Genomic DNA, 70,240 nt, shown 5'->3' with positions numbered 1-70,240 from the left:
GAGATGACACAGCAACACAGCCTGCGAGAGCCGCACCCCCATGCCCCCCCCCCCCCCCACTCACACACAGTCTCCTCCCCAGCCCCCTGCCCCTGCCCCTCCCCTCAGCCGGCTCCTCCTCGTCCACTCCTCCCCCCTGACTCAACCACCTCAAGCATTATTTAGGCAGCTCTATAGTCAGAGACATTTACATGGGGCGGCTGTAGGGGCGGCTGTAGCTCAGTTGGTAGAGCGGGTCGTTCAATGATCGAAGGGTCAGCGGTTCGAATCCCAGCTTCAACTGTCCACATGTCGAAGTGTCCTTGAGCAAGACATCTAACCCCAAATTGCTCCCAATGAGCAGGTTAGCACCTTGCATGGCAGCTGCCTCCATTGGTGTGTGAATGTGTGTGTGAATGGGTGAATGAGAGGCCATTGTAAAGCGCTTTGAGTGCCGCTAAGGTGGAAAAGTGCTATATAAGTGCAGTCTATTTACCATTTACCATTACATCTCTCCCGCATCTGGAGGCTGATCAGGAGTTCACTGTTTCCCAGGTGCTCAGGTCCGTGATCTCCATCACAAAAGCATCACAGCCAGCTACAGTACACCAAGGCCCAATCCATCAGCCTACACGTAGGAACAAATGACATGAGAGCCCGGCAGTCAGAAGTTTTAAAGGATGATTTTAAAGCACTTATAAGTTCCCTGCTAGACACTGGAAAACGGATCCTTATCTCTAGGCCTCTCCCTACATACTGAAGGGGTGCTGAGAGATGGTCCAGACTGTTAAGGGTTCACACCTGGCTACAGGACTACTGCGCTCACCTAGGAGTCCCTTTCATCTCTAACTTGTTGCCTAGCCTACTATAACGTGTTGGTCTCCACCCATACCGGCTGCTCTCCGAGAACATGGCTTATTCCCTCAGGCGTTGAGATTGTGTTGAAAATTTTACCGATCCATCTCACCTAGGTCCTGATCCTATCCTGAGTCAGTGCACACAAATTGATCGGGTGGTATTTTCAACAAAGTAACTCCAATCTGACAGTTTTTTGTGATTTTAATGTTTCCAATGGTAGGCATATAAAAACGATTAGACCATGCCTCTCTCTTCAAAGAACCTACAGAGCCAGCCACAGACCAAATAGAGTATCCACAGACGATTTGATATCTGGGCCTCTTACAAAGTGGAGCTCGAGTCAGTCCCCTCACCCAGAGAACATGTCAATGGCAATTCTTAATATCAGATCCTTTGCTGGCAAGACGTTTCTCATAAACGATCTTATATGTGAACATAAACTAGACTGTATGGTCATGACTGAAACTTGGTTAGATACCAATGGATCAGCATCCCTGGTTGAAGCTTCTCCTCCCAACTACAGCTTCTCACAGTCTACCAAAACTGCGAAAAAAGGGTGGAGGAACAACCACCATAGCGACTGATGCTCTGAGCTGCAGGAGCATTTCCTTTGATCAGTTTACCTCATTTGAATATCATGCAATAGTTTTAAAGTGCCACTCCTCAGTTCTAGCAGTAACTGTGTATAGACCACCCACTAAGTAAGTATGCTAAGTCACATAGAACCTCGTCAAACAAAAAAAAACCATTGTTTCTATAAAGTAGTATTTTTAATTTAACAGAAAAATACTATAGCCTAATTAATAGAGCAATTAATGAATTTTCAAACTATGGGTGCCAGTGCCGGGAAGGGGGGCACTAGCGCTTTTGGGAGTGGGCCGGGCCACCTACGGCCTGCCCATACTGTAGCTACGATTGAAAAAGATGCAAACACGCACATCCACGCCTGAGTAGGGCAGGTGCTGCGCTAAAAAGTATACAAACTATAAAGAAGAAAAAAGCTTGCATACTGCAGGGCTCCACCATACTGTAGCTACGGCCATGGGCTAAGTTGTAAATGAGGCCCTATCGTCCAAAATTCCAGACTATCCCTTTATTTATGAAGAAGTCTCTGTTTCTCATTTTGCCTTTTCATTTTCTGCTCCTGAGATGAGCCCACATACTACAGTGTATACTTCCTATCGCGGGAGCTTGAGTTGCTGTGTGAAGTGAGACGGTCAGTCTTTCACTTCCTGGACTTCAGGCACAGTGATGAACCTGCCGACCAGGGAGCAGTGCGGGGGCTGGAGTGCAGCTGAGGTGGCCAGCTTCCTGAGCCAGGTGAGCGGGCAGAAGGACCATCCATGGCACCCCCCTCCCCATGGAGTTCAAAATTGCCCACTCTGGTAGGTGTCAGATAGAGTTTAGATTGATGCAAAATATCTTGTTTTTTTAGAACCAGATGCAGGAATGTGCTTTGACTGTCAAAAGACTGAAGATAAATGGACATAGATTATTGGTAAGTTGTTTTGTTTCACGCTTTCTTTGAGAAAAATGTTACTTAAAATGTCCTCAACAAAAAATAATTTAACTGCAGCCAAAACCACATCATTAAACAACAGGCATATAATTACATTTGGCTTTTGGCAATGTTCTGTTTGTTATTCTAATGCTGTTGTTACTCTATCAGAACAGCCTAAAGATAATTCCCTTGCATTTCTCACCATAATTATTGTCTTGGGGTAAAATAATTATCTCCTGATGTTTTTGGTCAGTCCTGCTGAAAACAATTAAAGGATAAGGACACTGAATTTCATGTTTAGCCCTATTCCTGGCTTGCCTGGCATGTATCTGACTAGTACAGGTTAAAATATTTCTGTTTTGTGCAGTACAGAGTTCTGTGTCAATAACGTCGGCACGCACACCCTGGCTCGTTGCTAGCTAAGGGCACACTAGAAAAACTCGAAAAAGTATGATATAAGTGGATTTCAAGTTCACTTTCAATACAGATTTCCCATCATTAAAAGTAATGTAAATTGGACTTGGTATTACAGCAACAAAACACTCCCTAATTGACAACATCTGGGCTAGTTTACAGGAAGTGAATCATCTTTAGTCCAAAAATCCCCCAGTAACCCTGAGTTACTTCACAGACTTACTCTGCGTGGGACTGCACTTACTGTAGTATATGTGGAAGTGTCTTTAGCTATTCTGACTTCTCCTTTGAGCATCACTGTGCTATGTTATATAAGTTAGTATGATATATTCAACAGAACCAGTTGATGCATGCTTCCACCTGGGATGATCTGCAGTTTATAGATTGTAACAAAAATTCTGCAATATAAAAAAATAAAATAAAGCAATGTACATGCAGAGCAATCATTCTCAGTATGTGGGTGGGGCTCGCAGAAAAGGTCAAGTTCTGATCACTATTTTTTTGTAAAGTTCTGAATACTATACTATTTTTCAGAGGCCCTGCACAGCTCTAATTGCACGGTGTGGTATTGCAGCATACAGTACCTAATGAGCAGGAAGGGGTTTTAATATGCCAAACACCAACTCTCAATTCACCACCTTCTCCAAGCCAAGTTCACTTCTCAAAATAGGATCAATGTGGATTTCGAGCCAAATCAATCATAGTGATTAATGTTTCAAAGGATCCGCCTTTGATGTTGGAGTTACCAGACCATATCTGAAACACGCAAGAACACGTGTATCGATCCATCTTGATCCATACTGTAACTATTGATCCAGACAGGGGATCCGCTTAGGTCACGTTAAATACAAGCACAGGCGCCCTCATACAAACAAGAATGTTTAATCATATTTCTTACATTTTATAGTTCTCTCGAGTCCACACTCTGCATACATAAACACACACATGAATTTCCTTTAGAGCGAAGGAATGAAACTCACAGCAGGTTTCAGCAGACGTTTCCCTGAACACTAGCGCAGTATCAGTTCCCCCCACCACACCCAGTAGTACTACCAGTACTAAGCCGGCTTAGAGCCAGATCAGGGTGGTTCTTTACCTCTGACAGTGCAATCTGAAATGGGGACTCATGGAGAGTGGATCTGGTGTTAGAGCCGTTGAACACAGTTTGTGATGTGTATCTGTGTGTGTGTGTGTGTGTGTGTGTGTGTGTGTGTGTGTGTGTGTGTGTGTGTGTGTGTGTGTGTGTGTGTGTGTGTGTGTGTGTGTGTGTGTGTGTGTGTGTGTGTGTGTGTGTGTGTGTGTGTGTGAAAGAGTTACACTGGGTCACACTGAGGATACCTGCGCTAGCTGAGGTTCAGGGCTCCATGTCAGCCTGTGTGGGTGTGAAGTATGTGTGTGTATGTATGTATGTGTGTATGTGTGTGATGTATTCATAAAGCACATTTAAAAACCACTCACCTTAACCAAAGCGCTGCACAAATGACAGCAGGTATTAACGTCACAATGGAAAAAGATGAAAAACAAAAAACACCCAAAAGCATAGGTACAAATTAACATAATTGGCATAGCGGATATCACACCAGATCAGGAGGATCCAAACACTAACGAATGAAGGTGTGTTTTGAGCCTGGATGTGAACCTGGGTGTTGCTGAGAGCTGCATATTCATGAGGCATTTATAGATCAAAGCATAAGGTTAATTGTTTCCATGTATAAGTGGGAACAGGTCTTTTCTAATATTATCTAAGCAGAGGCCTTTATTTGTAGTGGAGATGTACAGGGAAGACTTACTGTATGGTACTGTAGTGTGAGTCAAGGCTACAATAATGTGGTTAATGACTGTGGCTCTGAGGTCTTCTGACTATCTTATGCACTGTGTTGGTTTTAGAAGGCAAAATGGTGAGTCCATAGGGTCGCAGTGTGGATTCAGATTTGGATTTCAGAAAAATATCTTCAAAGCTTGGTTAGAATTGAAGCTTTGAGGTTCTGTAGAGCAAAGCTCAGGTTTGTTCTGGAACCACTGATCTTGGCTTTTTTGTCTCATTCAAACAGCAGGAGAAACTGCCCATAAATAATTCAGGGTGTGAGGCAGCACATGAGGAGGCACTCAGGAAAAATATTTGATATTTTATTCAGTGTCAAAAGACTAAGTCATATTCTAGGCAGATACTTTGTTCCCCTCCTGTATGGGAATGAGATGAACCAGTATGAACTGTACAGGGGCTCCCTTCTTTGTGAAGAGGAGGGCGCCATTCATAGCTATAGTAGTAATCTGATTTGTAAACAATTAAGTAAAAAACACTGGTTACAAAAATACATTATGCTTATTCAAACAACATTAACCTCTTTCTGTAAAGTGCAGTTTTCCAGTTAAGCAATCATTACTGCATAACTATAATCTATGTATAAACTGTCTCATGAAGTAAATACAGGAGTTGATTTTAAATGTTTCCTGCAAAACGACTTGTTCCACATACCCATGCACTACTCATAGTGTTCATATACTGTATCAAGTCATTGATATCAGTTTCATGCTACACTACAGATTACTGCACAAGTAACTAAGCATCTTATGCAGCCTCTAAGAACATAAGACAATTATTATCCTATCTATTAACAAATCTATATTACAAGGAGTATCAAAAAGGACGTGTAAAAGACAAGGAGAACAGGGAGAGAGAGAGACAGAGGGGGAGAGAGAGAGAGAGAGAGAGAGAGAGAGAGAGAGAGAGAGAGAGAGAGAGCGCAAGGTAGGACTTGGGGCAATAAATTATGGATGTCAGGAGGAATACATTATTTAACAGGATTCTGAGCATATTTTATGTTAATAATTTCTGTATAATTTTGCAACTGCCTCCCTTCAAAGTGAGCTATGAAAATGTACAGTGTAGGCAATTACCAAAGGAGGACTCATAAGCCTGGGTCCACACAACCGCTGAGACCGTTTTAAGCAGTTTTAAAACTGAATATTTGTGTTGAAGCTGCCTTCTCATTCTAAAGCTGCAGTTCTTGACTTTAACATGACAAATGTTAACATTACAAACTGTAAACATTACAAAACTCTTGGCTGTTGTTGACAACATGATACTGAAAAACGTCAGGGATTATCTGATGAATTACCTGATTACATTACCTGACACCAGAGACTGAGGGGGCTCTAAAGGAGTGCTTTGAGTCAACGGACTGGGAGGTGCTCAGGGGACATCAATGGCCTAATTCATTGTATTACGGGCTACATCAATTTCTGTGTGGAGAATGATGTCATGCCCACCAGTAGGGTATGCTGTTTCCCGTAGAACAAACCCTAGATCACCAAGGACATAAAGACTCCACTGGACGACAAGAAGAAGGGCTTTAGGGCGAAGAGGAAAAGGAGGAAGTGAAGTGTGTACAGAGGGCGCTGAAGGGAAGGATCAAGCAAGAATAACTACAAGAGGAAGATGGAGGACAAGTTGCAGCCTAACAACATGGGGATGGTATGAAGATCATCATCACTGGCTACAAACAGACCAACTGGTCGACGGAAAGTGGCCAAGACAGGACCAATGAGTTGAACTGCTTCCTTCAACAGGTTTGACGCAGTGTCCTGCTGTGTAGGCTTCTTAAGTCTTGATTGCGCTTCTTGTATATGCTGCTGTAACACTGTAATTCCCCCCCGGGGATCAATAAAGTACTACCCACCTATACCTACCATTAATACAGGCAATCTCTCTGACTGTTATAAACATGATGTAGCCCTCAGTGATGCTGCCATCTAGTGTTACATGGGAGGTGACACAGATCGGGTTTGTTTGACAAATGAATGAATCATATCATTACGTGCAAGTCATATTTCATACAGTATTTCTCGAATTACAATCTGGACTAACAAATAATCTGTGAACCATTTAATACATGCTATTATAGGGGTGACTGTGTTGTGTCAATATATTAATGTTGGAAACCCTCGAAAATACTTACTGTAGGTACTGCTTCCCATGTTTTGACAGAATCTATCAGCCAGTGAGCTGCGCACATTCAGTCTCATCCACCAGCCGTGAGTAACCCTTTCTTCTGTCTCTGATTCCTCTCCTCTTCCATTCCTGTTCCCTCCCCTGCCTCCTTCTGTCCTAACATATTCAAACCTACCTCCCCCTTGCTGTGTGTGTGTGTGTGTGCGTGTGTGTGTGTGTGTGTGTGTGTGTTTGTGTGTGTGTGTGCGGCGTGCATACAGTATGTGTCTGCATGCATGCACACATGTATTGCGTATAGCCTAATTTGAAGAATAAGAGTCACCCTTTGCCATTTGGTGGTTGAGCAACTTGTGCAATAAGGAAGTTGCATAGCTACATATTCAGATTTCTGCCTAGAGTAGTTGATGCATAGTCCACTGTGTGGCTTTTCAGATGTTCTTCTTCTATTATTATTGTTTGTGTCGTTTGACTGATCTGATCTAGAGGACCACTGAAGGGATAGTGAGAGAAGTTCAGAGAGCAGTGCAAAATGGACCCCCTTTATCAGGACCTATTTTAAGAAAAGGCTGCAACTAGTTTAATATTTCATTCTTCCTGCCATTCAACCATTGGCACCACCAGAAAACAAAGCCTGTTGAATAAAAAGCAACATGAGTCATCTCACAAGGTATGCTAAATATAGTACGGTAACCTCAAAAATGTTTATGTGATGTGATGTGAACATGATGACGTTTTCTTGTGGTAGAATGAGTTTACAGAAGTCAGGCCTGTTGACTCACTCACCCTCTTCATATCATACCGTTCGACAACTCAGAAGTGCTGTAATTTTCACCAGAGATGGTCCTTCCAACTCTCATTATTGTGCTTCTCAGCCTTGGTCTTCTAAATCTGCTAGTAGGGGTGGGCAGAGATATGTATCTGTTCGACTAACAAAATGATCTATATCTGTGTATTCAAATATAAAATATGAATTACTGTGCTTCCAATGCATCAGACTATGATTCATATAATACAATTATTGACATATCATTAATTATGAAGTAGCCTTTAATCACTCATCATACTGTAGCCTACTTTTTAAATGTATTTTTATTTGACCAGATTAAGAACTAAGAACCTAACCCTCTGAAAACCTCTTAACTGGGGGACACTCAGCAGACGAGAGGAGCTGGGGCAGTAGCTTTGCCTACACTTCCTGAGTGTTTGAACTAGTGTGTCGTTCGCGAATGATTCGTTCATTTTGATTCTCTCACAGACAAATCTAATTTTTGCATCCCGCTGTGAACTGTCCTTAAATACCAATGCACTCCGCAATGGAGGAGATAGGCAGGTGTGTCTAGTAAATTCTTCCGTTTTTCTCTCTCTTTCACAATTTGTAACAACCAGCACCTGGACCAACTTCTCTTTCTAGTTCTACAATGGCTATACAGCTGGTTTAATTTAATTTTAATTTTAGCTAACCAGATGGTTTAGTCATTTTATAAGTTCATAAACCTGCATTGTTTACTTCACCGCCTGGGTGTTACAATACAATTCCTGCAAGAAACTGTGAGTAACGTCTTCAGACTTGAGTCATCATTACCTACCACCGACCATATTTTATGGTAGTCATCCCCACCCAACACCTACCCCCATGCTTCAGAAAACATAGGTCATCATTTTTGTGCGTGGCTGGCCAGCCGCGCAGCTAGAATAGCAATTGCCCAGTAGTCGTCAGTGCCTTTGTGCCGTTGTTGACCTGTAGTTCTATGTTGCTACCACAAGAGGCAGTGGTCCCAGAACCTGCAGTTCTATGTTGCTACCACAAGAGCATGTACCGTTTTCGGCCACAGGAGGGCAGCAACAGGCTGCCCTCCCGGACCCATTGTAGGTCCGCTAGCCTTGTGTTATCTGGGTTTATCTAGAAACAGAAGTTGAACCAATTGCAGCAAAATAGCTAATGTTACTAGAATCATCAGTGTAACTGCGTTAGCCACTGACCGCTACCATTAATGTTATGGAAGCTGCTGCTAGTTGTTGTGAGCTCATGAGTTAACTGGCTATCCCGCTCTTATTGTACTGGATTAGCATTGGAAGCATTGGAACTGATGTGTCCAGGCAACAATACCTATCTTAATTTATCAGACATTATTTCATGTCATTTCAATTCCCAGCTATTTCAGTAACATCACTACCTTCCGTCCTACCAGTCCTGAACAGAAACAAGCCAGCCACGCACATAAGCCAGGCTGGACCTGGCCTGGTTTCCTTATTCCAAAATTAGCTGTAATATAGAGATTTGTTAATCCCATGGCACTGCTTCTCCCACTTGCCTCCCACTGCATCTAAATAAAACCAATTTGGTAACTAAACACCCTTGTAAGTTCCTTACTTTGTAACGGGTGGTGGTTCACGAAAATAATTGTCAGCATCTGAAAATCCTCGATTTGAACGTCCACTAGCCCTCGATATGCCCCCTAGCCCTAGAAGCTGAAAGGAATGGGACACACTACCCTACGCGGGAACGCGCAAAATGTAGGGGTAGGGAAAAAGGCTCACACAAATAAAGCTCACATTTTAAATGAGAACATGCTCTAGTGTGAGTACGAAATCCCATGGAAAATGGAATGGATTCATGAAAATGTCTCAACTCCACCATATATTTAAGCAAAGTGTGTGGTAAACAATGTCACCGGCTATATGCTACTGCGCAATCGTCTACTCTTCATGGAAACCTGTTGCAACACGTTCTTTTACAGCGCGGTGGTGGTAGTCAAAAATCTGTGAAAAGGAGAAGTAATTGTTTTTTTCAGAGGTGTATCTTCCACCTCCATTATGGGTTTGAGATGATGTAACGGGGTGTGTTTACTCAGTCACGGCATACGGCCAGAGTTCAGGCTATTACGGCACATTCTCAGTGGAGTGAGGGCCTCCTCTGTGGGTGTCTTATTCGAACGGCACCTGCCTCGGTGAAATATGGAGAGATTTAACAAACTTGCTGCTCCTGCAACTGAAAAACTTCGGTAAGATCAATAGCCTAATATGAATAGGCTAGTCTATTTATGCAAGATTTATAACCGTATTAAAATAAAAAGGAAAACATAGGCTATTGAAGCCAAAATTCTTAAGATAAAGCTTGCGTCCACAGATGTCACGTTTGTCAGTGTTGCTGGTGCATAGCCTACGACAATTTCCATTAATAACTTTAGGTAGCCTAACTGTTTTTATTAGGTAACTGTTTAATCTGCAGGCTGATACTAAAGCTTATTATTATTTTATTTTCTGAGTATTTTACATATGTGTTGGACTGCCTATTTTCTAATGAAAGTGCTAGTGATGAAGAAAGGCGCCATAACTCGAGGGTGGTACAGACTGTTTCAAACTTTGCTCCTTTAAATAGCCTACATGTAAGCCTAATTATACTGTGTGTGTGTGTGTGTGTGTGTGTGTGTGTGTGTGTGTGTGTGTGCGTGCGTGCGTGCGTGCGTGCGTGCGTGCGTGCGTGCCTGCCTGCCTGCCTGTCTGTTTTTGTCTCTGCATGTAGGTAGCCTATGAGGTGGGTGAAAGAGTAGCCTAAATTTTCAGATGAATTCAGAAAACAGCAGATAACTGAATTTGTAGAGAACTGTTAAGTTCGCAGTTTATACAGAACGTAACGACATTAAAAGCTTTGCCAAGGAAATTAGCTCTCTTGGTTTTGCAGTTGGCGAGCTGGGTTTGGAAGCGGAAGGTCATTGGTTCAATCCCCACTTGGGGTGAGTTCTCTACTCCTACCCCTGTCCACTGCAGTACTCTGAGTTATTGTGGGCTTACCCACCCGAAAAAATCAGAGAGGTGATTATTAAAACGGCCTTTGTACATCCGTCCGTCCATCCGTCACACAAGAGCCTACCAAAGTTCACCATTGTGCTAGCCACAATTCATTTTTCCAATTGCCAGTTGAACATTGAATTCAGTCAATCTGCGCCATCAAATTGCTAGCTTTTCGGTGGCATAGCTGGCTAAGCGGTATTTATAAGAGGTGGTCATGCATTGACAAGTCAGATGACCTGATGTAACCTTGTTGAACTGGTTAAACTCATTCCTCAATACCACCCACCCGCGCCACCGAATCGCTTTTCAGTGGCAGCTGGCTAAAATGGTGTTCATGTAAGTGTGTGCGTTGGCAAGTCAGAGGACCTGAGATCGAACCCAGCACGAGCAAGTGAGGGAAGAAGCGATATACTACTGACGAGCCACGCAGTGAAATCTGTGACAGTGGTGCCATGACCCATGTACACAGTTGGGCTCAGCTTGACCAGCTGGGGTCACTGTGGTGTGTGGAGTGAGTTTAGGGGGTGAATGTAACCTTGTTGAACTCAATCCTCCGTATAAATACTGCCCACCTGTGCCATCAAATCGCTAGCTTTTTGGTGGCAGCTGGCTAAAGCGGTGTTCATGTAAGGTGGTCATGTGCATTGGCAAGTCAGAGGACCTGAGATCGAACCCAGCATGGGCAAGTGAGGCTGGAAGCAGAACTGACGAGCGACACTGTGTTACCAATACATATTGCTTTGTATACAAAAAATATATAGTGTCAGTAAAAGTGTAGTCCATTCGACTCAGGGCCCTTCTACTTTTCAAATCCACAGTGTAGATCTTGAGGAGCTTCCATGCTTGTCTGGTCCTTCTTCTAAATATTAGGACTATCGTAGATTAATGTAGAGGTTAGGTGCATTGTGGGTACAGTTATTATTAGTTATAGTCATTGTATTGGATAGATTAGAGGGTTCTTGTTCAGGTAGTTTGATAATGTTGTATAGATTATACTAGTGATGGTGTATGGCTAGGTCATGTAGGCTACTGTGTCCAAACATCAGGCTGTTTCGTATGCCCATCGGTAGCCTGTCTGTCATTTTTCTACCAACTAGGCTACTGTAAATCAAACTTGTGTCTACGCCTCAGCACTACCAGCTGATAGCTCTTAAGATGAAGGCCATTGATGTGGCTGTTTGGAGACATGTCTGCGACAATGACAGCCATATTCTTATGTGAAAAAAGTGCATATTGCTTCTCTCTTGTGTGTTGGATTTAGCAGAAGAGAAGTGGATTTTAACCGTTTAGACTTGCTCCCTCAGCTTCATTGACAATAAGGGGATTTATGGGTCGGGGGGCAACATGTTTACTGTGCACTTGTATAATGGCATAGTCATACTTGTCTTTCACCTCATCACCTACAGTACATGGCAATCACCAATGCTCAACCAGTCCTCTTGGCTACTGGAGTGTTACTTGAGTGTTTCATATCTGTGGATATCTCAAAAAGTGTATCATGCTATTTTTACTTGTGTTTCCCAGACAGCTTCAGAAGATGGTCCAAGATATCAAGAAGAACGATGGCAGTATTCTTGACAAGTTAAGAAGGTCAGTCTGAAAGTATTAAATATCTTATTTTCCCCATGTTTTAGTGTCAGACATAAACATATAATGTGTTGGTAAATAAGTTATTAAGAGAGTAGCCTGAATGAATTGGGACTAGGACTAGGACTAGCTGTAGGACTAGAGCCTCTTAGTCAGAAAAGAATCAGAAAAGGACAATGTGCACGTGGCCGATGCAAGACACTCAGTTTAGATTGGAGGCACAAGGCCTATTTTCTGCTAATGTTTTGAAACAGAAAGTTACAATTCCTCTTTCTTCCGCTGTTTCGCATAAGCCTTCAAACTGAAAATAGACTAAAGAAAAATGCTTCTGACAGATGGCTATACCTCCTCACTTAACTTTCCTGAAAAGAAACCTAAATGGCACATGTGTTATACAAAAGGAATACCAATGCATTTCAGTGTCTGGAATAATGAGAATTCAAGGAGAACTTACCCAATTTACAATGGGTAGAGTGTCTGTATTTTGTATGTATGATTTGTATTTGTATTTCTCTACTGTGAAGCCCTCTGTGCACTCATGCTGTGAAGAGGGCTATATAAATAAAGGTTTACTAAAGGTTTACTAATTTACGTGGCCATGGTTATCATAGATGAACTGACTGCATGCAACTTGAAATTCATACTGTAGTGCAGTCATGCATGATACCCAGTGTCTCTTTGTGCTACAGATTAAAAAGTAAGCCTGCTCCAAAAGTACCTGCAAGAGACTATCAAGGTAAGAGATTGTTTGGGGTTGTTTGATAGAGTAGTACACACTTTAGATTACTAGATAAGTGTCGTCAGTCGTCATCAGTTTCATGCTTGTGTTTCTGTGTGAAGTTAGCTAGGACAAAACAATTGTTCTGTCAGGAGCTACCGATAGTGGTGCTAAGCAGTCATATCAGTAGTTGGTGAAAGGCTACAGTATAACAGCAGCTGTGATGGTCTTCCTCACACAACTAATGATGTGTTTGGTGACTCTGACATGGCAGCAGTAAGCCTGTACAGTAGTTTATTTCCAGAGGGTCAATTTTCCTTCTTCTTACACCTGTCATCACACGATCAATCGCCACACACAGCCTGTCAGATAGCAAGTTCACCTCACTAGAGTGGACGTTCTGTTTAATCGGAGGAATTGATTGTGCATACTGGCCCAACTGGGTAGCACAGTAAATATTATCACTGTAAGAAGACGGATTCTTCTTGTTGGTCCATCATAGTTGATGACACGTCTCATCTGAAGACAGGTCACATTAATTACTGTAGGCCTAATTGATATGTACTGTATGTGTGCAGGCGATGACGGGGATGACAGCCAGTGGTCTGATGCTGAGTTTGTGAGTATTCATAAGGCAGTTTTTTGGGGGGAGGGGGGGGACTCCAGAATACATTCACCAGAACTGTGATGAGTTCTTTCTTTTGAACATTGTGGATGTTGACAGGACAGTGACACGTACGAGGACCCCCAGGAGGACCATGACGACAGCTACGAGCCTCCGCCCAGTCACCGCGTCTTCCGGCCCACCCCCTCTGGCTCCTCCGTACCCAGGGGGGAGTACGTCGGTCAGTACCTGTAGTGTACATACCGTACACACCTACAGGGTCTCCTGGCAGCCACTGTTTCTCATTACAGTTCTAATGTAGAATACTCACCAATGATTACCAATCTACATTCTGTGTTTATGTGTGCAAGGGGGAAGGATGCGGCCCGATAAGAAGGCCTCTTAACAAGCCACAACGAGCGGAGCGTGACGCAGAGCTGGAGACACGTGGTGTTGTTTCCCAATGCAAAAGCTGACATCCCGTTTCTGCTTTCTGCTTCTCTTTCCAGACAGCTGCCTCAACGGCAGGCCCAGCCACACGCCCAGGAAACCCCTCCGACCCATGAAGACGGCTAAACCTCTGCCCCCCAAGCCCCAGCAGAAGGATGATGATGATGATGATGTAACGTCCTACACCTTAATAGATAGTTAACAGCACTTAGGAAGTCTGTGTATCAAATATTGTGTTTAAAGGATAAGTTCACTATTTTGGACTTTAGGGCCTATTCTCGGTCTGTCTTACATGAACCTGACATGTACTGTAGAGACTATAATTTCCCTGATCGCCTCAGTTTTGAGCTTGCTACAGTTGTTCTGCAGGCGCACACTCAGCTACAATGGAAGTCAATGGGGCCAGTGAGACGTAGGAAAAAATACTATAAATGTGCTTATCTGAGACGAGAAGCAGGATACAGTACATCTTACCAGTGTCAGTATAGGTTCATGTAAGACAGACCAAGAGAATAGGCCCAAAAGTCCAAAATAGTGAACGTACAGTAACCTTTAAGGATACTGCCTGACAGTGACTGGAGCTTCATGACAGACTGTTTATCCTCTGTTTCTAGGAGGACTACATCAACCCAGAGAACGACAATGACAGTGACTATGTAGAACCCACCGAGAAACCTGCTGCTAGTAAGCCATACTAATGAATGATCTAGAAACTTATAAAGAATGCAGTATACTGTATATCATGTGCCTCAATGTTTGTGTCCAACAAGAGCACTGAACCCCTGTGAAGAAACACCCGAACGCCTATAAAGGAATGCTTAAATGACTGTGAAGGAATGCATGAATTGCCGCTGAACTGTTGTGTATTGTAATGTTTGCTGAACTGTTGTGTATTGTTATGTTTAGCTGCAACAAGTGACAGGAAGGTACGTCATCAAAGCAGGGCCAGACTTGGTCATGGGGATTACTCATAAACATGTAATTTTCTGTCTGACTACTGAGAAAAAGCTGTGATACCGTTGTGACGCATACAGTATCACTGTGTCACAATACCACATGGGGGGGTGTAATTTGGAGGGGTGGTAGGGGGGGGGTGTACAAAGAAGAGGTCAAGTTTCCGTTGTTCTCATAAAGTTGTTTTGTATATTTTCCTTGGTTTTGCTGCTCCACCTCACTTTTTGTGCCTCATTTTGTTCCAGGTTTGTATTTAATACCTAGCATGGAGGTGGGTTTGCCGTCCTTATTTACACTTAGGGTAATTACTAAGAACATCTGTGGGATTATTCTTGATTATGTGTTTATTCTTTCCCAAAAGGAAAACTCTCCTCCAGCGATTAGGTCAGTTCATTGGACTCTGATGTGTTCCCTGATGTTAATGTTTAAAACTTATTTACGTACCTATGTCTCTAGGAAGCTTGACACCTTAAATACTGTATGTTGTTGTGACATCTGCTTTAATAGACCATCTGCATGCCTCAGAACACCCCCACAGACTTTGCCACCGAGGGCGAGCCCCAGGTACCGGCCACCTTGACAATAATGAACAGACCCAGAAACAAAGGTTTTGTTGTTTTATTGACACACTCACATATGACCTTTCTACTCTAGATTGCTTGTAAGGAAACCGAAAGCTCTTCCTGTTCCAGTAAGTGGAAAACACTTTTATCTGACCACATGTATCTGATAGAGATATCTTAACAATATAAGTACAAAACAAAAAGAGATAAGAAGATAAACTCAGTGAAACACAATTGAGTCATATGGATGATTTATCACTGCTTTCTTTTTGTCCAGGTCCAGCAATCTATAGAGCATGATGAATATGAAGTTTGCGACCCAGACAATAGTATGTATTCGTCGGAATTGCCACCATCAAACACAATGTCCAAATATTTCAACAGTCTTGAAAATAAACACAGATTTTCAGTGTTCTTTTTGTGCGTGGCTGTAAGCCAGCGCACCTAGTATAGCGTTTGTCCAGTTATCACTCCCTCCCTTCCTCCCTCCCTCCGTCACTCTGGACAATGTTGACCTGCATTTCTCTGTTGGCACCACAAGAGGCACTAGTCTCCGCACACCAAAATCAAGAGGGAGACCAAAATCAACCCGCCAATCTCCACTGCACAAGTAGAGTAGTGGCGAGAGCGTTGGACTCCCACCTGCGAGACTGGGGTTCAAGACCCGGTGGGGATGACTTTATGGGACTATGCCCCAAACCTCCACATGTTCATCCTTTCACTCCAACCTTTACCCCTTGCCGTATACGTCAGATCCTGTCCCAACCCCAACCCTTATTCTAACCCCAACCCTTATTCTAACCCCAACCCACACTAGGGACTGGAAGAAGGACACCAACCAGTTGATCTCCACTGCACAAGTAGAGTAGTGGTGAGAGCATTGGACTCCCACCTGAAGTACTGGGGTTCAAGACCCGGTGGGGATGACTTTATGTTATCATCAGTGTAACTGCTTTAGCCACTGACAGCTACCATTAATGTTATGGAAGCTGCTGCTAGTTGTTGTGAGCTCATGAGCTAACTGGCTATCCCGGTCTTATTGTGCTGGATTAGCATTGGAAGCATTGGAACTGATGTGTCCAGGCGACAATACCTATCTTAATTTATCAGACATCATTTCATGTCATTTCAATTCACAGCTATTTCAGTGACATGACTACCTTCCGTCCTACCAGTCCTGAACAGAAACAAGCCAGCCACGCACATAAGCCAGGCTGGACCTGGCCTGGTTTGTGAAGGTTTCTCAGCATGAGTGATTGAAATGAGTCACCTGGCTGTATGCCACCTAGTGGAGAACTCAAGAGTATAAGGAAAAACCAACCTGCTCATCTTATCAGCTTGCTGCCACATCAGAGTGTGGCATAGAAAGAACTATGGGTTATAAACTGTACTAAAATACCTATTATCATTGTTCTATTTTTTCTGATCGTTGTTCACTACTTTTCAGGCTCCAGTGTAAAATCCCTGGACGGACCGGTCCGTGTGGCTCCAACACCGCTGCCCAGAGAGTTGTATGTGTAACTCAGTTTGTAATGACACATCATGATAAGACAAGAGTCGTGTGTGTAACTCAGTTTGTAAATGACACATTGTGATAAGACTAGAGAGTCGTATGTGTAACTCAGTTTGTAAATGACACATTATGATAAACTGTAGCATCTGCTCATTGTTGTACAAAATAAGCTGACCGACTTCCCATAAACCTCCCTGTTCTAGGAGAGGTCAGAAACCAGCTCTCATGCCGGTAGGAAACCTCTCCTAGCTTATTTGAAAGTAATGACGTTTACTTCTATATAAAGTGATGTTGGTTGTTCATGATTCTGTCTTATTGCAGAGGCCAGACCTGTCATCCAGAGAACATGCAGGTAACTTTTGAAATGAATACATGCCTGTGTTTTGGGGTATAAGAGACATCTCAGCTCATTACTGTGCACATTCTTTTTCACAGGCTCAACATCATCCATGATACAGACCAATCAGAAACCCACGACTGCGTCCCTGCCGTTTGAACGCAAACGACCCAAGTGAGAACTCCTACAAACTCATGGGTGTCCACTTTATTTGCAGCACACACAGTCCACCTCAGTGACTCTGGACGGAGGGAGTTCAGTCTTCAGTCTGAGTGTAGTACTGTGTGTTTATCCCGAGTGCTGTGACCTGGTAAATGACCTCCCGGGTTTGTTTTCTCTTTCCCAGGATTCCACTGCCACAGTTCACTTCCCACAGTAAGTACAGGTCTGAGGAGACGCACGTTCCATACTGACTCAGCACACAGACAGCCACAGCCATAACCACCGCCTTTGCCCAGACACCTTGACAACATAAAATACTATATTTTGATATCACCTGTATGGGTGGCCGTTGTGTTAAGTTGATAAAAGATTTCATGGAGTTCTCAATTTTTCTGATTCCCAGAACAAGTTGACAGAGGAAATGTGCCTAGAGCTGAAAACGAGTCGACAGACACTGATGAGGTAATCGAAACCTGACTTTAACATTCACCATTAGATTACGAGTACTGTTTATATCATTATGACCCAACAGCAATGGTACACAGTTTAATTAGACAAAGCCTGTCTGTCAGCCAACAAAAGTGTGCATACTTGCACTGCATTATTTCAGTCAACATTCAAGATTTCTTTATTTGTCAAATGTAATGTACGTGTAGTTACAGTGAAATTTTCTCTCCAAGATTATGCTCAATACAGATGAACTCCAATACTCCAAAATTAATTACGAATTTACAAGTTACAAATGTACAAGTCACGCAATAAGTACCCTTTCTATACAGTATGAAGATAGGGGTAAGATAAGATAGATACCGGTCTGGATGGATTATGTACATTCTATATATGGATATGAATAAAAAACCCAGGGGGTTTTATTTACATGCTATAGCTACAGTATAAGAAATTCCCTAATGTGGTTGTTACTGACTGTCCACTTTAAAAAAGGTACAGTAATTGAATAATGTTATTTGTTTGATGAAGATATACTACTGGTTATGAAAAGTAACTACCACATTAGACCAGAGTCTAAACCCACTGTCGTGCTGGTTATTTATTTTTGTTCCAGGATGCGGACATCTTAAAGAAACCCTGGTACGCGAGCACCTGTCACCGCAAGACAGCCGAGGATGCCTTAATTCACTCAAATAAGGCAAGAACCTCACTCCGTATGACAGTGTTGAAGAAAGTTTGGAGCAATGTTCAAAGTTCTTTGGAGTATTTGAATGAACTAAATGTGACTTTACAGAAGCATATGTTGACTGTGTGCTCTGTGTGTCAGGACGGGTCGTTCCTGCTGAGGAAGAGCTCTGGCCAGGACTCCCAGCAGCCGTACACACTGGTGGTGTTCTACAACGCCAGGGTCTACAACATCCCAGTACGCTACATCCAAGCGTCGCGCCAGTACGCCCTGGGCAGAGACAAGAAAGGAGAGGAGGTGAGCCTATTTGTTGTCAGTACAGTTAGGGATGTTTACAGAACACCTCTATCAGATATACAGTGAAAGGAGATAAAAGGGTATACTGTAATGCCGTTGAAGGCAGCTAACATTGATCTCTCGTTGCCTCTCAGCGTTTCAGCAGTGTCTCCCGCATGATCGAGAACCATCAGAAGAATTCTCTGGTGCTGATCGACAGCCAGAGTAACAGCAAGGACTCCACAAAACTGTGCTATCCCGTGAAGCCCTAGGCCCCTCCGCACCCAACAAAGGTCACTGGTTGACCAGCTGGACTAAAAGCTTGGGAGTTATTCTCCCGAACTACTGGGTCTATATGATCGGACCCTTCAGAACTGGAACTCGAATGCTGTATTCAGCGTTGTCCCTTACACCTATCAGTATTTTCAGTGTGTGTGAGGGTGGGAGTACTGTGGTGTACTGAGGTCAAATTTGGCAACAAAATAGTATTAGAATGCAATGTTGCACAAATCTGGAATTTGGAATAATACTGAATATGAGTGTTATTTCAGGATCTAAAGCTTATGGGATATAACAAGTGGATGTGTTGTGTTGTACGTTTTGCATTTCATACTGTACATGTTAAATAAACATTTTAAATGTTCTTGCAAAATGGAGATCAGCACACATGAAGAGATCGTCAATCCATTTGCATTTATTTATCTGTTCAACATAATAATGCTACCAGACACATTATCAAGATTAATGCAGTCATTGCGTGACAGAAAACGTCAGGCACTTGGTGACCTCTATCTCAGGTACAAAACTGTACTTCTGACTCAATAATACAAAGCAATTTTTTGCGAGAGCCAAAGAAATAGTACTAATGCTGCTGTGTGTAAGCACACAGGTGTGCTCAGTGAGACATGTTACATGTATTGTGTTTTGGACATATTTGACCACGGGTTGGAAGCTGAGACATAGTTCCCTTATAAAAGATACCAAGGGATCGCCACAGCTCAGCAGGACACAGTGACAAGCATGTAAAGATTGTCAGATGCTTAATAAGGTGAGGTAATGGGAAACACTCATTGTCCCTTCATAGTGCAATTACGAATCAGTCAGATCATCATTTCAAGTTACAAAAGTAATTTTCTCTTCTAGTATCTATCTGCATTTAAAACCAGCATTTTGACATAATATACAAATGACACTTAGTCACCCACTGACATCCTACCACAGGTATGCGTTATAAAAGTATTCTTTGGATTGCTCCTGCTCCTATTACAAGAATAACTTAAAATACACCCTGCATGGGTAATACTACATTTTGGTAGGTATTCAAACAAACAATATATATATACATATTCATTCTCTCAATGGCCAATCACAGAAGGAAACAAAATAAGCAAATAAAATATAAATAGATGTATATGCATCCTATATTGATGTAGCTTAGTAACAACATAGGAAACCTAACAACCCCAAAACATATTAGTATAAACTATGTATATATAGCCTACCAGCATACTGACGTTATATGTTCTAATATCTTGAACTCAGGGAGAATGGCAGACACATATAGTACAACGTTCTGGGAGATATTCCATTTGCCAGTTTACTGAAACCAACTTTCATTTATTACATGACTGAGAAGCACATTTCACGCTGGCACTTCGGAGCGCTGCTGCTTGCACGACTCGCCCATTAGATTTGATCAAGGTAATTAAATCTAGCTTACACTTCCTGGTTTCTCCAAAATCGCCTAGCCTACCTTTAAATAACATAGCTTTTAGTTACACATGATCTCAAATCAGAGCACTACTGGGGGGGGGGGGGGTTACCTAGAAATTACCCTGAGTATTTGAGCTGCTCCAATAAGTTGAAAGAACTCTATTAGACATAGACACAAGTCTTTGCCATTATCAATCATTACCCTAGTAAGACAATCCAGTGAGGATTAGTGAGAACGCTGTCCATTGGTCCATCATCCTTTCTATCCATTTCCTCAGTGAAGGAGCACTTATCTTTCTATCCAGTGTATGTCACGGTTTATGTTTCACAGTTCTGCCTCTTCCATGCCACCAAATGTCTCTGGCCGTGGCTGATCCACATCTCCCGAGTACTGAACACCCGGCCACAGAACCAGCAGTTATACCTAACAGGAGGACCCGAGCAGCGAGAAACCACGTCCACCACTTTGTACTTTTTCCCGCTCGTCTTTTTCAGCTTCAATTTCAAGACAAACCTCTCTTTCACCAAATTCCCGGGCCAGCCGGGTTGTTGAGAAGCGCCGTGAGGCTTTGTCGGTTCGCTTCCCCCGACCGTCTCGCCGTCTATGGCTGAGAGAGCGTTCAAGGTTGTTTGTGACAACACTACCTTCTGGACATCTCCTTTGTACCTGTGGACTACGTCCATGATGTTGGTCACCTCAGGAATGTCTGCGTCCGGGTGATTCAGCACCACCACAGGTTGGTCTCCGTCTGGACACTTGACCAGTTGAGTAGGGGTGGCGGGCAGTAGCTTCAGGGTCCTCTCCACATGTTTGGGGGCTGGCTCCCAACGGCACACAGACACTCGGCGAGCCTCCTGGACCATGGCTGGGCTGGAGGGGTTGTCGGCTTTAGATAGGGGATCGGGGCAGTTATCCGAAGATGCCTCTCTCCGCTTCTTCCCTGTGACCTTGTGCTCATTTTGTTGTTGGGTAGAAACATGAGTGATGTGGCGTGGATCCCTCGACAAATTTGTCATACCTATCAAAAAGTAAAACAAATAAAATTTAGTCTGTAAAATATCTGTTAAAATCATTTGCTCTTATAGCTGCCCTTTTCAATTGAAAACACCCAGAGGAACAGTACATACATTACTTTCCATATAAATATATAAAATCACGGTTATCTTACCCTGTGGTAGTGAGAGAAACTGGAGCATGGGGGTGACCGGCATCGTGACAACCTGAGCCTGTGTTGTTCCCTCCATGTTGGAGTAGGCTCCATCCTTCTCAACCTGGTAAACTTCCCTCATGTTCTCAGGACTGAAACTAGTGTTTTGGAGCGGTATGTTCTCAAAAGGAGACTGTGAGTCACTGTTTATTAAGGCGCCTGGAGGGAAATCTGAATTTGTCAGGCCTTTATCTTCAGTCGAACTCAAGTTGCCGGTGCAACGTTCAGATGTAGTGTCGTCAACCTCGGTCTCCATGGAAAACAGTGCCTCCTCTGTTTCGTCATGTGTCTCCTGCTCTGATGAGACAACCAAACGCCCCTTGCCATCTGCCATTTTGAAATTCATGACATTTGTAGTGCAAGCGGGAGGAGCTGAAGTCTTATTTTGGGCCATTAGGCCACTGACTATTGAACTAAGATGCCCGAGATTTGGAATGGGGCCTTCTTTTGGTTTTGATTGGGATGAAGGTGTGGTAGCTTTTGGGACATTTTGCTGGTCAGTCTTAGTTGCTTTGGTCCATTTCTTTACACCATTTTCCTCTGACAGTGCTCTTTGTAGAAAAAGCTGTGTCTCCTCCAAAGTCCTCTGAGGGTGCGGCAGACTTTGGTAATCTTCCAAGAAACCCCCTCCTATCAGAGGGAAAGGACATTGTGAAGTCCACTGCCTTTCCTTTACTGGGTCCTTCTTCAAAAATAGTTTCAGTCCTGGTGATGGTTTTTTCACTATCTTAGGCCTGAACGCTTTTCTCCTTTTTTTGTTCTTCGAACAAGGCCGTGTCTCAAGGGGGGATTTTTCCTCGTTCTCACTCCTCTCCTTCCTCAACTTCAACTCAATAAAGCCCCCTTCATCTTCACAGTGATTGGCATGTTGAGATACCTCACACTGTCTCGCTTGTTGTCCGTGGTCTTCTTGAACAGACCTCATTCTCTGGTTCTCGCCATTTTCCTGACTCTGGTTGCATCCCGCAAACTCATTTTGGAGTGAAGTCGTAGCAATGTTATTTCCCAACAAGAGAGACCCTGGATGGCTGGTGGGTTGAGTCTGAGGAGAAATGTTCAAATTTGACTGGCACATTTGTGTATCAGCTGCGCAATGAGAGTCCTCAGGGCATGTTTCAGATGATATTGTGAGAGATGGCTTTCCTGGTGGCATAACCTTGGAGACCATATTCCTTCTGCCTTCCACCATTTTGAGCCCTATGGCCTCCGCAGAACCATTCTGAGGTACTGAAATCTTGTTTTTCACCGTGAGGACAGTGAGATTGTTACCAGTGTTTGGCAGTACAGGGTTAGTTGTTGTACCGCTTTCTAACACTGAAAAATGAGCGATGTCCTGGGGTACGTTTGACAAGACACTCTGGAGAGCTTTGGTCCAACTCTCACCACCCGTTTCTGCCGCCACAGACCTCTCTAACAAATGTTGGGCCTCTTCCAAAGCTTTCTCTGAGCCTGATAGATTGCAGTACCTTTCTAAGAATTCTCTGCCTGGCACAGATAGACAGTCTTGTGACATCCAGTGCATTTCCTTCGCCATGCTCCCCCTCCATCTCAGCCTGGGAGAAGAGTCGTCCAGTTTGTGACGGATCACCTTCACTCTTCGCTTGGCTATGTGACACCTCTCGTCACCATGGACAGTGACCATGTGCTTTGCAATAATATCTTTTAGAGGTGCTTCATAGTCACAGAGCGGACAACAGAAGGGAAGCTGTGTTGCCTTGGGGATGGGCTCTCTGTGGGATTGCACATCAGTACAACCTGAATGGCTGCCCTTGTCACACAGGATCAAGCCATGTAGATGCATGTGTTCCACAAATGCTCCCACATCACTTACAGAGAACTTGCACCTCTCACATGAGTAAAAACCATTCACTCTGTGGTGCACATCCAAATGAGCTGTTAGCTCCAAAAGAGTCCGCTTGACATTGTCATTACATATTATGCAGCTGGCAAAAGTGTCCTTGTGGCCTAGAATGTGAACTTGAAGACAGGAGACTTTGTGGGTATTAAACGTGCACATGTCACAAGAAAAAAATGGTGTACTTCCTCTGTGTTTCTCTTGGAAGTGTCTCAGCAAGTCATTTGGACTGAATTCCCTCTTATCTTTGCATTCAGAGCATCTGAAACTGAGTATATCTCCGGGGACGTTCACCACATGTCGACTCTGTTGTGTTTTCACGGGGCGAGTCTGTTCCGTGCGCTGCTCTTGGTTCGCTATCATCTTCTTTGACCCGTGCTTATCTCCACTTTGCATAGCTGGGGGCTGAACGGCAGCCTTCCTGAGACGAAGTCGGTTGTCCCAGTTTCTATCGTTCTTGTCCCCAACTATTTTGTTTTCTTCAGTGAAGTAACCAGTTTCATTATCTGTGGAATCCATGGCAATTCAGGCGTCTGTAACAGTGAGAGGAGGTTGGTTTAATAGCTGTAACAATAGCATTATTTTAACAGCTAACAATAGGAACATACATTTCCCTTGAAGTCCCATGCCATTTCAGCAATTCCACCTGTTGCTGCTGGAACCAAGGGTCCAGTGGAGTCGGAGGCTGTCTTTATGTATTGCTTTTCTGGCCAAATTACAGGCCTATCAACCAATCAGCAATAAAATAATTAAAATAATTAACAAAGTCAAATATGTTAAGCCTATCAGTTTGTATTAACGTGGGAATCATTATAGACTTGGGGTTTAATGCAAGGTGACAGACTGGCAATTAAACTAACGGCGTTTGATCTGCCGTCTGTCGTTTGGGCGACCAACAAACAAAGTGGTAATTGCCTTCAACTTGTAACAAACACGTTATAATGGATATAATTGAAATGTAAAAAGTTTTGCATGAACAACGACAATTACATAACCAAAAAACAATCGAGGAGATCAGCGTTACCATTTAACTGCAGACTTGTAGACTAACCTACACCACTTAGTAATCGAATTAAATAACGTTTGCAAGCCCAGTAGCTGAGCTTGTGCGAGAAAAAACACACTAAAATGCATGACTCAAAATTGGAATTGAACCTCTGATATAGTATAATTCCCGTAGAGCTACCTAGTGTGCGTTATATACACCAAAAATGATATTTTAAAAATATATATATTTGCACTTTGCTTGGTTTTACCTTTCTTTGGTGAAGAGCTTGACAGCTCAGCGAGTGGCAGCCATGATAGTTTCATCCGGGGATTACTCACAGAAGAGCTGTAATTCAACAGAGTGCCAGAAGAGACTGACTCGTCCCATCACTTCATGATACCAGTCATCCACAAATTGAACATGATTGCATTAGTTGTAGGCCACCCATCATAGGCAAATAATTCCACCTCGTTATAGACATAAAAAAAACAACCACCAGATTGAATGAAATGATAATTGCTCTGCTGTAGCCTACACGTTAGCTCAATAAAGTGGAACTAGATTTCTCTTTACCTAATAGTGCTAGATGGTTATGGCCCGAATCAGTTGAGGAACAATAAGTATAGACTATACTAACATTTTAATTGTTATGAACTTGCAACCAACTTGCAATGAGCCGAATTTTAGATTCTCTAAAATTATTTTCCAACCCCAGCTTGCAGTTTTACTATTCTCAATGTGCCCTGGCTGTGGGTTGTGGCTAGATAGGGTAGGCTACAGGAACGGACTGTGTAGAAGGCTAGTTCCCATACGTGCAGAGACCGGTCAAACCCCTAACCCCAACCCTACACCTAACCCTAACCTTAACCCAACTCTATATTTAAGCCTAACCTTAACCCTAAACCTAACTTTAATCCTAACTTTAATTTAACCCTAAACGTAACCCCTAAATTGCCTCTGCGTTTAAGGGACCCAGCCTTTACCGTCCTTCTACACCGACCGTAGCTGTACCATGGAGGTATAAGCTGTACCCAAGCCCCAGCCCTGCTGTGACCACGCCCTGCTGTGACCACGTCCTGCTGGATCGCTGGACGTGATTGGATGAGTCTAGATTGTAAGGGGAGTTTCTATTGGCGGTGGAGTTCAGGCCGACTTTGTTGCAGGACGGACTTTCGTGTCCTCGTGTCTCATAACCTAAACAATGGATCTTTAATGCGAGTTTGACTTCAAGCTCTCTTTTGTAAAACCATTTCTTCAAGGAATTGCCTCCCTACGCATTTATGTGCCAAGTGGGTAAGTCTAAAGTTGTTTTGTTTCTTAACTTTTGATTCGAAGTTAAATCTCGTCTTGGGGTTCTCTGACACCCAATATGAGTCAGCCAGCCATCACTCGATTCGAGTTTCTTAGCTCACATTATGAGTAAGATAAGGGCAACATCGTCACAAATAATGTTAAAGTTACCAGTTTATTAATGCCTATAATTCAAGATAGCCAACCAGACAGTGTACAGAATATCAAACCTGTAACTAAACATCCCAAACTTTTAGATTGCTGTAGGTCGTTCACACATGTGTTGTCTCTCAAGGGATTCTGACTCGTACAATTAAATGGAGCTTGAGGGCCAATGGTGGAAAGGACAACTTGCTGGAGACATATACGAGGCTCTGCGCCGCAAAGTAAGTAGTATGTAACCGAATGAAACGTGGAGTAGCTGGTGAAACTCACTCCCCAAGGAGCGCTGACAGGCCATCCGATAGGGACGTACCTATTGGCGTAACTGTCAGCATGTTCGTCTCACAAGCGGGAGAGCTTGTCGAACGTGGGTTTGAATCCCGCCCAGGGCAAGCCGCTAACATGGGTTACATACATAGTGGTGGGCAAGTTATTGCATATCCTTTAAATTGAAAACAACAGCAAGCATTTGACCATTTCCATATTGATTTCAGGAGCTCAAGTTACCCCCATACAAATGCCAGTCCCCCCAGCTCGCCCTCAGGCGCTACTTTGCGGACCTCATAGCCATCGTGAGCAACCACTTCAGGCTGTGTCCAGCTGCCAGGCACCTGGCTGTCTACCTCCTGGACCTCTTCATGGATCGCTATGACATAACAGTGCAACAACTTCACATGGTGGCCCTCTCATGCCTGCTTCTGGCGAGTACGTTTGTTTTGCCAGTCTCTTGTATGGAGTGCAGGTTTTGCTATGTTCAACATCACAGATGTTTTGCTATGTTCACCATCACATGCCTGTATTTAGTCTGATGCGGCTCTCCCGACTCTGCAGGCAAATTTGAGGAGAGAGAGAACCGCGTGCCCAAGCTGGATTCACTGAACAGCCTGGGCTGCATGACCTCCATGAACCTGGTGCTGACCAAGGAGGGCCTGCTGCACATGGAGCTGCTCTTGCTGGAGACCTTCCAGTGGAACCTCTACCTGCCCACAGCTGCGCACTTCATTGAGTACTACCTGTCCATCGCTGTCCACGAGGGGGACCTCCATGACGGCTTGCCCATGGCCTGCCTGGACAAGACTGTGTTGTACATGGCCAAGTACACTGACTACTTTCTGGAGGTCTCCTTACAAGGCAAGCATGTCATGTGATCAATCGATACTTCAATGTTGTTGTTTTAGGATAGGATTGGGACAAGCATGGTCTTAGGACAACCTATGGCTTGAACTTAAAAGGCAACTGTAAAAGACACAACATGGATGTCTGTGGCGGCTGGCGGTGATCGGTACGGCTGTGTTTCCAGATCACGCGTTCCTGCGCTTTGCCCCGTCGCTGGTAGCTGCCGGGTGCGTAGCCGCCTCCCGCGTCATCCTCCATCTTTCCCCCCCGTGGCCCCAGCGGCTGCAGCGTCTCACCGCGTACAACTGGGAGAGTCTTTTCCCCTGTGTGGAGAAGCTGCTCATGTGAGTGCCTCTTCAGTAGGGTTTTATCCACGTACCAAGTCTTAACTACAGCCGTTCTACTGTGTGAATGAGTTTCAGTAAAGTGGAAGCAGTCGGTAATAACTTTTTAACTAGAGTAAACTGTGTTTTGCGTTGTCATTTTAGTGCCCACGACAGTGATGTAAAGGAGACCAACAAGCAGAAGTGCCCGCCATCCAGCCAGCAGCAGCAGCCCGGTCAGGCGGCACACCACGGTTCCGGTCAGACGACGGTCACAGCGGCTCAGTACGTCCACCGGCCCAGTCTCCAGTATCCCCAGCAGGCCCTCACACCGGCTCCCAACCCCGGCAATGGGCCCGCCTCCTACCTCAACCACTCAGCCGGCCTGCAGGGTCCTAACGCCCCACTGTCCTCGGACCATCTCTGCTGGTTTGGACGCCAAAGTTAACATTCCTAACAAGGCCTACCAAGTCGATATGTGCTACTGCTGCTACTGTGAGAGGAGACCAGTCTCCGGAATAAGAGACTTGACAGTTTGGGGAAGAAGAGGAAGGGAGACATTATGTGAGGTCTCTCTATATTGGCAGGATCATGTAAGAAGAGGCAGATGCATGTTTTTAATTTTACATGAGACAGAGTTCAGCACCATTCGGCTAAGATGAGGTGTGAGATGCACAATATGCAATAGGATTACTCTGCTAAACCATTCTGTTTCTGAGCTGCTTCAGGTATTATTTCTCCTTCTTTTTTAAACCAAGATAACTTGAGTTATTATTACGAAGTGTCTTTTGTATATAGGGTAGATTGATCACCAATAACCCTGCGGGTGTTACTGTTATTTAATAGTACAATAGACCAAAAGCAGATATATTTATTGATGCTACCTCTGAAGTGTTGAATGTATATTAAACCTCTATCATGTTCCTGTGATTGAGTACCAATGGGAATCTTGTAGGAGGAATTTATTTCAGCTTGTGGTGGGATACGGTGATTAAACGATGCACATCTCTGCAGTAATGGACCTCAACATTGAAGTGTTGCCAGTTCTTTTGGTCTTGAGCAGTGTTATTTGCAATGTTCATTTTGCGTTCTAGTTTGATATTTTGAACATTATTTTGCAGAACGAATGTCATGTTACCGTTTCTAAGCATGCAGAATGGCAGTGAGTGCTGTGCACTTCTAAGATTGTACTTTTAATTAAAATCCAACTTGTCAGTCATACTTCTGCTGCACTTTATTTCTTTTACAAATTAACATTGCTTACACACACCGATACTGTCAGCCAATTGTCTATAGCTCACATACTGTATTGAAAATATCCCTAGGGAAGAACTGTTTAAATCAATTGTTATGAAAGGCTGCGCAGGGCTCAAACGCTCGGCCCTTCTCATTCTCTTCAATCAGTGGAGTGATGTGAGAGATATGCAGTTGCACTTCAGCTAAAATCAGATTACATAGTGGTGTGTTTCAGTAATCCCCAGCATAGAAGACTCCGTGCTGGTGTTTGACCAACGTGGCGAGGAAGATCCAAACAGACAGGATGTGGTTGGCATATGGGTGGATGTAGATGCCCAGTGCAAACTCGGTCCCAGGGATTTCGGTGCTGTGGATCCGTGTGTTGTACACAGTCTTGATCACTGAGTCCATGTCCCGGTAGGCCAGATGGATAGGGAAGCCGGTCACCTGACAACAAGGAGGACAGTTTGAAGATTCCTGTCAATGATGACTACCATTTTGAGTTTGTGAGATTAGAATCCGGGCTGCCTTTCAAGGATGCCCTATCAGGGTTGATCAAATCTAGCATCTGCCACTGGAGAATAAGAAGGTTTAGTGTTTGTTGTTGTTTTAAAAAATATATTTTTAAGGCATTTCTGCTTTAATAGGATAGGACAGTGTAAGGATAGATAGGAAAGGTGGGAGAGAGAGAGAGAGGGGAAGACATGCAGCAAAGTGCGTGGGCTGGATTCGAACCCACGCTGCTGCAGTAAGGACTAGCCTTTACATGGTACGCACCCCAACACATTGAGCTACCCCCAACCCATTGAGCTACCAGGGCGCCCCAAGAGAGTTTAGTGTTAACAAGCTTTAATGGAGTTGTACCTTGTAGTCTTGCATGGTGTCCAGCATCTTGTCTATCTCCGTCTCTATGGTGGAGAAGGGGGCAGGGCTCTTCTCCAGATGAGGCAGGACCTGAGAGAGCATGGTTGAACAGCTGTGGCTCCAGCGTGTAGGGTGGGGGATCCTCCAGTCCATAATACAGTTCTTTAGTTTCAGCTCCATCCTGGGACAATGGGGTAAATTACACCATGTATTCCAGAGATAGATTAGATAGATAGATAACTGTTTTGTTGCACCCACAGATACACACAGCAATACAATATACAACTCAACACAAAGGCACAGTCAGCAAAAGGGGCAGTACAATAAAGCAGAAAAAAGTCTTAGAATACAGGTGTGCAGAAAGTACTTAAAGTACCCCCCAAAAATACAGAAATATACAATTATTGCTGCTGCGCAGTCGGTGCTAGGCATTTTGCAGTGGAAGAGGAAGAAGTAGAGGAAGAGGAGGAGACAAATGACAAATACATGAGGGTCTCTGTCTGGACCCTAATTATTTAAAGGAGTAGTAAAGGGAAAATGCATGTTTGGCCCTGTTTTAAGGTTACTTATGATCATATACAAATGTAAATACATATGGTTCAGATCAAAACGTTGACAAAACTAGCACTTTTGAGAAAGTCTGATAATTGCTCTACCACCGTTTTGGTCATACAATGGATGTGGGTGGGCACCTTGAAAAATCTTTCAAAAACATGTTAAACTCACAATTTAATGCTTTACCTTCTGTGTAGCTGACTGACCAGATCCATATTGTGTGGACGATATCTGATCTCTAGTGGCTGAAAATGTTACAGTTAGTCTTAAGCAGCTTCATCTTCATAAATAACTCATGCGGATATTTGAGGAATAACCACAGTAAGGCCAATGTGGGCTGCAGGCCATATTTATCTATTTGTGTTTCATTACATAAACCAGGTTTATACCACAGAGGATTCAGACTCCAGACTCCTGGGGAACAGGGGCCTCCACGTGGCAACATCTGTCACATCAAAATTCATGATCTGAGTCCTTTTAGTCAGTTGGGAATTGAACCACACCTGAAAGACATCACACAATCAGAACTCTCATGTAACTAAAACTTGCATAGACTCAGCAAAATCTCTGAATTGATGTACAGTATGGTCACTGTCAAAGTGGGATTGTAAATGAAGGTAGAGTATATCTCCATGAGAGCACATATAGAGTACATACGTTGTACTGTACGGTTTGTCCACATGAAAAAAAGCGGAGCAGTGGACTTTGTAACTGAGAGTTGTTGACTTTACCTCTTCTGTTCTGACTTAGCTCAAATAAACTATCAAACCTCACAGACTGCATATTGAAATGAATATTTCATTGAGATGTGGGGTCTAGTAGTAGGTGTCTGTCGCTCTTACGTTCTCTCCATTGACTAAGCAGTCCACTGACTGTAGTGGGCAGTGAACATCAGACCGGTAGTGTTTGCCATCTCTGGGATTCCATAAGAAATACCAAGCACCTTCCCTGGTAAGAACATATGTGGTATCCCCCTGAAGAAACAACAGTGGGGTTTTCTCATGTCAGGTATTCCATAATCACATACTATACAGTGTACAGTACTATGTAAGTCTGTTTGATCTGTGTGCTTCCAAATGCAGATATAAGGAGGGGTTCTTGCGCTGCGGTGTTCTGTATTGTATTAATACAGTACTGTATATGACCAGAGAAGCCAGCTGGCTTGGTTACCTCTGCGACAGATGTCCCCAGGACAAGCCAAGCCTTAGAGCGGAGATGGTCAAAGAAGTTGCACAGCACAACGGCCAGACTGACACTGTTTGCCATCACCAGCTCCAGGCATTGCTGCAGTATGGTGAAATGAGCAGGGAAAAGACTATGAGGACTATAGAAGATGAAACTCTGCGCACTCTGGAATGGTGCGTTTACCTCCGAGGTGAACCACATATCTCCGCCGTCCCCGACGTCAGAGGGGACGGCCAGGACAGGAATCAGCGACACGAAGGCTGCCACCCTCTCCTGAGATAAAGAACAGATAAGCACAAGCCCGAGCAACAAACATTTATTTTATAGTATTCCTTTAAGTGTGTCATTGGGCCACTTTTTGGCATATACTGTAGAACATGGGTTTAGCACAATGTGAGCCGTAAGGGTAGAGAAACAGTGGTGTGCTCGGGCCTTACTAAAACAGCGAGGGGTCCGTCTTCAGGGGTGACTTGTGAGACCTCCTGCGGAGGAGGGAGTGGCCTGAAGAACCTGGTGGCCAGGACCAGTCTCCCCTCGCTGTTCACCACCATGGTGACGATGCGCGTCCTCCTGCCGCCGCCCGACGCTTCGCACCGCCTCTCAAACTCGTGGGCGCGGTCCAGCAGATGCTCCGCCTCGTCGCTGGGAAACTGAGGATGGAAGCGGGAAGAGACGTGTAGGAGGCGTTTTGTGGAGAAAAGGCCGACTCGTTTAAAAAGTCAAATCTGATACTGACTCACCAGCCAGAATCGTTTCTGATTTTCATCCTGCGTGAGAGGAGAGTAGATGGTGAATTTCCATTAACATTGAACAGTGTGATCTCACATAGTTGCACCATCAGTGTACCTCTCAAGCACATTAGCGCTGTGTCAGGAAAGTACCGTACGTACGCTTGCGGCCTGCAGTAGACTTGCCTTGGGGCTCAGTTCTTCCCTGAGGGAGATGGGTGGATCCAGGGTGATGAAGACGTCCAGGTAGCTGTGGTCTCTGTCCAGACGGATATCCACGCCCCCACCATCTTTTACGAAACCCTCCTCCGTCCAGGTGTAGCCCAGCAACATCACAGGCTTACTGATGCTCAGTGTCTCAGAAACCTGTCCCACAATACAGGACCAGAATGGAATGTTGATATCCCATAGTGGATGGGGATGAGGCTCCATCATCTAGGGTGTGTGTGTGTGTGTGTGTGTGTGTGTGTGTGTGTGTGTGTGTGTGTGTGTGTGTGTGTGTGTGTGTGTTACCTCAGACTGCTGCAGCAAAGTTGTGAAGGGGATGGTCACTGAGCCCAGCCACTGTCTGCCAGAGAACAGCTTAGTGCCACAGCCCCTAAATGAGCTACTCTGAGGTTGGTGGGTACAGGACGGCCAGGAAGGTATAGAAAGAGAGAATAAGTGGGGATAGAGAGATAGAACGAGAAAGAGTGATAAACAGCTGATATTAGAATGGAGTGGTGTTATGTAATATAGGCCTACTCCACAAAAGCATTTAGGGTACGTGTCCACCGGCAAGCTGTATGTAGCTGAACGGCGCCAAACTTACAGCTGCTAAGAGCGCACTAGAGCTGGCTAGGCTACCAACGTTTTACACCTATGTTAGCAACGAGTATCATGTTTTTGCAGACTGTAGATTAACTAGCCAAATTAATATAGCTAGCTACTGTTAGCTAGTGCTAACGTTACTGTTAGCTAGTGCTAACTTTTTTACACTGCAAAACTAGAAATACCGCTTTGCGGATGTACAGTATGCCTCCGCCAAATGTCAGGTTGCTCTAAACATGTTTTGTGTGTGAGTGAACTTGACCTTAAATCAAGTGATGTTGACCTTTGACCACCAAAATCTAATTAGTTAATTCATGAGTGCAACTGGATATTCTGGCCAAATGTAAACAAATTCCGTCTAGCCGTTCTTGAGATATCGCATTCACAAGAATGGGACGGACGAACATACGGACACCCCGGAAACATAATGCCATCCGGCCGCAGCTGCACCGGGCGGAGCCATGAAAATGTTAATAATGCTCTTACTCTGATTATGAGAATAACTCGATTAGGCAATTATTATTACTTTATGTACTAAACTCAGATGACGTTAACTGCATCGCTAGTTGCATAAAGCTAGTTGAAACTTGATAGTAACGTAAGCCTCAAGACAATACATTCCAATTCAACACTGATGATGCGGACTGCCCTGACCAGTCTCCCCTCCTTTCACTTTTTAATTTGTTATACTAATACTGACAGGCTATATTTATTATTAGGGGTCCTACGGCATTAAGTAAGTAATAATGGTTAATCCATCGATAGTGATCGTTCTTTTCAATAACTAAAGCAGATAGGACGTCTTGGCCAATGAAAACGACGGGGCAGGGGCTTTCAGATAAACTGGCTTGGGAATCGTCAGGACGCGAGCATACACTCCGGTTTTCCTGTCCACATGGCAACGCTGAAAGCGGAGTCGCTGTCAACGGACCTTTTGAAAAACTCCTGCCAGGGTGGAGATATTTATGGACTCTGCCTTGGGTGTAGCCTATTTGTGTGGTTACCAGAGCTTATGGAAAACGACATAGTGACCTCAATTATGAAAGTTATTGTATAGTTAAACCCAAATGATTAGGCCTCTAAACTATCCTACCTGCCTATTCTCAATAATGCTCCATCAGTCTATTGATAGGGAGGTAAAGTGAAAACCTACGCCCTCTGCTGGTTTGGTTTCAGAACTTGGGCTAAAAGAATATGAAAGCTGCAATGATGTCACATGAGTGTATAAATAGTTAAATGACCATAAAGTCAAAAGAGAAAAACTAAATAGAAACTGAACCTCACAAATTTGTATTGAAAACACACAGAGAAACTATTTGAAAAACAGTTGTAGCTTCTCAAAACTGTTTTACCAAGTCTTGGCAATCAGGAAAAAATAACCAACACTCTAGACTATCCTAAAATAAAAACTATTCACATATTTACAATGAAAGTACACATACTTTTTCTAAGTGGGAATTAGGAGTACCATGTAAATGAAAATCTACATATTATTGATCAGATATAGACTATTCAATATCATTTTGGCTTCAACTATGTAGTATAGACCTACAAAAATATGACACAATGAGTCTCATATTACCCAACTGTGCAGAGTGTTTGTATATCTATAGAAGCGGCCACGGCTGCGCATAAAAAGCCTAGAGCTCATAGCGCTTGTAACATAGCTCTCGTCTCTATAGCGCCCTAGAGCTCATTACTCATCGTAAACGAGAAAACAGCGCCAGCTCTAAAATACAGCTCTCTTATGGTTCAAAATAAAACACTAATCAAATTGAAGTGGCTCAACTGTGCGTCATCCACACCTCTCATACTGCAGTACCTCAATGACTCGAAGTGAAATCTCATCAAACACATTGATGACAACGCTGTCCTGTATTCTGGCGAGACCCGCCTGGCTGTAGTCACCACCTAGGGACCTAAGGGAGGATATCATGTTATATTGGTGATACTATATTTGTAAGGATGTCTTTACTGTAGAGACAGGTGTGCGCGTGTCATACTTGAACTCCAGAGAAAACGTGTCCGTCCAGCAAGGGCTGGGTCCCTGCTCAACGCTGCTCTCACAGGTGGTCCCCTGAAACCTAACCTCAACGAAGGGCTGAACCCTAGCCTGCCATAACCATAGGAGACACTCCGCTGACCTCTGTTATCATTCAATGTGTCATACTATATCCAGGCTGACAAGACGCACATCTACATTATACAGTGGTTCTGTTGGCAGATATAACAAATGGAAACAGGGCAATTCTACAAGGTTTGGGTTGGTGTCGACTGTTGTTGCACTATCTCTACTGTGTATTATGAACTGTAAATTCCCAGAGTATGTTTCTGTCTCGGGCTTTATCTCTGAATATCTGCCACGGGTTGTTGTACCTGTGGCACGACCTTATCTGCGCCCCGCGGCATGTTGCGTCTCCCGCCCGCCGGCTCACAGCATGAGTCCCGCGTGCGTATCTCCCTGGGGAGCAAACACAGCAGAGCTAGCATCTCTCTCAGGGAAGCCAGGCGGTGGAGCAGAGAAAGCAGGACAGGCTGAAAGAGTACCCGAGCCAGGCCTCTTGTCGAACAGGAAGTCCCCTGGCATTGCTGACGCGAACGCAGATCTTCAGGTCCCCGTCCGAGAGGGCGTTGGTGGGGGCGCTCTCCCTCGCCACGCGCTTAGGATTCAGAGGTCGTGTTCGTCTGAGCGTGTCCCAGATGAACCCTCTAGTGCGGGGGTGGGGAGGGGCATCGCTTGTTAAAACAGAAAGTCGACGGGCATCATCACTGGCATTTCGCAGAAGCTTCCACTAAGCTACGCTTGACTGCAGCCTAGCATGGTATATTGAAAGGTGTAAAGAGGAAAATGAGAACATTGACACTCACCTGACTGTGCTGACTTGACGCTGGTTCTCTCTGACAATATCTGAGAGATTGTATCTCCTCTTTTTCTCGGCCAGATTCAGTATCTTAAAAGCAATTACAACAAGCCCATTCATTGACAATACATTAATAATGTACGAATTTAAGAATGCTACAGTATCAGTTTGGATTGCAGACATCTCACTGAAACCTTTTCAATGCAGTAAAGGGAGTGTGATCTCTGCCATGTGATAGGATCTTCGTCCGCAAAAGACAGACTTGAGGAGTCTGTGTACTCCTGTGAATTCAACATATTTTTGATTGAGGTTATTTTGAGCTTTGTAATAACATAATATATCATAAAATAATAAACGTAGAAGTATATCACGCACTGAAGGTGTGACATAATGTGTGAAACTGGGTTGACATTGCAGTGACAACAGTGTGAGGTTAGTTACTTCAAACATGTCCTCTGTGATGTCTCGGTCATGGAGAGGTACAGGCGTGGAGGGCGCGATGCCAACGGCATGAGAGCTCCTGAGCTGCAGCAGTCTGAAACGCCTGGACTTGTTCAACTCCTCCTCCGTGGCAAAGTCAAACTCCTCCTCCAGGGCGCGCCAGTGGAAGTATCCCTCTCCGTGCCTCAGCTCACACGCCCCCTGCTCGAGGCACAGGGCTCAACAATAACGGTTGCCCGATGGCCCGGGGCCAGTAAACAGCCATGTCGGGCATTTACAAATATAACTCACTGGCCCGATTGGGCCAGTGGCATTTTTTCAATGCTCAGCGTGTTTTCAAAAAAAAAAAAAAAAGACGTGTACACAGCGTAGTTTACTTTGAACATAAAAAAGTTTTTTTGCCTGATTTGATTTGAATGTGCCATTCCGCCAATCAAGCTTGAGTAGCGCCTACAGAGTACGTGACGTGTAGTGAGGACAGTCTTCTCACAGAGTCAGACAACATGCCAACATGGAGGCGAATGCGAAATATGAGTTGAAGCGCAAAAGAGCAAGGCCGACAAAACGGGGACATTTTATATAGGAACATCGTCTTTCCACAAACAAATGCTCGAGTCCCACGACAAAAGTAAGGCTCACCTCACATGTGTAGCAGCGCAGAGGGCTGCAGACAACCCCGCCTCCGGAGCTTTTGCCAGCCCAACAATTTGTATTCAGGCCAGTAAAAAATGACTTTGGGCCAGTAGATTTCTGACCCACTTGCAAGTGAAAAAAAAACCTTAGCGTTGAGCCCTGAGGCATGAGGACGCGGCTATCAGTTACACCTGTCGCTTCCTGTTCCCAGGCCGTTAGCGACCACCGAGCTATGTCAATGATACTGTAAATCCCTTACCCTGAGGAGCTCGGCGGGTTCGGTGTTAGCAGGGTGGTTGGGGTCAAACTGCCGGTCTCTGATCCACTGCAGCGTACCGTCACTGTCGCAGCTTCTCATGGCCCTGCAAGCAAAGTGACATGAATGGTTTCTGGTTAAGATTGTGGTGTGAGCAACACAGCTTAAAGATAGAAATCCTTGATACATTAGGGGACTAATGTTTCAAGAGAATATGGTCCCATTGGGGAGTTGGTTAATGGTAAGCATCCACAGACACAGGACATCCACAGACACAAGACATCCACAGACACAAAGAACTGCAAAATGATTGCATAGGCGAGGAGGATTGCCATGACAACATGACATCATCGTAGGAGGGTACTGGCATAGTTGCACTCTGTGTACCCGGCTTCCAAATGATGAATATATTTGTTTAGGCTGCTGTCAGATTTAATCCAGGCCAGGTCCAGCATGGCTGATGTGCGTGGCTGGCTTGTTTCTGTTCAGGACTGGTAGAACGGAACTCCTGTGGCAGGAGTGAGTCACCTGGGGAAGCTGGGTCTGTGTGGTGACACAGCGGGCGCCATAGGGAAGCCTGTGTCGTCCACAGCCCAGGAGACGAAGTACAGCAGCCTCCCAGATGTCAGCAGACATACCTGGGGCTCTTCCTCGTCCAGTCTGAACGGAACATCTGCCGGAAACATCACTTGAGACAGTGTAACCCATCCCCAGTAGCTGTGTATTATCATGATGACATAATTCATCAACTGCAGGTCACAGCGGACATTTGTCTTCTGCTCTACCCTCAAACCCCTTCCACCAAAGTTGTATTACTACAGTGACTTACTGCTCCCCACGCCTTGGTAATAGGACCTGACGGTCTGGGCACTGCTGAACTCTGTCCTCTCCACAGCAGCACTGCTGGTCAGTATGTTCCTGTCTGGTATGGGCACGCACACCTCGGCCAGAACAGTGCTCTTGCCCTTTGCTGACTCGCAAATCTGTAAATGGCGAAATGACAATGGTTCACCTTTTGTTATGACACGCCTGTCATAACAAAACATGATGAGCACTGTATAGAAATGCAGTAAAGTCAAGATACCTCCAGCACGATGTTCTCTGGGCTGTGAACTATCTGCATGTTGAACATCTGCTGAATGTCCACCCTGAAGCCATGGTCGAATGCTGCCGGCTCCGAGGCAGAAACATGCTTTCTGTTGTAGAAGATGTTGACTGATATTCTGCGATGGTCTAGCTCATATCTCCTCACTTTTTCATCTCTGGAAAGGGAAGGGTTAAGCGTGTGGAACCGTTAGCCAACACCAACAGCCTCTTCGTTTAACCAGACTGGAATAGGACTTGCGACAGGATAATCTTACGGAGGGCAGCTCAAGGTGGGAGTGACCACACCGCTCATGGTGAGCACGGGGATCAGGTCAAAGTGCTCTGGCCTCTGACTGGTAGGGTCTTTCACTTGTGGTGGCTGGGCATGTGTGTGCTCCTCCTCCTTCAGCTCTTTACTTGGGTAGTGCTGCTTGGTGGTGATGTCTCCATCTGCACTCTTAGAACAGATGTGTTAAAAACAACACATGTTTTATTAAGTTAAGGACAACATAACATGTTGGTGTGGTGATTTTATCACATCTGTTCTAAGAGTTTGTGCAGACTGGAAGAGGATGTTCATAGTACAGTACACACACATTGCAGTTGACAGCGTTTCTGTAGCAGTTTATGAACATTTTTACTGACACATGCACATAAACATAGCAGGCAAATTCTCTAGGACTGTATTACTTGGTGGCCATCTTCCTCAGTTATGTTTGCTGAACTGTCAGTGTCCTTGAGCTTCACTCTGTTTATGGGGAAGATTTAACAAGCGAATCAGCTTCAAGAGATACACAGCACTGCTTTCTTATGACTTCTCGGAGAACAATGCAGTGGCATATGTACAGTAGTATCATGAATGTATGTCAAAACCGAACGGCGTGTACCTGTGCATCTGCAATTTCACAGTTGTGCAAATGAAGCCATTCTTGGTCCTGAGGGCTTTGATGCGCTTCCAAGCAGTCACAATCCTTCTGACCAGAGCCAGGTCTGCCTGCCTCTCCTTGTTCAGAACAACACTGGTCTTTCTATATAGGGTGAATATTTACTTCAATACACTTCAAAATATACAGTACATGAATATCTCAGCAGACATATCCTATTGGTTTACATACAAGTACCACTCACCTTATCTCTTCTCTCAGTTCTCTCATCTTTGAAGGGGGAACTGGAGTCGTTTCATCGACTGCTATCAGAGCCGTTTCCGACTTCTTCAGCCCTCTTAGCTGAACGTGTTAGGAGGAAAACACACACTGTATTTTAGAGACAATCAATTGAACAATAGTTGAATGACTTTCCCAGATTGATTGTTACAAACAGCAGAGTCTCAGGACAGTGTTGTACCTTGTCCTGCAGGGAGGCAGTGGCGCCCGTCGTCTCACGACTTTGGTAATGCTCATAGAGTTCCAAGAGACGTTGGGCCAGCACGTGCTCAGTGCTGAACAGGGGATGATGGGTCAAAACCAACGTAAAGAGGCTGAGGTCAAGCTGCCACATCCCCTCATCACACTCTGTACTGGTGACCGATGCTCCCTGTGTCACAGGCTGTTAAGAGGCATATGTACAGTAGGTGATGTACTGTACCGTGACCACATCCATGACAGTGATGGAACAGTATTGCATCATGCGACCTACTGTAGCACTGTATCCCTCAAGGGACTCACCCTCATGTACGCAGTGGTCAGAGGAGGCTGGCTTGGAAATGGTAAGTCTACTTTGCATCTCCAATACTTCTGTATTGGTTGAGGAAGGGCTATAATACAACCATTCTCTCCAAACCAATGATGTCCCTGGAAAAAAAAACGTTTTTTTTTTCTTGTTTTGATCATATCACATGTTTAACTTTGTTTCATAATCAGAATTCTGAAGAGAACTGTGAAAAGGTAGTTCAAAAAGCACTGCAGTCGCCCAAAATATATTTTAGGTAACACTTTAGTGTGAGTCAACCATTGCTCTCACAAAACACCTTGATACAGTGCAAACTGAGCATTCTGTCATTGCAAACATGTAGGTACCTATATATCTCCATAATGAGTCTATACAATCAATTCTACACCTTTTCTTGTTCTATGAGCCGGTTCTCCATTTTGTTGATCATCTTGCATGGCACCTGGGGCCTCTCACACACGTACAGCCCCTCTTCCTCCAGGAAGCGGGGCTTAAGATTGCCTGGTACTGTCCTCCTCTGGAGGACTGTCATCAGAGGCATTCAGGTACACCAGCTTTGAATCAGCTTAATAATTTAAGAGCAGTCCCGTACACTATTAATCTAAAACGGTATCTCAATAGAACTCTTTATATCACAGAGAGAAATTTGCACCTGGTAAATCACTGGGCACAAACAAGTTATGGGTTATATCTGCATCATGGATCACAACTTCACGGTGAACGTTAAGGTTGTAATACTCCACCACGTCTGGAATATCGATGACAGTATCGCTCCCAGTCTAAATCATGAACATACAAAAAATATGTTTCAATGAAATGTTCACAATACACATTCATAATAAAAGTCACCTTCATAATACAATTACAAAGAAGCTACATGTAAATGTGAGGGTGTAAAAGATAAATAGTAGCCCCACAATTGGACATGTACTGACCAACTTCTTACAATTTGACTTGTATCAGTACAGCAGGTCAACGTATAAGAAGTACTGTAGTATGCATCCCAGTGCGGAGCTAAGAGGAATAGTAGAGAAGTTATGGAATACAGTCCTTGTAGATAATGATACACTTCTGGCGGCTGTAGCTCAGTTGGTAGAGCGGGTTGTTCAATGAACGAAGTGTCAGTGGTTCGAATCCCAGCTCTGACTGTCCACATGTCAAAGTGTCCTTGAGCAAGAGACCTAACCCCAAATTGCTCCCAATGAGCAGGTTAGCACCTTGCATGGCAGTTACCGCCATTGGTGTGTGTGTGAATGGGTGAATGAGAGGCCATTGTAAAGCGCTTTGAGTGCCGCTAAGGTGGAAAAGCGCTATATAAGTGCAGTCCATTTACCATTTACCATTCTGTACAGTAGCGTACATTTCCTAAATACCAAGTCCTGTAGCAGACTGTAAGCATTGGCTATCTAGGCTACCTCTTGTGATGCAGTGAGAGGTTCTTTCTCTTTCGGCCTGTCAGGGTCGTGGCAGAAGAAGTGATAGGCTTCCTCCTCTGAGCATTGCTTCAAAAAGAAGTGAAAATGCACACGTTATGTAAGATATACAACATTTTACTCTGTGACACATGAACATGACACATACCATTTCCAAACCTGGAAGACTTTGGACAACATGTTCCTTCTACTCACCTGCTTTTTAATATTTTTCTCAGGTGTTTTTATTGGCACAGCTGCAGTAATATTGACTGGACCTTGAGGTGCCCTTGCCTACGAAAAGAAACATGATGTGATCAGCATTTGACGAGATGTTAATGCGATATAAAATAACAAATGAGATTGTGGAGACTCACCCTCAGATCCTCCGGTTGTTGTTTGACCTTTTCTCCCATGATAATGCTGTGACTAGGGCAGTGGTAGCTCTGTCAAATATGTCCACAATAGAATCAGTAGGATAAACAGATCACAACAGCAGACAAACAGCAGCTATTTGGGACAATAGCGGCCATATACCAGCCACACTCACTTCTGATAACTAAGGATCAAACAATAGTACCTCTCTGCTGGGGGTGTGGTCCTCCATCCTCAAGCACCGATCTTCCCTCCTCAGAGGTTTCCTCTGCCACCCTGGCAAAAAGATGTACAAAATGATGTGGAAGAGCTCGCTTGCTAATTAAAGCCTGCATACAAGCCAACATTTGAAGACAGAAACTATATAGCTCGCTAAGGGATGAATGGAGTAAAATCCATATGCTTCTAAACTAGCTAGCTAACCGTTAGCTAACGTGACGTGATTAGCCAGCTAGCAAACATGTTGGTGGTCTGTTGGTTCAAGGTCCACTTAACGTACTAGACATACGGTAGCTAGGTGAACCTAAAAAACCGTCGTTAGCTAGCAAGGGTAGCTACAAAGTGGAAAATGTTAAACTGGATAGTTAGTTAAAGCTCACTAGCTATTAATTACTTACTGTATCCTATTGACTTATACTTGTCAAGTTAGCAGTAGTTTAACAGTAGTTTACAGGCAACCCGTAACTCGTGTTTTTCCGACCTCCTACACGTGAAAAGGCTCTGGAATGGCAGTCAAACCCGTAACTTCCCACCCGGCAACTGGGAGTACATCGATCTGTACGAGTTCACGGGTGGGAAGTTACGGGTTTGACTGCCATTCCAGAGCATTTTCACGTGTAGGAGGTCGGAAAAACACGAGTTACGGGTTGCCTGGAACGCGCCATTAGCTAGTTGCCAACCTCGCACGGCCACGACTTTGACGTTTCAGCACCGTGCGACGTGGAGAGCTCCCGGACTGGACAGCTCCTGGTGCTGAAGTGAAGGGGCTCCTAGGGCTGAAGTGAAGGGGCTCCTAGGGCTGAAGTGAAGGGGCTCCTGGTGCTGAAGTGAAGGGGCTCCTGGTGCTGAAGTGAAGGGGCTCCTAGGGCTGAAGTGAAGGGGCTCCTGGTGCTGAAGTGAAGGGGCTCCTGGTGCTGAAGTGAAGGGGCTCCTGGTGCTGAAGTGAAGGGGCTCCTGGTGCTGAAGTGAAGGGGCTCCTGGTGCTGAAGTGAAGGGGCTCCTAGCTATACCTCCATGGCTCCTAGGGCTGCCAAGCTGGACTTCCACCCTAAATTGAAATGGAAAGGTGGCATTTATCACTTTGGATGTTGCAAAAAGTACACGTATAAATCTCAACTATTCTCATCCAGATGATTCATAATTAATTGAATGTTTTAGTTAGCTAATTGTGTAGACATGTTTTTTTCATATACTCGGCAGACCTGTCTGGAAATGTTAATGTCTAAGAATATAATGCCATCTGCTTCTAACATTGCTCAACTTTTGTTTGTGCACAGTCTGAGTGACAGGCAAGGGGCGGGCTTTGTTCGTCCAAAAGTTAGAAAAAGTATTTCCTGCCCGTTTTTTTCTTCCTCACGTCGCTTCCCGTTTGAATGTGGATTCTGATTGGCTGCTCAGATGGCTTGTAACCAATCAGCCGCCGCCTACTATGGAGGAAGGAATAAATGCAAGATGGCTCCTCATATAAAATCAGCCTCCTGGGTTGCTCTTTGTGAACAACAAAATTCCTCTTTAATTCTTATCCGATTGAAGTACTTATCTGGTAGTAGTTCAGAAGGCTAAACCGAGCTTTATGGTGATATATGATTGAGAATTGGCGATAATTTGCGCAAGAAGTTATTGAAGAAACAAGAGGGACTGCTTTGGACCATGAATTGGTGAACGCATTTTCGTCCGGAGTCCGGGTGGCGAGCCGCTCCAGTGGGCCTATAGGCTCTGCTACATAGCTTCTGAATGCGGATCGCAAAAGAACATTTTACTCTCTGAAAATTGCGACATGGCTGTATCCAGGTGAGATGTACTTATTGTGCGATGAAAAAGGAAATCCACTTTGCGAACCGGTTGCTTGATTAATCGCATGGCGATGATGGCTGATGATATCTGATGATAGCTGATGATAGCTTGCTGGCTAACAGCTAGCTCCCACATCAATGCCCCATGCCATATTCCGGGCCAGGGGTCTGTGCTCGTGTTTTCATAGCTGCTAGCTCTAGCCAGCCAGGCCATGCTCGTTTGATTGAACAGCATGTTGTCAATGAACATTGCAGACAACAGCTATCAGTTTCATTTCATCTGCGAGCTGGTGTATCTAGATGGATGTGTCTGCAATATTCCGTGTGTAGCATCCGTATTACCGGCCTATTATCTTGTATTTCAGAGATGAATTTAGGGTAGCTGTTCGTAGCTGAACTTTTCTGTATTTGTATCACGTACAATTGGCTTGTTCAGTAGCTTGCAAGTATGATGACCACTAATATGGTAATAATATCACGTGTAAACAAATTAAACGCCCGCGGTGTGTTGACCAGCTAATTACCAGTTAAGGGGTCAGCCCCTGCACAGCCCTAGCTAATCCAATCTATTTATACATGCAGACCTGCCAGCAAATGACTGATAAGTCATCACACAGTAAGCCTCCTACCTAGGTGCTATGATTCATTGGAAGTGCACAACTATCCCACAGTGTTCAGTGGTGTTTCACAATGAAAAACAGATTTGCGATGGGCAATGTAGGCGTGCAATCTAGCATTAAGGAAGGGCTTTACTGAACACAGAAAAAGACTCATGTGAAATACCAATACAGGCTGATGGGGTATTTTACTTTCACTGTAGTTTGGGTTTGATTTACTCCTTCGGGCATGTGGCCGAGCTTCACAGCCTTGGCCTTCCTAAATGTCCCCTGTGTTTTATTTTTAGCAGACTCCTCCTGTCTCAGGCCAGTAGTATATTATGCTCATCATAGCTTGATCTAGGTTTGGAGTAGGGATGCACGGTATATCGGCAATCATATTAGTATCATCCGATTTTTAAAATGTTAATATTGGTATCGGCTAGGGATTGGTACCAAAACCTGGTTCTAAACGGACCCCAGGGCTAAATTATTAAAGACCGCAGTATCAATAAGCTTTGATAGTCTTGGTTCTGTTATCAACATTTAACAAAAAAACTTGTAATAAGATTAAGATATCTATTTTCGCTGTTCCTATCAGAAGTGATCTGTCTCTCTCTTTCGCTGCATTGGAGATATGCGAGAGGCAGACCTGCTCCTTTCTTCACACACACACACACACACACACACTCAGCACGTGAGCAAAGGAGCAAGGGAGACGACAGACGATTTAGTCTGTGACAGTGGCGCAAAGAATACAACTTTGGGTATATTTTACAAGACTCGATGCCAACAATTCTCGTTGCCAGAACTGCAACTGGTCTTTTGCGTGTAAGGGAGGAAACACAAGCAATCTGTCGAAACATTTAGCACAAATGCATTATACACATGGATGCACTGTTTTCAACAGAGCTACTAATGCTACCAGCTCCGTGGTCTTGTGGTCAGTGTGTCCGCCCTGAGATTGGGGGTTCGATTCCCCGGTCGAGTCATACCAAAGACCATTTTATTCATATTTTTTAAAGGGTACCCAATGCCTCCCTGCTTGGCAGTCAGCATCAAGGGTTGGATTGGGGGTAAGTCCCTGCGACATACTAGCGTCATGTCCAGGGGGTGCACTTGTACATCAAGCTGCCTCATGCTAAGGAATCAGGAAATGGGCTCCTGCCCTATGGACCACTAGGCACGAGAACCATTGGTTCTCAAGTAAGTAACTAAGTAGTAACTAACTACTTACCTGCTTACTCTTACTTACTACACATTTTTTAGATGTTATATTGATATGTGTTGAGTATTGAAATGTGTATGTAACAATATGTATTGATATAATTTAATGTTCAGGACTCTTGGAAGAGTATCCATTGACTAAAAGAGGCCCTTATAGAAACTCAAAACTGAAACTGCTAGCAAAGTTCGCTCATCTCATTTCCCCTTTCACCTCAAGTCGGCTATGTGATAAGATTTTATAAGATTTAGCAACTTTTTTGTTAAAATCTGCAGCTACCATGAACCAACCCAGTCCTCCATCTACCCCCGCTGGTCACAGCCCTAAAGAGGTGGAAACCCCTTCACTGTTGCAGATAGTGTGAGGATGACTGAGGAGAGGGTGAATGAATGCCACCGAGCTGTGAGCTGCTCAGTTCATAGTAAACAGTCCAAGGCTAACAGTCTGTCAATCACTATATATTGATTTGTATGATATAATAGTATAAAAGGGCAGCCAGTATGGTAGTCCCACCACTCCGCAATACAATACATAAGACATTTTACTGTACGGAGATGACCAAGGCACTCACTGCAGGGCGCTGAAGCAGGCCAGAAAGATCATGACCGACCCCTCCCACCCGGGCTATGGCCTCTTCACACCGCCCCCCTCTGGCAGGAGGCTGCGCTCGTCAAAGGCAAAAACTGTTCGACACAGGAACAGCTTTTCCCCCTCGGTCATCAGTCTCATCAACAAGGCTCCCCTCTGACTGCTAGTTTTTACACCATGTTTGTATCTTGCACTGTCCTGTCCAGTTCTGTCCTTGCAATTGTCCATTGTTATAAAGCACCATGGTGTCGCAAAAAAATCATCCGCATGTATAGTACAAAAAGGACCAATAAGTGTACCGTTAAAGTCCCGGGTCGATAAGCAGGATCGATAAGAGTAAGTAAGAGTAGTAGTACCGTTCAAATCTTAATGATACCCATCCCTAGTATCGGCCAAAGTTTTCATATCGGTGTATCCCTAGTTTGGGGGACTGATGTCATGCTTTGTTTTCATGGGCCAAACCTGATGTGGGCCGGACCCACCTACAGGTGTAATAATGATAACCCAATCTGCATCCTGATCTTCATCGCGTCCTCCTCCTCCTCGCAGGCTTGATCGTCTGTTCATTCTGCTCGACACCGGGACGACCCCGGTGACCAGGAAGGCTGCCGCCCAGCAGATGGGAGATGTTGTCAAACTCCACCCACATGAGCTCAATAATCTCTTATCTAAGGTGAGTCTGCTGGCGTCCAAACTACACGTTCCCATACACTCCCACTCTCCCATCAGATGGGTCACACTTTTGGTGTCATCTCCACATGCGCACACACGCACACACACACCAACCTCCCTGCTGTGCTGAAAAAGTGGGGCATCTCTACCCTTGCTACCCCTGCTGCTCTCAAACCTAACTATTCCTCCAACCCTACTCTGGGGAAGTAACTGGTTTGGGCAGGGGAGCGGTTGGGCAGTTGTATGCCCTCTTCCTTGCTCTCTCTGGCTTACCGAGGCCATTGCTAAACTGATTCCTTGTGTTGTCGTTCACGCTGCCATTCATACTCTCGGACGCCTGTGAATGATGGGGCCTAGTGAATGATGGGGCCTAGCTTCCTGCGTCTCTCAATGGCTTCTCTCCTAAAGGTTTTGACTTACCTGAGGAGCCCAAACTGGGACACGCGCATCGCCGCGGGGCAGGCCGTGGAGGCCATCGTGAAGAACATCCCTGAGTGGAACCCAGCACCCAAGCCTAAAGAAGGTGAGGATCACAGGCCCAGGCCCCATCAATATGCTGTGGTGCTACACACTGCACCGATGAGAACATAATGAACGCTTTAATGATCCATTAACCAGTGCATTAGCATTTAAATAGGCCTTTTGTAACAGTCTCTAGTGTTCTATTCATCCCTAGGCATTGTAGTGGGTAGTTCCGTGTGGAAAAAAACACGCTGGCAAAGTGTTAATTCGTAGAGTTGTTATACAACTGTTTTGCCACTCTTGTGCTACTGCACTTGCCTAACAAGTGGCAGATGATTTCAGGGCACTTGAAGTGTATAGGAGTTGGCAACCAGGCAACCAGGATTTTAAATAGGCCCCAGTTTTATGCTCTTGGTATATTCACAAGGGAGTAAAACATTTTTAGCAGCATTAACATTTCTCCCAGTCTTACTGGAGTTGGCAAACCTGTTTATTGTTAGTATGGTGATCAGTTCCCTATAGCAAGTGTGGGATTACAAAATGGTTCTTGCTTGATGGGTTTGCAGACTAGCTGTCAGATTGCTCAGAAGATTGAGGAAACTGATGTGGGACGGCGCACCCCCCCCCCCCCCCCCTCTCTCCTTCCCTCTCCTCCCCTCTCCTCTCCTCTCCAATTCCTCTCCCTGTCCAGAGTCGTGTGCAGACTTCTCCCCCGAGGACTCCTCGTCTGACCGGCTGGGTTTCTACCGGTTTGACATCTCCCGTCTGCTGAAGCACGGCGCCTCGCTCCTGGGCTCCGCCGGCGCCGAGTTTGAGGTCCAGGACGACAAGTCGGGTACGCATCTTGCCAGGCACACATTTTAATAGCTCCGTCTTCTCCGCCTCGTTGTCATGCGACCTGGGCTCCTGTTCGTTTCCCAAGCATTCCTCCCCACATCCAATACCTCTGGTCTGATTTCACTTCTCATACAAGGTCCTTTTTGTGACATTTGATATTGCGATATTAAGTTCAGGCCGACAGGTGGATGTCATTGTGAGCCTGGCGTCTGAAACGCCACTTCCTGTCTAACCTGTGTTATGAGGCGGTCACAAGCCTGCTTCTCGGACTAGTTTCTGATCACTGGTCACACTTCCCTATTTTTATATCCCAGAAGATTTGTCTCCTGCAGAGCTGTGTATGTGGCGTGTATATTCTATAGCCCTGAACCCCCCCACCCTCTGTCCCTCTCAGGTGAGGTGGACCCTAAGGAGCGTCTCGCCCGCCAGAGGAAGCTCCTGCAGCGGAAGCTGGGGCTGGACATGGGCGCCGCCCTCGGCATGGACACGGAGGAGCTGTTCAACGACGACGACCTGGACGACGCATGCGCGGCCAAGCCCCAGGGCGGCAAGGCCTGCTCCAGCTCGCGCAACCACGTGGTGAGTCGCGCTTCACTGGGGCCGCGGCCCCCCCGTATCCTCCAGGACGGCTCGCGCCCAGGCTGCCCAAGGCGGCTCAGCCACTCTGTCACCGGCCGGTGCCAAGTGAAAGCTGAGGTTTCAGTCTTCTGTCCTCACATGAGCTTTGGCTCGCTGCTTTGTACTGATGAAGCCTGTGACGGTGATGCCTTGTCTGCTTGGTGCAGAGAGAGTAATGCACAGGTTTCTGGAAAGTCAGGAAGGGGGGCTGGGTTCCTACTATTTTGGTGTTTTTTTAGCTTTTTGCTACCTAGCACGTGATGCCAGGCGTACTCTGGCTCCCTCACCGTGGCCCGAATTCCCTGGCCACATGGAAGCAGTGAAACGGAAGGCAAGCTGCAGCTTGTGCTGCCGTGACTCGGGCCTCTGGCAGAGCGCAGCAGGACCAGCCCAACTGCAAGAGGGTCTGAGTCAGGAGATTGACTAGCATGGCATCAGATGGGGTTTGTTTGTCCTCTCCGTGACCACTTGTTATGATGCCGTTTACACAATCTTAGTTGAAATAAACCCTTGCCAACACCAGTAACACCGGTAACACCGTCTAGCCTACAATAAGAGAGCGCTTACTTTCATCTTCAACGTAAGACCTTTGCCTTGCGTTGAACAGCGCTGTTGATTTGAATTTGGCGCTGTATGCCTCCACGGCTTGCCTGCAAATGCAGAGTCGGTACATTACATCGGTAATGTATGATATAAACGTTACGCTCGGTCCTGTGCTAATTTATCATCACAGTTTGTCTATTGCCATGTCGTTTTTCAACGTAGCCTACTAGGAATATGCACCATGCCCAAAGCAAATTATGTTGAAAAACTTAATGCAATTAACGAATTCTGTATATCTAATGCTAATGTTCATGCTGTATATCTAATGCTAATGCTGTATATCTAATGCTAATGCTGTATATCTAATGCTAATGCTGTATATCTAATGCTAATGCTGTATATCTAATGCTAATGTTAATGCTGTATATCTAATGCTGTATATCTAATGCTAATGCTGTATATCTAATGTTAAAGTAATGCCTCGTGAACACATGGTGTATGACCAAACACAGAGTACCACCGGGAACACCGTGACAAGCCTAGTGGTGTAGAGCCTTGCATAGCTACTATTAAGATCTGTGCTCATCTGCCTTGTGCCCATACGCTTGTGAGGGACGTGGGCCGCGTGGCAGCTGTGCTCCTGGATAAGATCTTTGCTCTTGTTTTGTCCCAAAATGAACAATGCCGTCTTTATCCTCAACCATGCTTTATTTACAGCAAATGCAAGCTGCCGAGTTGATAGATTCCGAGTTTCGGCCAGGCATGAGCAACCGACAGAGGAACAAGGCCAAGAGGATGGCCAAGCTAGTGGCGAAGCAACGATCCAGAGACATGGATCCCAACGAGAAAAGGTAGCTCCCGTTTCTATACGTTTTCAACCTCCCTTATTTGAATGGTGCACGATTGTAATGGACCATTGATGGACATGAATACGTCAATTATTGAGTTGGGCAAAGACTTTTGAGGTCATTGAAAATGTGTGTGTGTGTGTGTATATATATATATATATATATATATATATATATATATTCATTATTATTGTTATTATTCTTTTTCTCCGTGCAGTAATGACAGTTTTGAGGGCGAACCTGAGGAGAAGCGCAGGAAAACCACCAATGTCGTCATTGACCAACCAGCAACCGAACATAAAGTCTTAATCGATAACGTTCCAGATAACTCCAGTCTCTTAGAAGAGGTAAGCAGCAAAGAGAAGAAACTACAGACAGAAGGAAGAAAACACTTTACTTCGCAAGGTCTTTGCTTTGAAAGAAATGAAGCACAGAAAGACGAGAGCTCCTTAAAACTCTCCCCTCTTACTGTAAGTGGCAATTTAAAAAAAAAAGCCGCAGAGATGAGACTACGGCACACTTATGCTTCATATTTGCCAGTGAAGCGTACAGTAGCACCAAGCACAGTCTCACTGTGGGAAGTCTATTGAAATCTCCGGTGCGTTGTTTGCAGATCCAGGAGTGGCCCCTGGAGAGCTTTTGTGAGGAGCTGTGTAACGACCTCTTCAACCCCTCATGGGAGGTAAGGACCGCGACCGCCCTCTCCAAATCCTCTTGAAGTCGCTCGAACGCACAGCTTAGTTTGACCCTGTTGATTGTTGGAATGACTCATTCCAAGGAATCGCAATGTAAGAGCTAAGTGTCCGTGGGTGTGTCCAGATTCGTCACGGTGCGGGCACAGGCCTTCGGGAGATCCTTAAGTGTCAGGGTGCAGGAGGAGGGAAGCTGGTCGGATGCACTTCGGAACAGGTTAGAGATCCCTCACGAGACAAGATGGACCGTGTTGCCATTAGGAAGATCTCCACCTCACGTTGCGCGCGGTTAACCTTTGTGTGACCCCCCCCCCCCCAGATGTCCCGGCAGCATCAGGAGTGGCTGGAGGACCTCGTTATCCGACTGCTCTGCGTCTTCGCTCTGGACCGCTTCGGTGACTTCGTGTCCGACGAGGTGAAGTCTTCACGCCTGGTCTCTCCTTACATGGCGGTCGATTCAGACGCTGGAGTGCGCTTGGCTTGATATCTAACCCTCTCTCTCGCTCTCTCTCTCTCCCCCCCCCCCCCACCTCTCTGGTCAGGTGGTGGCTCCCGTCCGGGAGACCTGTGCTCAGACCCTGGGCGTGGCCCTGCGCCACATGACGGACACCGGCGTGGCCATGACGGTGGACATCCTGCTGAAGCTGCTGACCGAGGACCAGTGGGAGGTCCGGCACGGCGGCCTGCTGGGCATCAAGTACGCCCTGGCGGTCCGACAGGTGGGCGCCTCCCCCTTCCCTCCTCTCGTTCGCTCTGCCCGTTTCCAGGTTTTCGTAGCGCGGGGTAAGTTTTGGAGCACGAGTGGCTGAATAATGAACCCTGTTGCGTTCTCTCTCTCTCTCTCTCTCTCTCTCTCTCTCTCTCTGTCTCTCCCTCTGTCTCTGTCTCTCTCTCTCTCTCTCTCTCTCTCTCTCGCTCTCTCCAGGACCTGATCACAGTGCTGCTGCCCCGCGTTCTCCCCGCCATCACCGACGGGCTGCAGGACCTGGATGATGACGTCAGAGCCGTGGCCGCGGCCTCCCTCATCCCCGTGGTGGAGGGCCTGGTCCAGCTGCTGCCCAACAACGTAGGTCCACTCGCCTGACCCTCGCTTGACCCTCACCTGACCCTCACTTGACCCTCAGCACCCTCAACACGCCTCTCCCTTCCTGTCCTCCCATTAGGGTGCTAAATATTGCCGAGTTGGAATACTATCTTGATAATTGTAGCTGTAGGCTCCTGACTTGACTAATCGTCCCCTACAACTCTGTGTGTGTGTGTGTGTGTGTGTGTGTGTGTGTCTCTCTCTCTCTCTCTCTCTCTCTCTCTCTCTCTCTCTCTCTCTCTCTCTCTGTGTGTGTGGTCGCAGGTGCCCTTCATCGTGAACACCCTATGGGATGCCCTGCTGGAGCTGGACGACCTCACCGCCTCCACCAATAGCATCATGACCCTGCTTTCTTCCCTGCTCACCTACCCCCAGGTCCGCCAGTGCAGGTCAGTGGTGGTCTGTCCTGGTGGGGGTCTGCCCTGGTGGGGGTCTGCCCTGGTGGGGGTCTGCCCTGGTGGGGGTCTATCCTGGTGGGGGTCTGTCCTGGTGGGGGTCTGTCCCAGCTCTGCACGCTTGTCAACACACAATGCTTTTAGGGATATGCCTAATGGCAGAAAGTGAAAGATCTACTGACTGCATATGTTGCTTTTTACGCTCAGACTCCAAAGAGCAGGACCTGATAGGAACGCATTTGTAACTCCCACAGGGGGCCACATGTCACAATGTTTCTTTGCACCCTAACGGCTACAAGCTAAGCTTTGAGGTGGAACAGAACGCACCCCACCGGTGGAAATGCCAGAGACACATTGAGCGTGCGTGTGGTAAACCCAGAAGCGCTCTTCTCTCCTCCCTGTCCTCCAGTACCCAGCAGTCCCTGACGGTTCTGGTCCCGCGGGTCTGGCCCTTCCTGAGGCACACCATCTCCTCCGTCAGACGGGCTGCTCTGGAGACACTCTTCACACTCCTCTCCAAGGCTGACCAGGTGTGTGTGCGTACGTGTGTGTGTGCGTGCGATATTTTAACCAAAGTATGAGCGCCTGCATGGCTCTTAGTTGACACCTTTAAACACTCAGCACACCACCAGCATACAGGGTAGTTAACACTGACTAGGGTAATTAATACTGCATTTACCTGCCAAACCTGTAGACAACAGATTAGGTGCTTCATCTCTAGTTCTCATCTGTTCATCTGTATCATCTGTTCTAGTTTGATCTTCTATAGTTTGCTCATGTACAGTGTTGTAGTTTGCTCATCTTCAGCGGTAGCTAGCTATAGAGTGACATCCTGTTGTAGTTTGATCATCTTCAGCGGTAGCTAGCTATAGAGTGACTTCCTGTTGTAGTTTGATCATCTTCAGCGGTAGCTAGCTATAGAGTGACATCCTGTTGTTCCAGAGCTGTGCGCCATGGCTAAACCCCATCCTCCAGGACATGCTCAGACACATTTTCCAGTCCTGCATCCTGGAGAGCAATCAAGAGATCCTGGACCTCATCCAAAAGGTAAGAACGTAGGAATGAACATGCACACACACACACACACACACACACACCTTACTCCGCAGGTTGTTTGAGATGCTTAAGAATGCTGAAATGTAATGTCATTGATTGGTGTGTGTGTGTACGTTTGCGTGCGTGTGTGTGTGTGTCCCAGGTGTGGGCGGCGCTGCTGCGCCAGGCTCCCCAGCAGTACGTGGTGGCGGCCAGCTGTCCCTGGATGGGCGCTTGGCTCTGTCTGATGATGCAGGCGGCTCACATCCCCATAGACCTCAACATGCTGCTGGAGGTCAAGGCTCGCTGCAAGGTCTGAACACAAACCACCCAGCCACTTCAGAGATACGTCCACACCCAGCCTGGCTGGGATCAGCAATCATTGTACCCGTGTCAGTCTCTAAACGCTGCGCTCAACTAACGACTGAAGACATTCGTCCAGATTTCCTCTGTAAAAGTGAGAGATTTGAGAGATTGGAGGAAACAAAACTGCATGGCCGAACCGATCCAGCGTCTTCTGGGCGGTCCTTCCTAACGGGGCGGTGAATGTTTTGTTTTGATTCTCCACTCCAGTTTGTTTGGAGGACATCATGAGCGAATGTAAAATGTCCTGGAAAATCGTGTGTTGTCTTGAAAAATTATTTCAACATTCTCCTATTTTCCTTGAGTTAGTAGGCTGTCTATCAGAGCTCCCCATGACAAACAACATCTGAAAGGGCTAAGTTATGAGAACATTCAAATGGTAGTTTATGGACGACAGTATTTTGAATAGCAAATTTGAATATTAATCACACACAAAAGTGACTTCTCTTAGCGTCTTTTTGTATTGATTCAATGTAGTGGCGCGCTGCTGTAAGAATAAGAATAGTATATTCTTCCGGTCGCCATCTATTAAGCATCAATTTGAAGCATTTTAGAGAGTTGGGAGAATCTCCCATTGCCACCGATTGGTCAACCATATGAATGGGGCAGTAATGAACGAATAATGAGGCTTATCCCCAAAACCTACATCCGTTGAGTCAGACTAGGTCTGGCTATGCGAGACTAGGGTTGACGTTTCGGGTTAGGGCATCATAAGAATGGCAAGCACATCTATTCTTACGGCGGTGGTAAGAATAAACTGTGCCCCCCCCCCCAAAAAAAGAGAATTTCTGCGCTCACTTTTTGCATGTGCATGAAAAACTATTTTGAAGAGAGTACTGATAACTTTGTTTTTTTTGTGTTTTTTTTACACCGATTGCTCTCCGATTGGGTGGAACAGGAGAAGGCAGGTGTGAAGGCTCGTCAGGGAGTCAATCAGGTGAAGGAGACGGTTCAAGAGTATATCGCGGGGGCGGAGACTGCGGCGGAGGACCCTGTGACGCGAGACTACGTGGTGACCCGGGCTCGTCTCATGGCTGCCAAGTTAGTCTCTCTCTCTCTCTCCCCGTTCACCAACCGCCACACACATGCATACAAACACACGAAAAAGGGATGGAACAACCGATGACGATATTTGATGCAGTCAGTGGTCTGGCAGGTTTCACAACATGGCTTGATTAAGATCAGGCCAATGATTGACATGTCTGGTGATACCTGAAATCATACCAGATTCTGACTGGTGTACTGTCTCTCTCTCACTCTCACTCTCTGCCTCCCTCTCTCTATCTGCCTCCCTCCCTCTGTCAGGCTTCTGGGGGCGCTGTGTCGGTGTATTTGTGACCCGCAGCTCAACGCGTCCACCCAGGAGATGCGTCCGGCCGAGTCTCTGGGCCACCTGCTGCTCTTCCACCTCAACTCCAAGTCTGCCCTGCAGCGCATCGCCGTGTCCCTGGTGCTCTGCGAGTGGGCGGCCATGCAGAAGGTACTCGCGCACAGGGCCTCGTTTACAAAACGGGGGGATTCTCATAGACGAGGGTCGTGTACTACTACGTACCCAACAGGGACCTATATACGCCCAGAAATATTCCCATTTATAACGTACGCACATCCCACCCCATAATTGCCTATACTGTAAATGGTCAGTGAAACGCCTCATTCATCCATACTGACTGCATTGAGTGACAGTGATGCCCAGTGTGAAATATAAGTTCTTGTAGTGCCATGGTGGTCAAGTGGCAAGGTGTCTGTCTTGTAAACCGAAGAAATGTTTTGTCATATTTAAATCAAACTTTATTTGTATAGCGCATTTCATACACAGAGGCAACACAATGCACTTTACAGAGAGCAATGGGGGGGGGGGGTGGCATAGGTCCCACCCCTACATATTCCAGAGGGAAGCAAAAAAACGGTTAACCCAGGGGCCGAAAGTGAGCTGTAAAAATTCTTCCCTGACCTCTCAGCGAGACGATCGAGCAAGCTCCTGGAAAATGTTTGCCTATTGGCTAAGAACATAGGGTCTCTATATAATACGTAAGAGGTAATGCCTTTTTTTCACACAAACAAGAGATCAAGTTCAAAGCGTTTCTCAAGTTTCATCCTTCTGCTATGAAAGTTGTGGTTTCTCCAGAAATGTGCGCATGGGTCAGAGTTTACACGGAGGACCGCACATTCTCCCGCCAAGTTCGTAAAAAAACAAAACAAAGGTTACGTAGAAAGTGAAGTATGCATTCTTTTATCCATTGCAATGTTTAGAAATGAGGCCCCTGGCCATTTAACACTTTTTTTCTTTTTTTTTTTTAAACTCTTTTAGTACAGTGCGTTCATTGCTAACATTACAAATATTTTTTTCTGTATTTCTAGAAAGTGCAGTTTCTCAGCTTTCAGGAAGTGTTGGAATTTTTTTTAAACGTTTTTTTAACCAGATTAGATTTTTATTTTTTTGGCCGGTGAGACGGTCGTGTTCCAGTAACACAGAATACAACACATGCAATAACTGTGTACCTTATTTTGGCGTGTGTATCGGTGCCCTCCCCTCCCCTCTCAGGAGTGCCAGGTGGTGTCTGACATGGTGCGGCCGCGCCTGCTGGCCATCCTATCGGAGCAGCTGTACTACGACGAGATCGCCATCCCCTTCACGCGCATGCAAAACGAGTGCAAGCAGCTCATCACCCTGCTGACCGACGCCCACATAGACGTGCGCGAGCGCCTCAACTGTAGCGTGTTCACCATCGACCAGGCCAACGAGCTGGTGAGGGGACACACACACACACGCACACACCCTTCATGTATTGTGAGCCTGTTTGTGTTGAAGGCCTTCGGGTTAGTTTTGCCACGACTCATAGGGGCGTGATGACACCATGTTAGCGTGGCAGATGACCTCATGCTAGTAATGAGAGTCTGCTCCTCTGTCAGACTGGCCGACTAAAAGAAAACATACTAGGGACAATATTTTGGCTGACAGGAGGCTGCTGAATGCTCCCCTTGTGAGAGAGACCTGGCTAAGTACAGTGGAACCTCTGGAGATCTGAACCCATCGGATCTCTGAAATGTTCATAACTCTGAAAGTGAGGTGACCCCAATTTACAAAATATAATATTTATTTACACTCGGAATAAATCAGTAAACACACTCTAACAATCGGAAAGGCATTGGAAATGAAAGCAAATAACCAATTATACTTGGGTTTTGTGCTAGCCGTTTTGTCACTAACCTTTTTAGTAAAAGAAAAGAGAGAAGGTTCTACTTTCGGTTTTGACACTTGTTCCGTTGAACGGACTTTGCAGATCTCTGACGTTGTGCTGTCTCTCCCTTTCTGTCTTTCTCTCCCTGTCTCTTTATTTCTCTCTTTTTCTGTCTTTCTGTTTCTCTTTCTTTCATTCTCTCTCTCTCTCTCTCTCTCTCTTTGCCTGTCTCTCTCCCTCTCTCCCCCTCCCTCTCTCTCTCTCTCTCCCCCTCCCTCTCCCTCTCTCTCTCGCTCTCTCTCTCCCCCGCCCTCTCTCGCTCTCTCTCTCTCCCCCTCCCTCTCTCTCTCTCTCTCTCTCTCCCCCTCCCTCTCTCTCTCTCTCTCTCCCTCTCTCTCCCCCTCTCTCTCTCTCTCTCTCTCTCTCCCTCCCTCTCTCTCTCTCTCTCCCCCTCCCTCCCTCTCCAGGTGACCACCATCTTCAGTGAGTCCACGGTGGGCCTGAGCGTCCAGTCCAAGCAGTGGCAGCCGCTGGACAGCAAGCGTCAGCAGGCTCAGTCCACGGTGGGCGAGACCAGCGCCGAGTGGCAGCAGCTGCACCTGCGCGTCCACATGTTCACCGCCTGCGCCCTGGTCAACCTGCAGGCGCTGCCCGACAAGCTCAACCCGCTGGTGCGGCCGCTGATGGAGGCGGCCAAGCGCGAGGAGAACACGCTGGTCCAGGGCTACGCCGCCGCCTTCATCGCCAGGCTGCTGCAGCAGTGCTCCGGCCGCCAGCCCTGCCCCAACCCCAAGGTTCTCAAGAACCTGTGCGCCTCCGTGTGCGTGGACCCCCTGCTCACGCCCTCCTCGGCGTGCCCCGTGCCCCCCGCCGCCCTGGAGACGGCCAAAGGTGAGGCGGCGTCGGCGGCGCGCATCGGCAGTGTGATCCGGTCCGTGGCGGGCGGTATGAGATCTGTCCGAACTCACCGGGACGGCTGGTTAGACTACCAGGCTTATAAGCTAGAGGTCGTGAGGATGTGGACATCTTGACTCTGATGTAGTCTGCTGTTTGCGTTCTCTCTCACACTCCTCTCTCTCTGTCTCTCTCCTCTCTCTTCTCTCTCTCCTCTCTCTATCCATCTCTTTCTTCTCTCTCTCCCTCCCTCCCTCCATCTCTCTCTGCCTCCCTCCCTCCCTCCATCTCTCTTCTCTCTCTCTTTTTTCTCTCTTCTCTCTCTCTCTCTCTCTCTCCCCCCCCCTCCTCACCCACACTCAGGTGCGTCAGAGAAAGACGGCATGTACCACATGGTGAACAGGACCAAAGGCATCATCACCCTGTACCGCCACCAGAGGGCAGCCTTCGCCATCACCAGCAAGAGGGGCCCCGCCCCCCGGATCCCCAAGACCCCCACCACCGAGCTTCCGCCCGGCAGCGGCATCACCACAGAAACGGACGAGGTGAGATTCCGGCAGGGGCAGGAAAAAAAACGGCGAGCAAACTGTTTTGGCTTTGTTCATCTAGACGATGGTGTCTCGATCGTATCTTTTCAGAGCAAGAAGCCCTGCCTCGTTCAGAGAAGAGGGGCAGAGTTCTCCCTGACGACGGTCGCCAGGCACTTTGGGCGGGAGCTGACCAGCTCGCTGCCCTACCTGTGGGAGACCATGGTGGGCCCGCTCAGGGCGGCGGTGGATCGCGACGGCGCCATCGGTACGACGACACGACGAGACGGGATTGCGCACCTTTTAACGCCGGCCCTCTCGGAGACAGCGATACAATGCGCGCTTCTGGCCTTGTCCCAAATTCGAGACGCAAGTTTTATTCATGGGGACATCCCGTGTGTCTTGTGTGTATATTTGGTCTCATTGATCGGTGTATTCTGTCCCTAAATGCGGTATTGTGTGTGTGTGTGTGTGTGTGTGTGTTCGTGTTCCAGATGTCCAGCTCCAGCTGGAGAGGGGTGATGCAACAGCCCAGGAGCTGGTCAACTCGCTGCAGGTGCTGGAGATCACAGCAGGGGCCATGGCTCCCGAACTCAAACCCCTGGTAAGACTCGGGGCCCGGGGCCCCTAGACCCCCACACTCACGTTTTCCTGTGCTTGTCCCGTGAACACCGTTTGGAAATGGCAATGCCTGGTAGTATTTGCACTGTAAAAACAAATAAAACTAAGCAGCCTAACCGTCACGTGTGTGTGCGTGTGTGTGTGCGTGTGTGTGCACACGTCAGCTGTTGGAGCACCTGCCCCACCTGTTCGCCTGCCTGCAGCACCCCTACACGGCGATCCGCCACATGGCGGCGCGCTGCGTAGGCGTGCTCAGCAAGATGGCCACCCTGGAGACCATGAACCTCTTCCTGGAGCGCGTGCTGCCCTGGCTGGCCGCCATTGAAGACTGCACCAAGCAGGAGGGCGCCATCGAGGCCATGGCCTGTATCCTTAGCAGGCGACGCAGCCTGTGTGTGTGTGTGTGTGTGTGTGTGTGCGTGTGTGCGTGTGTGCGTGTGTGTGCGTGTGCGTGTGCGTGTGCGTGTGTGTGTGTGAGATGCAGCAGCGTGTGCTTAACACGTCCGCGCGCGGCGAGTAAGAGCGACGCCGTGGCGTTCTGACCCTTGACCCCTGGCGCCAGGCGTGATGGAGCAGCTGGACGTGGACATCGTGCCCTACATCGTGCTGCTGGTGGTGCCCGTGCTGGGCAGGATGAGCGACCCCAGCGACAGCGTCCGCTTCATGGCCACACAGTGCTTCGCCACGCTCATACGCCTGCTGCCCCTGGAGGTACACACACACACACACACACACGCGCCCACACACACACACGCACCCACAGGCTCATTGCAGAAAGAGGCTGGTAGCCGCAGTGCCACTGTGAAATGGTGTCGTTTGTCCAACTGCCACCAGAGGGTCTTGGAACATTAATTTTTGGTGAACAGTTGGGATGTGTCCTATCTGTGGTCGTTCAGAGAATGTGTGCGTGTTTCTTCTCTAATGAATGTCAGCCATCTTGATTGATTACGACTTTGATATATCTTAGTCAGCGGTTTGTGTTGTCAGCGCATTGGTTCACTTTAATCTAGATGATTAAGTGAGTTATGAATCACCCGATAGGACGCCGCAATATCATCGTGATGGCATGTACACCCGCTGCTGTGAAATGAGACGGCTTTCAACCGCTTTCTGTGTTTGTGTGAACGCAGGCAGGGATCCCGGACCCCCCGGCCATGTCGGACGATCTGATTCGCCAGAAGGCCAGAGAGCGCCACTTCCTGGAGCAGCTGCTGGACGGCAGGAAGTTGGAGAACTACAAGATCCCCGTTCCCATCAAGGCCGAACTCAGGAAGTATCAGCAGGTGCGTGTTATGCTGTGTGTGTGCCTGTCCATCTGTCCCATTGATGAAAGATTGTCACTGAACTTAATACGATTAATCTTCTTGGTGACTTGATGTGAGGAGTCGGAAAATTAACAAATCACTCTCTGAGAGGACTCCGCCCAAAAGATTTATACAAACGACACACCACAAGTTAACAACGGCATCGTGTTTACAACATCATTATATTATACCATCCTTCGCGAAATATCTCGCTCGTTACTGTTTATTTTTTGTTTTTGAATTAGTTCAACAAACCAAAGGCTTGCTCTAGTGTTGGCCCTGGACGAGTTTGATGGGGGCGTCGCTGCCGCTCTGGTTGGTCAGTTCCCGAAAAGGGATGTTGTCAAACATCGTGGCTTTCTGGGAAAAAAAGTAACTTCATTCTGCTTGTGAGGCATGCAGCCTGGAGTGCCCCCGTCAAAAAAAACGCGGAGCGCTCAGAAAAAAAGATGCGCGGCGCTTTCTTCAGAGGCGGCCGCAAACGTTCGCTCTCTATTGGAAGGAAAGTGCTGGATCTTTTGGGACGCACCCTGTGTGTCTGTCACTCACACCCTCTGCCTTTCGGTGGCACGAGTTCCAGCTTCCAAGAGATTGGCCTTTGAACGAGTTGGATCGCTCTGCCAGCCCTTACAAATAGCTTTCTGCTTTTAGACGCTACAGGGGGAGGAGGAGGGGGAGGAGGGGGAGGAGGAGGACGAGGAGGAGGAGGGGAGTATATTGCTGACAACCAATAGCTCCTGAACAAAAACAAATCGAAAGAATTGGAATGGATGTGAAGGGGCTGTGCTGGTTGATTGTGGAGCTGGCGGCAGCGACCCAAGCCCAGCGCTCATCTCTCTAATGGAGCTGTCTAGAGTGATGTGCTCCGGCGTGCCCAGCGGGGCTGCGCTAGTGCTCTCAGGCTGAGTAAACCCAGCGCTCCCCATCCGCCCACCCAATTCCAGAGAGGTGGACAGAAAATGTAACTGTCAGTTCAAAGAGAGAGAGAGAGAGAGCCGATCCTTTGACTCATCACTCTTCAGAGACCTTGCGTCAGCTCGATGTAGGCTACATGCATTAGTACTAAAGCAGATTGGATACTATTGCATTCCTGTCTGCTTTGCTATTATGGCCCGACCTTATGGCATCCAGTGCACTAAAAGTGGTTTTCCATCAAGGAAAAGACTAAATGCAGACGTGGGGGCCGCTGTCTCACGTTCCCTCCTCCCTGCGTCTGTCTCACGTTCCCTCCTCCCTGCGTCTCTCAGGATGGAGTGAACTGGCTGTCCTTCCTCAACAAGTACAAGCTGCACGGCATCCTGTGTGACGACATGGGCCTGGGCAAGACCCTGCAGTCTATCTGCATCCTGGCTGGGGACCACTACCTCAGGTATACCGCTGTAGCGCGCGCGCACACACACACACAACACACAGCCGCCCGCAACACGCACCCGCCCGCAACACACACACACACACCACTATTTGACTTTCTCTGACACCCTGTCAGCACGTTGGCGGCGCTTCTGTCATTGAATGAATTGTGTGTGTGTGTGTGTGTGTGTGTTTGCAGGGTGCAGGAATACGCCAAGACCAGGGCGGCAGACTGCAGCCCCCTCCCCTCCCTGGTGGTGTGTCCGCCCACGCTCACGGGTCACTGGGTGGACGAGGTGGGCAAGTTCTGCAGCAAAGAATATCTGAACCCTCTACACTACACTGGCCCCCCCACAGAACGAGCCCGGTAAGACCACCACCGCGCCCATCCTGGACACGTGCTTTCTTTCAGTCTACACACACACACACACACACACACACACACACTGCCATTTGGAGATTGAATTGGAGAATAACCTTTCTTTCCTCCGATGGCAGGTTGCAACACCAGGTGAAAAAGCACAACCTCGTAGTTGCTTCGTACGATGTGGTACGGAACGACATTGACTTTTTTAGGTATGTTTCTTCTTCCTATATTCCTCCCTACTTCATTCGGGGGGGGTAGAGCTTTGCATTTCAATGGTCGGTGGTGGTGTAGTGGTCTAAGCATCAGGTTTTGAGGGCGGTTAGTTTAATTTTGGCGCAAGGGTTGGCCGCTCTACAGCGACCCCGTCTGGTGGCAGAGTCACGGTCACGGGGCTTGAGAGGGTCAGCTAGCTGGCTCTCTGCTCCAGGGTCACGGGGCTTGAGAGGGTCAGCTAGCTGGCTCTCTCCTCCAGGGTCACGGGGCTTGAGAGGGTCAGCTAGCTGGCTCTGTCCTCCAGGGTCACGGGGCTTGAGAGGGTCAGCTAGCTGGCTCTCTCCTCCAGAGTCACGGGGTTTGAGAGGGTCAGCTAGCTGGCTCTCTCCTCCAGAGTCACGGGGCTTGAGAGGGTCAGCTAGCTGGCTCTCTCCTCCAGGGTCACGGGGCTTGAGAGGGTCAGCTAGCTGGCTCTCTCCTCCAGGGTCACGGGGCTTGAGAGGGTCAGCTAGCTGGCTCTCTCCTCCAGGGTCACTGGGCTTGAGGGGGTCAGCTAGCTGGCTCTCTCCTCCAGGGTCACGGGGCTTGAGGGGGTCAGCTAGCTGGCTCTCTCCTCCGGACCGCTGACCGCGGCGTTGCGTGGCAGACCCTCCACAGCAGCAGCAGGGGACAATAGCAGCAGCAGCAGGGGACAGTAGGTCGGGGGTGATTGGCGACCAAATTGGGTTAAAATGGGATAAAATCAGATTTATTTTATTATTTTTTTTAAAGAAATTTACAAACAACATTTGTGGGTTTCTAGGAATATCAAGTTCAACTACTGTATCCTGGACGAGGGCCATGTCATCAAGAACGGGAAGACCAAGCTGTCCAAGGCCATCAAGCAGCTGGCCGCCAACTTCCGACTCATCCTGTCAGGAACGCCCATCCAGGTGGGGACCGTCTTTGGTCACGTAGATCCACACACCCTTGACCCCACATCTAGAATTGATGTTTTGCTAAACCGTGATGCAAATCTTGCATCGGTGGCTGAGATTAAGATGCATTCTGCCCAGCAGGCCTTTTTGTGGGTGTACTGAATATTTGTGTGTTTTGACATTTTGAAATGTAATCTTTAAGATTTTAAGACCATGATCTATGGTATAGTGGGGAGCTCAGGGTGACCTGTGTTGACTAATCAGTCTCCCATCCCTAGCCTGTTCCTGTCTCTAGACTGCTGGGGGGTTTCTTAGTTGCATTGAGTTCACATTGACAGAGGGCGGAGTACTTGGAACAAAACGTTCCCCTGTGACAAAAATGGCCAAAAAGTTTAATGTAGTTGCATTTGAAATGGAGGGACCAAAAGGTTCTCGTCTAAGGTCTCCATTTACCTCAGTGACGTTAACCCGTGTGCCTCTCTCTCTCTCTCTCTCTCTCTCTCTCTCTCTCTCTCCCCTCCCAGAATAACGTACTGGAGCTGTGGTCGCTCTTCGACTTCCTCATGCCAGGCTTCCTGGGCACGGAGCGCCAGTTCGCGGCCCGCTACGGCAAGCCCATCCTGGCCAGCCGCGACGCCAAGAGCTCCTCGCGGGAGCAGGAGGCGGGTAAGCGCGGCCGGATCCCCGGGATGATCCTGGCGGGAACCAGCGACGTGGCGCGGCGTGTATTGACGTGCGTGTGTGTGTGTTCCAGGCGTGCTGGCCATGGAGGCGCTGCATCGGCAGGTGTTGCCCTTCCTGCTGCGGAGGATGAAGGAGGACGTTCTGCAGGACCTGCCCCCCAAGATCATCCAGGACTACTACTGCAACCTCAGCCCGCTGCAGGTACGGCCCGCCCGCCCGCCCGCGCCTCCCCCTCTCCACATTCCTCCTCCCTTTCCTCCTTTCTTCCCTGTCAGCCTCCTCCTCTTCTCTTCCCTCCACATCCTCCTCCAGTCTGTAGTCGGTCTTGATACCCCCCCCCCTCCCCCCATCTTCTCAGGTCAGTCCTGCTGACCCCCACCTCTCCCCTCCCTCCGTGTGCAGGTCCAGCTGTACGAGGACTTCGCCAAGTCCCGGGCCAAGGTCAGCGTGTCGGACACCATCTCCACCGCCTCCACCCAGGAGGACGAGGACAAGCCCAAGCTGAAGGCCACCGGACACGTCTTCCAGGTACGCACACACACACACACACACACACGTAGATGCAGGCCTACCGGCTGCAAACATCACCCAATGTTAAACGCACGCACACACACACACACACACACACACACACAGAGGAAAAGCACCTTTAATCTGACATAATAGGTGTCTCGTGTGTGAGAGCAGATCAAGATTCAAGATTCCTTTTATTTCTCAAGTGTAATGTACGGTGTACAGTCACAGTGAAATGTTGCTGCCGGCTCCAAGATTTCGATAAACTCTAATCCTCAATTTCCAAAACAAATTTACGATTACAATTTTACAAATTATACCATAAGTACCCTTTCTATAAGTATATTAAGCTGGGATGGGATAGATAAAGGTCTGGATGGATTATGTGCATGCTATATATTGATAAGAATAAATGAATGAATAACCCGGGGGGGGGGGGGGGTTTATTGGTGAGTTATGAACATGCTATACTGTAGCTATAATGGTAACATATTGCCCCAACCCCCCCCCCCACCCAGGCGCTGCAGTACCTGAGGAAGCTGTGTAACCACCCGGGCCTGGTGCTCACGCCTCAGCACCCCGAGTACAGACGCATCACCGAGCAGCTGGCCGCGCAGCACACCAGCCTGAGGGACATCCAGCACGCCCCCAAACTCTCCGCCCTCAAACAGGTACGCCGGCGCCGGAGCTCCAGAAACCCCCTCCGCCCTCAAACGGACGGGTACCGCGCCGTCCGCCTCTCTCTGCGCCGTCCCCAGACGCAACTCCCGCCCCCGAAAACCCTCAGCCCCAACAGTACAACTGTGACTCGGAGATGGATACTGATGCACTTTTTCATCCACCAACCCCCCACACACACACACACACACACACACACACTAGACGTTTGCATCTGTAGGGAGTTGAGAACGGGCTGTCTAGATGGTGCATCTGAACTACACAGGTTTAATATTCATTCTCTCCTCCCTCTCTTTCATTTCCCTCCCACCTCTCTCTCTCTCCTTCTCTCTCTCCCCTCTCCCTCCTCTCTCTCTCTCTCTCCTGTCCAGTTGTTGCTGGACTGTGGTCTGGGGGCCGGTGGCTCTGTGGAGGGGGGTCCCGAGGCGGTGGTGGCCCAGCACCGGGTGCTGATCTTCTGCCAGCTGAAGAGCATGCTGGACATGGTGGAGCAGGACCTGCTGAAGTCCCATCTGCCCCACGTCTCCTACCTGCGGCTGGACGGCAGCGTGCCCGCCGGGCTGCGCCACGCCATCGTCTCCAGGTGAGAGGGGGAGGGGTCAGCCGGCGTCCCGGGGGAGCCATTGACCCGGGCTCATGTTTGTGACCCACTGGGTGTCACACTTGGTGACATTTTGAAGTCCTCCGTTTTACTTTTTATTGGAATGTCTTCTTTATTGAAAAGTTATTCTTTTTTTAATAAGTCACCCACTCACACATGAAAATAAATCTGCTGCTAAAAGCGGTAACATGAGTAGGATATTTTTCATTTTTCATTTGTAAAACGGCGTAATATTCTGTAAAAACCAAATACTCCCGCACTCAAAACTGTTTTCTCTCTCTTCCTCTCTCTCTCTCTCTCTCTCCCTCTCTACCCCTCCCTTCCTCCCCCCCCTCCCTCCCACCCTCTCTCTACCCCCCTCCCTCCCTCCCAGGTTCAACAACGACCCGTCCATAGACGTGCTGCTGCTGACCACCCACGTGGGCGGCCTGGGGCTCAACCTGACCGGCGCCGACACCGTGGTGTTCGTGGAGCATGACTGGAACCCCATGAGGGACCTGCAGGCCATGGACCGCGCCCACAGGATAGGACAGGTACTTCAGGCCGGCGCCCCGGGGACACACCGGCCTACCAGGCAGACGGCGCCTTCATGACACCCAACGCCTCACAGGCTACGATTACTAGTCTTAACCGCGCGTCTGGGCGTGTGTGTGTCTGTCTGTCACGCCCGCAGAAACGCGTGGTGAACGTGTACCGGCTGATCACGCGGGGCACGCTGGAGGAGAAGATCATGGGCCTGCAGAAGTTCAAGATGAGCATCGCCAACACGGTCATCAGCCAGGACAACGCCAGCCTGCAGAGCATGGGCACAGACCAGCTCCTAAACCTCTTCACGCTGGACAAGGTCAGTATGACAGCAACACGCCCGTATCACCGTCGTCTCTCACTGGCTCGCCACCCAAGGGGGCGTGTCCACCGGCGAGCTGTATTTTGGAGCTAGCGCCGTTTTCTCGGCGTTTACAGCGGGTAACGAGCTCTAGGGCTTTTTTGGGCTTAAGTTTGCCAGAGCTCTAGGCTTTTTTTTGAAAGGTTTTTGGGCTAAGGTGCAGGCTGTAAAATGCTGTTCTGAGGATAAGAACGGTGGGTTTAGCTATCTTACTTGGCTAGTTAAAGGTACCCCGAGGAGTTTATTTTTGGTTACGAAACAGTCTCATTTTAATGTGGGTGAATCTACATTACCCACGCTTGTTGTGTCCATTTTCGACAAATGTCGTTTCTTGTAGACCTACCTATGTAGTTTATTTTTTGATTATTATTTCGTGGTCGGGTCGTCCAGAACTTCCTTGGAATGACGAAACTATTTACTGCAGTAGCCTACGCCGACAAGACGAAGAATAATTTAAATATGACCGTTGTATATTGTCAAAAGTAACGTTACTAGCAAGACCTACGTGATTACCGGTGGACCCAAGTCGTTTGTCCGTGCACAGTAACTCTTCACATGTGCATTTTCTGCGTGTTTGTGTGTCCGTCCGCCCCTCTAAAACCCGCGTGGTTTGTGTGTCCCAGGATGAGAGGGGGGAGAAGGGCGAGTCCTCGTCCTCCTCGGGGAAGGCCTCTATGAAGTCGGTGTTGGACGGGCTGGGAGACCTGTGGGACCAGCAGCAGTACGACACGGAGTACGACCTGGACAGCTTCATGCACTCGCTCCAGTAGCACGACGGCTAGACGGCAAACTTGAAATAAACTTGAACTGAAACTGTCATGGTACCCTCTTCCCCCACCCCCTCTCACTCTTTCCCCCCCTCTCTCTCTCACACACACACACACACACACATCTAAGCCTTACTATCCCAATCAGTGTTGACGCAGACCCCCACTCTGCTCCCTTGGCGGAACCCCGAGCTACTGTGAGGGGAGGGGGGGGCACGGTTCCCTCCCATCCCACTGGACTGGCACAGTGGTGCAGGGAGACACGGGACTCCTGAGATGTTCCTCCTGCATCACCATGGACCCTTCTAGGAAACCATCTGCAGTCTTAAAAAATACAAAAAAAGAAGCACTCCCACCCCCCACCTCAAGCCCCATAGGTCGTCTGTGTGACTTAACAGCTGGAAAACAGGATTGGTGTGTTGATTAAAGGGAAGGAGAACGGGGAGGTTGTGAGAGCGAGCGAGAGCCGCTCCACAAGAACCCACCCGCTGCAGCGCTCTGGGCGCGGTGTGACCCTAGCCTGGGCTCGGGCAGCTGGCCAGCACTGCGGGCTGTAGTAGACATGCCGTGACTACAGATGGGGGGGGCTCCCGGCCTCAAGGTGGCGCTGGGACCCCGCACCCCCCACACACACGTCCCCCCTCTTAAGCACAGTCACGTGGCCTCACGCCCTGCACGTGGGAAACTGTCCACCGCTGCTCCGAGCCCTGGTTGTTACTCTGAAAGGCACTGAAGCAGCATTACAGGGACTCGCCCTCGGGGCCCACCTGAAAACTGGCACCCGAAATCCGTCGCAAAAGTGTTTTAAAAGGAAAATGCAGAACTGTACATATTTCTGTAATTGCTGCTTTTTTTGTTGAAGCTGATTAGAATTCTAATAAATTCTACAAGACCTTTCAGTACATGTGCCGTCTCGTTGTGTTCATATCACCCTGGATGGGAACCTTGCCTGTTACTGTGTGACTTGGCCAGCAGAGGGGGTTGTCCTGCATTTTGAAATGATGGCAGGTGGGTAAGCGCTGACATATATAATATATTGCTTTATGGTAAAGTTGTACTTTTTTCCAGGGGCAGTAAATGTTAGATCAAATTCATGTTAGTGTAATGCAAGCCGTAGCTGTGTTTTTGCTGTACAGTGTAGAAGGCTAGATAGGTGTTAAGATCTGATTATCTAAATGAGTTTGTCAGCTTTGGACTAGCAGGCAAATAAGCTGGCTTCCTGATCTTAATCATTGCATCTAGTATATGTGCTTGTCTTGACTGCTAGTCTATCATAGATGTGCAAAGAGACTGATGAACACCATCACTGAACACTGAAGGGCAATATTGCAGTCATTCAGCGTGTCGGTGCAGAACATGTTTTCATATTGCATATCACAGATTACTCTGCCTTGGCGAAAACGCAAGGTTTAAACTTGCACACAAATGTATCAGACCAAGGGTTCATTCCATTCCAGTTAGCCGTTCTTGGATCTGATAGGATTGTCTAGTTTTAAACCAGGGGAAAAGGCAGCAAAGCTTTGCCCAGGCACGATCAGTCACCTAGCTGGATATGCCCGGGCATAGCTGTGAAGGCGACTGAACTAGGGCACATGGCAGGGAACAACTGTCTGAAATGGAATGCAGCCAGGACGCTCAGTAGCTGAACTTTCTGTCCTTACCTGAGGTAATAGGAAGGTACTCTATTGATCTCAGGGGGGGAAATTGCATTGTTACTGAGGTACCACAGTCTACACTAATACATGTATCAATAAGCAATCCCATTGTAATGTTGTGTTCCAACAAAATTAAATGGGTATGGTGTTCTACTAGTAGTGATACATTGCTACTTTGTCAGTTCACTCAGAAATGAAACATCTCACTCCAGATAGGGTTGGGAGAGATGTGGAAAGAGGCCATGCAAAAGACGACAATGTTTCACAGCGTCATACAACTACGTTTAATAAGATTTGCTTATTAGTACAGAAAAGGGGAAAGTAAGGTGGGAACTACAAACTCGAAGCAGTAGTAAGCATTAGCAGCATAGAGCTCCATGTTTTTAAATCACAGTTAAACTGCAAAGTCAGACAAGCGTAGGTCCAAGTCAACAATCTCAAAGCCTTGTCAAGATAGAACCAGTTATCGAAACCAAAAATAAAATAAAAACCTGAAAAAAACAAACATAACTTAAAAATACACCTTAGAAGTAGAGGGTTTGTCTGAAAACAAAGAGCAAGTTTTCTTTTCTTTTTTTCCTTTTTTGAGATCACAACATTATGAAGAGGCCTAAAGTTTACCTACCCAGAGAAACGGCCATGAAGCATAAGTGAATATACAGTATACTATTCAAATCTAGTGTTACATGATATTTATATCTATAGAGAAGATAATGTGAAATGGCCTCCATCACCAAACACTTGATGTTCTTCCGGTCATCCCTTTCCGCTTGACATACACAGTTGAAAGCTTTTGTTAGGGTATAAAATATTTAGCAAAAGAAAAAAAGGTAATAAATAAACAAATACTTGGTGGTAGGGGTGTAATACTGACCCGGGGAGAAAGCTACCACTGGGTAAGTACTGTACATGAGATGAGGATAAGAGTATACACCACCGGTACAAATTGGTATAAAAGGCAAGCTAGAAAGAACATTCTCATCAGCACGTTAGTCTTTCTTTTGGAGGACCGTGGTAGAAGAAGGGATTTCATGACATTTCATCTGGAGCATATTTTCAAGTACGAGGGCGATAAGAGAGGATCAGCCCCATAATGGCAAAGAAAGGGTTAGTGGGCGTCTTGGCCAAAAGGTGTTAAAATGTTAGGGCAGTTTGCATGCTGTACACAAAACAAATCAAGCGTGTGGTATTAGTTTGTGGGGGTGAATAAGAAAGCTTTAAATGAAAGATTTTAGACCAGTGCCTCCTCTGCTGTTATTAAGACTTGGGGACCAAACACACCAGCACTATCCACTCAACTACTGTATACATTGATTCTGAACATTGACATTCATACTTAAATACAATCACACAGATGAACATGGCCCTGTCCCCTGATATTTCCTGTGGGGGCTAACCTACTACTGATGTTCCTTTGAACTTGCGGTAGTAGGTAAAAGGGGAGGACATGCAACATGACTGAACTATCTGGGAGTTCATGGTCAACGTTTTACATCCAGTGAAGTATTGTGACATCTATCATGGCCATACAAGATTGTTTACTGTTCACAGTGG

The 70,240-nt window shown here is 46.8% G+C and overlaps 5 protein-coding genes across 7 annotated transcripts; 3 read left to right on the top strand and 2 right to left on the bottom strand.

Moving 5' to 3' along the window:
* Positions 1 to 9,609: 9,609 nt before the first annotated feature.
* On the top strand, positions 9,610 to 19,389 carry blnk (B cell linker). Of its 2 annotated transcripts, none has more exons than XM_084458830.1 (21): positions 9,610 to 9,706; positions 12,021 to 12,086; positions 12,773 to 12,819; positions 13,380 to 13,420; positions 13,526 to 13,646; positions 13,915 to 14,027; positions 14,470 to 14,539; positions 15,055 to 15,080; positions 15,171 to 15,193; positions 15,317 to 15,373; positions 15,464 to 15,500; positions 15,650 to 15,701; positions 16,820 to 16,883; positions 17,089 to 17,116; positions 17,207 to 17,237; positions 17,321 to 17,396; positions 17,569 to 17,597; positions 17,788 to 17,846; positions 18,448 to 18,531; positions 18,661 to 18,816; positions 18,951 to 19,389. In XM_084458830.1, the coding sequence occupies exons 1-21, from the start codon at positions 9,660 to 9,662 to the stop codon at positions 19,065 to 19,067; spliced, it is 1,344 nt and encodes a 447-aa protein (XP_084314956.1). In that variant the 5' UTR covers positions 9,610 to 9,659; the 3' UTR covers positions 19,068 to 19,389. The 2 variants fall into 2 exon arrangements, with proteins under 2 accessions (XP_084314956.1, XP_084314957.1); XM_084458831.1 differs by having other exon boundaries at positions 9,688 to 9,706; positions 13,531 to 13,646.
* A 1,437-nt stretch (positions 19,390 to 20,826) lies between these two features.
* LOC311325958 (zinc finger protein 518A-like) lies at positions 20,827 to 21,825 on the bottom strand (the record flags this gene model as incomplete). The annotated part of the gene is made up of 2 exons (XM_084458775.1): positions 21,678 to 21,825; positions 20,827 to 21,527 (listed from the first exon to the last, which is right to left on the bottom strand). Exons 1-2 carry the CDS (start codon positions 21,796 to 21,798, stop codon positions 20,827 to 20,829), a joined length of 822 nt encoding a protein of 273 aa, XP_084314901.1. The 5' UTR covers positions 21,799 to 21,825.
* Positions 21,826 to 22,241: 416 nt separating this feature from the next.
* Positions 22,242 to 24,090, bottom strand: LOC311325957 (zinc finger protein 518A-like; the record flags this gene model as incomplete). Its single annotated transcript, XM_084458774.1, has 2 exons — positions 22,242 to 22,346; positions 23,305 to 24,090. 2 exons carry the CDS (start codon positions 24,088 to 24,090, stop codon positions 22,242 to 22,244), a joined length of 891 nt encoding a protein of 296 aa, XP_084314900.1.
* A 1,635-nt stretch (positions 24,091 to 25,725) lies between these two features.
* ccnj (cyclin J) lies at positions 25,726 to 28,647 on the top strand. Its single transcript, XM_084458848.1, is given in 7 exon segments — positions 25,726 to 25,852; positions 26,145 to 26,235; positions 26,506 to 26,716; positions 26,843 to 27,155; positions 27,218 to 27,270; positions 27,273 to 27,471; positions 27,616 to 28,647. Coding segments are annotated over 6 exon segments (1,128 nt in total). The 5' UTR covers positions 25,726 to 25,852; positions 26,145 to 26,166; the 3' UTR covers positions 27,899 to 28,647.
* A 14,694-nt stretch (positions 28,648 to 43,341) lies between these two features.
* On the top strand, positions 43,342 to 67,900 carry btaf1 (BTAF1 RNA polymerase II, B-TFIID transcription factor-associated). 2 transcript variants are annotated; one of them, XM_084458499.1, is made up of 38 exons: positions 43,342 to 43,570; positions 46,531 to 46,654; positions 47,062 to 47,176; positions 47,819 to 47,950; positions 48,347 to 48,531; positions 49,831 to 49,964; positions 50,179 to 50,308; positions 50,575 to 50,643; positions 50,781 to 50,870; positions 50,973 to 51,068; positions 51,196 to 51,372; positions 51,579 to 51,719; positions 52,002 to 52,126; positions 52,542 to 52,662; positions 53,075 to 53,179; positions 53,331 to 53,480; positions 54,429 to 54,571; positions 54,836 to 55,010; positions 56,073 to 56,276; positions 57,177 to 57,600; positions 57,967 to 58,148; positions 58,242 to 58,398; positions 58,625 to 58,734; positions 58,916 to 59,117; positions 59,314 to 59,462; positions 59,882 to 60,034; positions 61,303 to 61,424; positions 61,605 to 61,772; positions 61,904 to 61,981; positions 62,788 to 62,917; positions 63,427 to 63,568; positions 63,657 to 63,787; positions 63,989 to 64,114; positions 64,618 to 64,770; positions 65,149 to 65,360; positions 65,752 to 65,911; positions 66,052 to 66,222; positions 66,888 to 67,900. In XM_084458499.1, the coding sequence occupies exons 1-38, from the start codon at positions 43,557 to 43,559 to the stop codon at positions 67,032 to 67,034; spliced, it is 5,547 nt and encodes a 1,848-aa protein (XP_084314625.1). In that variant the 5' UTR covers positions 43,342 to 43,556; the 3' UTR covers positions 67,035 to 67,900. The 2 variants fall into 2 exon arrangements, with proteins under 2 accessions (XP_084314625.1, XP_084314624.1); XM_084458498.1 differs by having other exon boundaries at positions 47,807 to 47,950.
* Positions 67,901 to 70,240: the final 2,340 nt, after the last annotated feature.

The sequence above is a fragment of the Borostomias antarcticus genome (assembly GCF_949987555.1).
Source record: "Borostomias antarcticus genome assembly, chromosome: 25".
Classification (NCBI taxonomy): Eukaryota; Metazoa; Chordata; class Actinopteri; order Stomiiformes; family Stomiidae; genus Borostomias; species Borostomias antarcticus.
This window is presented reverse-complemented; position numbering and strand designations above follow the sequence as displayed.

Excerpts from the sequence above, each read along its gene's own strand:
- blnk (XM_084458830.1), top strand. The coding sequence starts at position 9,660 with ATGGAGAGATTTAACAAACTTGCTGCTCCTGCAACTGAAAAACTTCG. Across the intron at positions 15,081-15,170 it reads ATTTAATACCTAGCATGGAG|GAAAACTCTCCTCCAGCGAT; the intron begins GTGGGTTTGCCG and ends CTTTCCCAAAAG. Across the intron at positions 15,702-16,819 it reads AGTTTGCGACCCAGACAATA|GCTCCAGTGTAAAATCCCTG; the intron begins GTATGTATTCGT and ends ACTACTTTTCAG.
- btaf1 (XM_084458498.1), top strand. Across the intron at positions 47,951-48,346 it reads GGTCCAGGACGACAAGTCGG|GTGAGGTGGACCCTAAGGAG; the intron begins GTACGCATCTTG and ends TGTCCCTCTCAG. Across the intron at positions 63,788-63,988 it reads GCAACCTCAGCCCGCTGCAG|GTCCAGCTGTACGAGGACTT; the intron begins GTACGGCCCGCC and ends CTCCGTGTGCAG.